At 38.6% G+C, this 62,969-nt stretch overlaps 1 protein-coding gene and 1 pseudogene across 5 annotated transcripts; both read right to left on the reverse strand.

Moving 5' to 3' along the window:
• Positions 1 to 24,338: 24,338 nt before the first annotated feature.
• Positions 24,339 to 33,470, reverse strand: LOC148844192 (APO protein 1, chloroplastic-like). 4 transcript variants are annotated; one of them, XM_088959920.1, is made up of 5 exons: positions 32,832 to 33,470; positions 31,012 to 31,085; positions 25,451 to 25,818; positions 24,501 to 25,342; positions 24,339 to 24,407 (listed from the first exon to the last, which is right to left on the reverse strand). In XM_088959920.1, exons 1-4 carry the CDS (start codon positions 32,875 to 32,877, stop codon positions 24,502 to 24,504), a joined length of 1,329 nt encoding a protein of 442 aa, XP_088816046.1. In that variant the 5' UTR covers positions 32,878 to 33,470; the 3' UTR covers positions 24,339 to 24,407; position 24,501. The 4 variants fall into 4 exon arrangements, with proteins under 4 accessions (XP_088816046.1, XP_088816044.1, XP_088816045.1 ...); XM_088959918.1 differs by having other exon boundaries at positions 25,451 to 25,824; positions 32,832 to 33,325; XM_088959919.1 differs by having other exon boundaries at positions 24,339 to 25,342.
• Positions 33,471 to 43,540: 10,070 nt separating this feature from the next.
• LOC148844193 (receptor-like kinase TMK4 pseudogene) lies at positions 43,541 to 55,532 on the reverse strand (annotated as a pseudogene). The gene is made up of 3 exons (XR_016103703.1): positions 55,227 to 55,532; positions 44,549 to 45,979; positions 43,541 to 44,143 (listed from the first exon to the last, which is right to left on the reverse strand). The product of XR_016103703.1 is annotated as a receptor-like kinase TMK4 pseudogene (transcript).
• Between the last annotated feature and the right edge of the window lie 7,437 nt (positions 55,533 to 62,969).

Raw genomic sequence — 62,969 nt, forward strand, 5'->3', positions numbered from 1 at the left:
TAATATATAGTTTGAAACTTATATTATCTTCATTGATTATATTGAAGGGGGGTAGTTCTAAAAATTTGGAACCAGACCCTACCCTATAATACATAGGGTAGGGCCGGTTCAAGGCCAATTTGAGGTCAGTTTCATTCGGTTCTAGGTAAAACTTACCCATTTGTTCACCCTTAGTAACAACCATAAGTAAGCTAACCAGGCCTAGAAGTGAAATCCCATAGATGCCCCAAAGGCCTATAAATAGGAAAGGGTACCCCCTAAGGCCGCCACATGTCGAGGCAAAGTACCAATTTAGAAGTTGGCATGTCAAACAAGGAGTTGGCGTATGGACAACACAAGAAGACAAAGCAATGTGATCACCACTGTTCATATAGCTTTGATCCTAATTGTCATTCTTCATCACTTTGATAAATCCTTCCAAAGTGTTATCTAAGTTGAATTGTAAGGAGTATGAGCTGCCAGACTAGGACTCACTTGGTAGTGTCCTTTCTTTATTTGAGTTAGAGTTTGAGACTTTGACCTTGGGCTGATAATTCTTTTTGGTGGAGGTTTGGTGCATAGACCTAAGTCACCCAAAGCCAAGGTAGACAAAGTTTATAGTTCAACTCAAGTAGAGAGTGAGGTTGTTCCTATGGAAGCTGAGGTTGTCATACCTAGGGAAGTTGAAGCATCTAAATTGGAGTACATCTTTAAACCTAAGGATGTAGATAGGATTTGTCAACAATGCCATATCTCTAACAAGTATATGATTGGAATTCCTAGGCCTGGGGAGAGGTGTTGGACCGACCATGAGGGAGAGACATACATCTTTGAGCATTAAATCCAAGTTAGGCTCAAACTCCTTTTCCATCCTTCGGTCTTCGAAGTCTTGAACCACAATGGAATCACCATTAATCAACTATCCCTAAATGCCATTAGAGTTCTGGTTGGGATCATCTCCACGACCCATCAACAAGGCATCAACCTTAATCTTAAACTATTCAAGGTATTACTCTACCTTAGAACTCACTCAACAGATTAAAGGCAGTGGTTCTCGATGGCTCATTTTGGGAAGAAGGTCTTAGATGGTTTCCCATCTTCTATCCATGGGCAGAGGAGATGATTCATTCCTCACCGTGTCCTACACCAAGGGCTAGCCCATTAGGATGATGTAGGAGAATTTAGACCTCACATTTGAGAATTTGCCCTCTGATGTTACGTTTTGGTGAGAAGGGCCTCATTGGATTCAATTTGTCAAGGGTACTATCAAGCAATTTCCTAGTGAAAGAGCCGTGATGTTAACCAAATTGAGTCCAACCACATTAGGTAGACGTACACCTTGGTTTCATTTTTATTTTTGATTAAGTGAACATTGTTAACATTGGCTTATCTTATGAATGTAGAGATGGATCATATAGAAAAGAAAAGACTTGTAATTGCTGTCAAGAAGAGGGTTATAGCAAAAGTCAAAGCCACAAACAAGAAGGTGGTCGAGATCGAGGCCACAAAGAAGGTAGCCGAGATTATGGCTATTCAACAAGAGGAGAAGTTATGCTCAACAAGAGGGGCTCTAAGGAAACATTATTGTCAAGGCCTTAGAAGAAACATGCTATGCGACTTAGGAGAAAAGCAGAGGCCACAATTCAAAAACCAAGGTCTGTTTTGTTCCCATCCAACAACACCAGCCCCCCTCCCATTTGATTTACTAATCCATGTGGTTGATTAAGACTAAGAACACCATCAACAATGGAAAGATTTTTACGGAGATGGATTGAGGGTGTGCCCTTCATAAGGATAAGGAGTCTCTAACAATTGAGTCAAACTAGTCATTGATGATTGTGGCTTGGGAGAGAAGTATTAAGGTAAGATTGGACTCCACTTTGGATTTCATTTATCTAAGGTTGAGAAGAACTAACTTTGATTTTGTGCAGGCCCTTTCAGTGATCACCATCCTTGGTGATCGGGTTATGGAGACATAAACGTTGAAGAGCTAAGGGTTAAAAAAGTACAACTTAAGAAAGAAAGGGACCAAGCTTGGAGGATAGTAATACCAAGTGCTAGGCAAAGGTCTCTTTCCTTCAGCAGCTACTGAAGAAGGTGCAAGAGGAGGTTTGGTATTTCATGGCCATTGTCTAGATTGCCATGGATTGCACTACCCTGGCTGAAACCAAGCTCATCAATTTTGAGGCATAGATAGAGATTATTGGAGCAAACATTTTCAAAGTCAAGGAGGAATTGGTCAAAGCCAAGGTTGTGGGAGTGGTTGAATACTAGGGGTGTCAACAGTATTCAAAAGTCTAATTTCAAATTCGAGATTCAACATAACCGAATCAAATTTGGATAATTCAAATATCTAATTGGTCAAATTTGGATATTCTATTCATACTGAATAGCTAATTGGATTCGAATTCGAATATGACCTGATTCGATTCGATAAATATTTGAATTCAGATGATTATTTAATTCTTATATATAATATATAAAATTTTTAAATGTTTTATATAATATATATATATATATAATAATTAAATTATATAAATAACTTATATAGTCAAATTCAAATTGAATCGAATATTTGAATATTTAATTGGATTTGAATTTGAATATTAATTTTCGATATCTATCGGATATTGAGTCAAATTCGAATATCAATTTTTTAATTGGATTCGAATTTGGATATTGTCTGATCTAATTCAAATTCGATCCGTTGACACCCCTACCGAATGCTAAGCCTTAGAGTCATACAATCAAGACCTATTTGATTAAGGTGGCAAGTTGTGTTTTAAGGAGTTCAACACTAGTCGGGATCAAGTATTGGATTTCAAGCTAACCTTTGACACAAGTAAACTCAACCGGTTTGCCAATGTTGAGGATGAGGTTGGGTGAGCAACATTGATGCTAAGGTGTTTAGTGTGGAAAGAGAGGCCAAGGGCAAGAGCACGGAAATGAACAAGATCAAGAAGAGTAAGAGAGGAGATAGAAAACTCCAAAATTGGCATTCCTCTTCTATTCTTTCATTGGGGTCTACATGCCTTTGTAATTTTCTTCATTGACTATCTTTGGGTTAAGGACCCTTTTATACTTGTGTTTTTTTTTTTCTTTTTTTTTTTGTATCAGGGGATAAGGTGCCCCAATTTTAATGTAAGAACATTTTAAGTAATGAAAATCACCTACAATTTTTGTTAGTAGTCATTTTCATCAGCCCATTTCTTAGATAGTAGGGTGCCTAGAGTATGAGGCATTTAGACTTAAGATTTGTAAGTGTTTTAGGGCTCAATTCACTAACATATTTTCAAAATTATCACCTTGGACCTCCTAGTTTTGGGCATCCAGCCCAAGGCAATTAATGGTCCTTTGGGCATACGAGCCTTTAAGTAGGAGGGAGCAATCAATGATGTGTCAATGCTCCTCGTCTAACTGAGATTGACTTATTAGGAGTGTAACTAAATGAGGTTACACCTTAGGCCTCAATTGTGCCCAACCATTTCCAAGGATTTAAAGTTTGAGATCTTGATTAGAAAATTTTCTAGCAAGATCCGGTGTTAGAAAAATTTCTACACTCAACACATAATGGGAGAAAGGAGGAAGTTGTAGTATTGAGTTTCAAGTTCAAAGTATAAGCTTTTTGTTGAGAGGTTCAATTGGATAGGTCATGGGTCTTACCTTGTAGGGTACTTCCTAGTTGGGTGCAAACTTTCTTGAATTTGGCTTAGCAATGACGACTTTTCACAAGATGAGGTCATCAACCCAAAATTGTTATCCTCAAACTCAAAAGTTGTAGTACTGAGAAACCCTCTATTGATAGGTTGTAATTCTAATCTTTGCCTGTTCTCGAGCTTCTTCTAGAAGAAGCTTTGAATTTTCTTCGTTGTGATCTACATTAATGGCTAGGCCTCGATCCACTTCATGAAATAGTCAATAGCTATGATAAAAAATTTTCTCTAACTCAATGTTGGAAGGTTCGAAGTATACCCATTCCCTACTAAGCAAATGGCCATAGACTTCTAATGGAAGTAAGGGAAGTTGCGAGCTGATATGGCTTTCTAGCATGTTTCTAGCATTAGTCATATTTTTGAATGAGTTGAATTGCATCTTCCTCCAACATGGTTCAAAAATAGCCCTATCTCAAAACCTTATGGGCTAAGGACTTGCCCATCAAGTGGTTATGTAGAGCATTCATGTATTTCCTTGAGAGCATAGTCTCCCATTTTAGGTTTTAATTAACCTCAAGTAAGGAAAGGTGATGATCCCCCCTATACTGGTCATCAAAAAATGCATAGTAAGTAGATCTACGTGTTTTGAGCCTTAATCTTATTCTCAAGTAGGTGGTCAATGTGTTGGTAGTTTAGGATAGGATCCATCTAGATTAAATCAATTTAGACCATACTTATTGCTTAATCTAATGTTTTGTAGACAGTTGCTCCAATTAGATTGATGTACTTATTGTCATAGATTGTAAATTAGTAAAGTGCAAAATTGATTCATATTATATTAGTGTGTTTCTATGTAATACCCTTAAATTGGACACTTATGAGACATATGTTAGTTTAAAATCTTCACAACCATTGGATAGATCTGGGGAGATTTATCCTAGCAATGCTGACATTGATATACTGCCAAGTTGGTTGGAGTGGCTTGTCTCAATTGTCAATGTGAGACTTGAGGTACATGTAGTGTGAGTTTGCTTGAAACCTTGAACTAGACCAAATTCCAATATTGCCCTAGACCTTAGAGATAGATGGGCAACACTGAAATGTTACACTTGACCCCTAGACTCGATTATGGTACTGCATTAGGTGTCGAATTAGATTGTCTTTGATATTCCAATCAGTGAGATCATTTACCGGGTCAAAATCTAGGTATGTTGGGATAGTCCGAGAATTCACCTGAGTGGATGATCATAGTGACAGGATTAGCCTCTTTATCAAACAAAGTGAATGATCAGGGAATGCACTCTCTCTGATGGAAACTTAAACTTCCGACAGTGGATTTCAAATGTGTTTGAAATTTGTTATGCAAAATATATTTATATAGAGTTATACTTATATGTTATGGTTTCACAAAATGTTTGCAAAAGTTTTAATTACCAGTATCCATGTGAGTAGAGAGTACAACACTATACCTTGTAGCCGAGGGAGAGGTTTTTTTTGTCAAGTAGTGTTTGATCATTAAGGGCTGAGAGGTTAAATGTAAGGCCATTGAGGGGAATACCTGATGGGCTAATCTTGCATCTTCACATAGTCGTTGGGTTTCACAAGATGACTCAATGCAAGGACCATTTAGTGTAAATATTGGGCCCATTAAGAGCCCATGGTGATGGACTTAGGGGTTTACTATGACCTACAGTGAATTTAGCCATGCCTTATAACAAAGGCTGAGTTAAACCCATGTGGTTGATGTATAGATCAATGCTAGGGTCTCACGCTATACAAAGAGAACCAAACTAGCCAACACATAATGTGTTAAGTAAGCAATATAACTTAATGGGCCTAAAGCCCATTTCAAATTAGGCTTAAATGGTTTAATTAAATTGGGCCATTATGGGTTTATAATCTGATTGGGATTAGCAATTGGATAAGATAATTCTTATCAACTTGAGAATCCAGATCTGAATACAAGATTTAAATTAGGAAATCTCATTCCTTATCAGATTAGGAAGTTGATCCTCAAAAGAATTATAAATAGGGGGAGAATTCCACAGAAGAAACACAATTCTCTCTATAGTCTTTTCTCTCCCTTAATTCTTAGCGCCATTCCAATTCGATCTCCACCTATTGGAGAGATCAAGAAGTGTTCTTGATATTGTTTTTTGGTGAAGAAATAATCAGAAGTCATGCTCACACCACCCTGCTTGATTCTTAGTGAAGAATCCCATGTTCTTACTAAAGAACCATTCTTGTTGATCATGCCTCAACATACGTTGTGTCATCTTTAGTGGAGGTAGATTTGGTATCCTCTTTAGGTGTGAACACCTACGTTGGGAGTTTCTTTTAATTCCGTATTAGGTATTTCCCTCTCCCTCCTTTGGTTTAGATCTAGTACAGTTTTGTTTTAAGAACGAACCTTGAAAATGCAGTTTTCTAAATTAGGGAATATGATTCTTGGATAGGAGAGAAAAAAAATTTAATTTCACCCAACCTTCCTATAGGGTTTAGCCATCCATATGATGGATCTCTCATCCCTTCAATGCTATATGCTAGAATGGGTCAATTCATTTTCAAATACTAACCTACCAAGATCTAACTCTACAAATATAGCTAGCTCGGATAGGTCATTGACTCAGGCATTCTCCAATCATGGAATCCATTAGAGAGTGAAACAGTTGAAACTAGGAAGCTAATTGTTGGACCTTGTTGAGGTACTTGGACATGGTTGATTGTCAATTAGGGATCCTATCCGTATATTCAGCTTCATTGTTAGAAGCTAGGAAACCAAACTAAAGTGTGTTTTGAGATTAGAAGTATGAGGCTCACTCCAATTCACTTCAGGTTAGAGGATCAATTTCCATGTAAGGTCCAAATAGGTCAGAGCTCTTCTAGTTGTGCTACACTATCATTGACAAAGGTACACTCAACAATGAAGTTTGCTAAGGTATGACCTTTGATGGATTAGTTGGCGATCTTCTGAGCTATAGGATTATGCACTATCATTCTCCAAGTTCAATAGCCTACTTTGTCAATTGCCCTAAGGCCTTAATCTTCTGTAGAATCTACCTCAATGGTGGATTGGTGAGGATGGCTATAGTATACAATTAGAAATAGGGTCTCAACTTCCTCGTTGATGTCACTAGCACATAAGGGTTAGTTGGTAAGGATGAATATAGTAAACTAGCTTCTACCCCATACATCTTCTCGAACTAGGACCAAACTAACAATTTCACCCCTACTGATAAGTAAAGATCAACTCTTCTTTATAGCCCAAAAGAAGATTAAACATCAAACCATTTACTAAGGCATGTACCTACTTAGTGCTACTATATGGCCTATGAATCTTTATACCTTCTTAACCAACCTTGTTCCACATTGAGGATTGTTTGGATATTTTGGGGGTTTGCCTCTATGCCTTGTTATGTCACCATGAAGTCAAATAACTTACTTGAGGTCACTCTAAAGGCACAGTTGGTAGGGCTTAACCTCAATGAGGTCAGCTATGTATTGGTCATTTTGCAAGCTTTTCATGACCATGTCATCCATGTACATTTTGACATTGCAACTGATCTACTCTTTAAGGACCTTATTGACCGGTCTTTGATATGTAGCTCTGGCATTCTTCAAGTGGAGCGACATCACCTAGTAGTAACAAAAGCCCTCTTCACAAAGAAAGTGGTCTTCTCCTAGCCATTAGGGGCATTTGGATTTGATTGTAGTTAGAGAAAACATTCATATAGCATAAAAGCTCGTACCCTGAGCATCAATGAGATAATCAACCTTGGACTAAGGAAAGCTATCTTTATGGCAAAACTTTATTCAAATCCATGAAATCAATATAGATTCACCATATCTCATTAGTCTTCCTTACCATTGCTATGTAGCTAGCCATTCGGAGTAGTGTCCCTCTTAGATAAAATCTACTTTGAACTACTCATCCACTTCTTTCCCAATCACTTTCTATCACTTGGGTGCAAAGTTCTTCTTTTTCTAATGAATTGAGCTACAATGACTTAGATCCATGCTTATCCTATGAATAATGACTAAACGGCTAATCTATGGCATGTAAGTGGCACTCTAAACAAATATGTCCACATTGGTTTGGAGGAAACTTACCAAGATGGAGTATAGGTCATTTGGAAGTAGGGATCCAATTTGAACAATTCTCTTGGGCTTTGCACCATTCAAGGCCATTCAAGGCCATAAAAATGAGGTTTTCTATAAACTAAATTCAGATGGTTTTCAATTAATCACTAAGGTCAAGACATTTGATCTATAATGCATCTCTGGCCTTTCCCTTGAAAGCTATCATATAACACTATCTAGCAATGTGCTCATCACTTTTGATTGTTCTAGTGTTGTGGTTAGTTAGTGACCTCATAATGATGTGGACTAGCCAATGATAGTGTTATAAGGCAAATTGACATTTACAACTAAGAACTCAGTCATTAGGGAGGTTTACCGAATCTCAACTCTGACTATGACTCGAAGGGTAATCTTCCCCTTCATAATTGATTCAACTTCATTATCTTAAAGGCATCATAGAAGATTGTCAATCAATATCTCTTCACTTCATAATGTAAAATCTTCAAAAAGACCACCAAGACATCATTATGGTGGTGATGATCCCCTATAAATCTTCCTTGAGGAAGGTGCTAACTCGTCCGACCTTTGTTTCATTTAAGACTTGTGCCTAATCTATAGTTGCTAAGTGTATGCCTTCCTTGTATAGAAATTTTCTCTTATCAATGTTGAGCTGTCAAGTATTAAATTTATGACCTTTACTTTGGGTCTATTTGTTGGAGGGTCAACCTATTCCGATTCCAATCTAACTTCTTGATCTTTGTGGACAAAGTCATTTAAATAACCATTCTAGATAATAGTCTCAATCTTGTTCTTGATCTTACATCATTCATCTATATCATAGTCAACATTGCAATGGTAATTAAGTGATTGTCTCGATTAACCTTTTTAGGTTTTATCTTTGCAAGCCATCATATGTAGTCCTATTTCCCAATTTATATCAAGATCTGGATTTAAAAGGGATTCAAAGGCGTGTATGTCCCATATGATGGTGGTGCCTTCTTTGATGCTAGAGAGGAGTCTCCAAATTTGTCATTATTTAACTATAAGCCACTAGGTCTCATGTCAATTGTCTTTCTTTCCCTATCTCCTTTGTCCGTAGGTATTTTACTGGTTTGGGTCTCTTCTACATTTATGTATTTCTCAACTTTAGATAGATGGTCGACCATTGTCCTAGGAGGCCTCTTGGCAAGAGAGAAACTGAATAGAGAGGACCTCAAGCTGTTTGTGATTGTTACTATTGCCAACTTGGTCAAAGTCCTTTACCTCTAACACCTCCATGTTGAAATGTTGGATATAGTCTAGAAGAATAATCTCTTTTTGCTTCTATCTGACAGACATCAACTAGCCGATGTCTTTTACAAGTGACTATTGCTGATAAAGTGCAACAGAAGAGGTCAAAAAATTGCTCCCAAGAGTTGACTAAGTGAGGAGTTAATTTCAAAAACTAGTGCCAAGCCACCTTCTAAGGGTGGCCTAGAAGGCTCAGCGCATGAGGGCATTGGAAAACCCATGCAACATCATTATGGCTTTGAAACTTTCAACATGGTCCTTTGGATTGGTGATTCCATCAAAAGTCTCCAAGTTTGGGGCTTTAAAATTCAAAGGAAGTGGATCTAAGGTGATCTCATTAGTGAAGGCCATATCAGTCGAGGTGTTATGGCTTGAAGAGACATTCATTTTTCTCTCTTTCACTTCTTCAATTTCCACATGGATAGTATCAGAGGGAGCATCGGGTTTCCTACTGAGTCAGGCTAGGCCAGGCTTTTTTGACAAATCACGAGCCTAGCCCAAAACACAGTCGGGCTTACTATGTTGGGCCCGAGGTCAGGCCCGTGAGCCTAATTACATGACCAAGCCCGACCGGGGTGCGTGCCGAGTCGGGCTGGGCCATCGGGCTACCCGGCCCATGAAGAGGTCTACTCCCAACCTATTTATAAGTGAAGTCCCCATGGAGCGTAGCACTGATGAGGTTGTAACGTCTCTCATGCCTGCTAGCATTGAGTGTGCTTTCCTTAAAGATGGTCCCACATGGTTGAGCGTTACCAAGTAACAAATGAGGGAATACTCAACTGATGTCATAACAACTAAAAGCATGCTCGTTGTTAAGTCCCAAAAGTGAAATCCCATAAATTCCCCCTAAGGCCTGTAAAATGACAAGGATACCATTAGAGGTTGCCTCATGTCATAGTTTTATTGGGCCAAAGTATTTGGTCACATGAAACGCCTTGTTAGTTGGGATGATGATTTTGTGGAAATTTTGAATATAATGTGCCATGGGTTTGTTTGGAGTTCTTAAGTTTAGATTAACAAAGGTGAAGGTAAAAGGGGGTTCTAATGCCATTTTGTTTGTCAAATTTAGGGTTTCAAAGAGGGAAGTCCTTTTATGCCAGTGCCTGGTTGGTAATCTTAAGTGTTGGAATCCAAAGTGGAGTGAAGTAGAGAAGTGGGCAATGTTGATTTGGAAGTGTCAAAAGGGTCCTTCAATTAAGAATTTGGATGGAAATAAGTTGGGTTTCATATTCTCTTTGATGGTTGTGGCAATGGGTGATCTCCACTCTAGGTTGTATGGTTTAATAGAGAATAGTACTGTCTTAATAAATGGGAGGTGAGGGGCAGTTGGGGTAGAGATTTGGTTGGGTATGGTGGTGGGTGCAGATCTTTTGCTCCTCATTTCATCCCCGTTGTTTGGCCTAGTTTAAGGAAGTTAGAGATGCTTTGGGGGCTTCATTAAAACCACTCCAGATAATCTCTCTTGGGTGAGGCTTTGATGAAGATCCTAATTTGGAGCAAATTAATCAAAATATACTGAAGTCCATTGAGCTTTTGTTAGAGGGGTTAGGTTCTTGTTTCTAGTGGTAGTCAAAGATGTTGAAGACTCACAAGGGAGACTAACAACGTCTAATAGTTTAGAGCTTGTGTCGATTTTTGCAACAAGGATAGGAGTAGAGGAGAAGAAACAATATTGAATATTTAGAAAAATGCATTTCTTCTAATTGCAATATTGGAGGTGTCATGTTGGGCACCGAAGATGACCCTTGAGACAATTGAATAGTGAGGTGCAACGTAATGATGGTATTGGAGTTATTACCAATGATGTTGGTGATCCTCCCTACAATGAGGCTACTCTTGCTTTGGCATCAGTTGCGGAAGAAGGAATTGGGGTGGGTTCTATGGGAATTCAAATTCAAAATGGTTTTTCAAATGTGTAGAAATCTACTATACCATTGGATGGAAGTCCCAAGATTTTCATTGAGGCTATAGTCTAATAGTGGGTCTTTTGTCAGTTTAGTGTGTGGGCCCATGCCACCCTCCAACAAGCTTCCAATTTGGATATTTTGAGACTATAAAGCCTGGTGAGCCACTAGGTAACCTAGTGGTTAGTTTAGGGCCTTAGTTCAAGGCCTGAGTTTACTATCTCTTGGCAAAATAATGTCCCTCAAAACTTAGTTTGGACTAGATTAAGGGAGGCCTTGGGTCCCACTTAAGATAAGGCACATAGAACTTTGCTTCATAATTTAAAAATTCTTAGTTGCAATGTTGATGCTTACAAAAAAGCATGGTTCAAAATTTCACGTTGGTGTTCATTAGTTAGGGACGTAGTGCTTATTTTTTAGTAGGATGGTTCTTTGGTTTCAAGTTGTTCTTCTCCTAAGCTTGCTAGTTTAAGTACGGTGGTTGAGGCTGGGGTTGACCAGATTTCTGACTCTAGAAGCAGTGATTCTTGAGAGGGAATAGTTGTGGCTTTGGGGTTGTAGTTTGAGTTGGTCTCAAGGTATTGCTAGGAGGTTCAAGGTTGCTTGAGTGCCTAGGAGGAGCTGGTCTAAGAAGAAGGATTTGGTAACATTAGAGTTAAGGAAAGCTCTTGTTTAGAGCAACAAGTGAAAAGGGATCTAAGGGTTAGTAAGCAACTTGGTTTATTCTTTTTAAGAGGGGAAGAGATACTAGAAGGTTCTTTGAGCATCTTAAAAGAGATCATTTATACAAAAAAAAAAAAAAGTACTTCTAGTTTGTGGTATGGACTAGGGGTGAGCATGGGTCGATTTGGTTCAGTTCCATGGTAGAACCTGGAACCTTCGGGGTCGATTCCAGGGTTTACCCGTGGAACCTGTTCTTTGTTTACTCTCTCCCTTTAAAAAAAAAAAAAAAAAAAAAAAAACATGTTCTTTAAAAACTTGATTTTCAATAAATATGATATATATAGCTTAAAACTTATATTATCTTTATTGAGTAAATTAATATGTAGACTATCACTATATGGTTTAAAACTTATAATTTAAATTTAAATTTTGTAAATATTACCTTTCACATTACTTATTATTCACATTCAAATATTAACATGAAAACAAATGATCAAATCATATATGGTTTAAAACTTATAATTTCAATTTAAATTTTGTAAATATTACCTTTCACATTACTTATTATTCACATTCAAATATTAACATGAAAACAAATGATCAAATCACTTAAAGTAACTCAATGATCAAATGAGACAATGACCTTTTGTAACCATGAGTGTTTGGGTTTAAATCTTCACATCCTCAAGAGTATTCTGTGTTTTATTTCAAGGAAAGTTCAATTCCACCAAAGCCAACCAAGGTTGGTTCATCAGGTCAGTTCGAGTAGGGTAAGCCCCTAAACCCTATAATTGGCCTAGGGGGGTCGGTTCCAAGAATTTGGAACCAGACCCTACCCTGTAACAGATCGTGTAGGGTCAGTTCAAGGTCGATTCCATTTGGTTTCGGGTAGAACCTACCTACTTGCTCACCCCTAATATGGACTGGAGAAAAAACATGTGGAAGTTAATGAAGTTTCTTATTCTGATGAGGAGCTTGTGTTGGAAGACAATGTTGATCTATTGGAGAGCTATAATTCTAGTGGTCTCTCGAGTAGTAGGAAATTGAGAAAGTTGAAAGAGTTTTACTTTGATAAATGTGTTTTGACAAATAGAAAAGGCTTAAAAAGACAAAAAGTGTTAGGGGTCGGGATAAAGGAAGCCATGGTAAGATCTCTAAGTTGAGGGTTTACTAGTTGGTTTTGTTTTGTTTTTAAGAGGCTCCTTTGGTTAATGAAGTTCTCTTAGTATAAGTCTAAGTTTTGGGCTACCTAGTATATTTGAGTCTTGATGGGTGGTTAGAGGGTTTGGTCTAATTGGGGTTGTATGTTGAGTTGGGTCTCAATTTGTACATATTTTGGTGAATTCTAGGCCTTGTTATTTTGTTGGGCAAGTTCATTGGATCTTTCCCTTTCTTCTTTTCCTTTTACTAATTTTTTTCTCTTATACTTATAAAAAAAAGTCCATTGATAACGAACTTTGAAGAGATTTTTTATGTACTTTAATATTGATCTTGAAGGGTTTTTTTATTGTATTAAATCTTTTCTATGCACATTAGATGCTAAGAAATGAGCATTTCTTTTAATGTTTTTTTGTACTTCTCGACTCAAGCTATTTAAATCCACCTAATTAAATGATAATAAAGTGAGACTAGTCATGGTGGGTTTAACCTAGTTAAAAGATGACGGGTAAGATGGATATAATGGGTTTAATAGGTTTGCAAAATTGGGTGGAAATGTTACACAGGTTTAGGATCAAGGGTGTATAGGTAGGTTCAAGAATGGAAAGACAAATTTTCAAGAGTACCCCACCCATTGCCAACTGTACCAATCAGCATAAGTACCAACCAAATAAGTTCATTTGACATGAAATGCCATTGCCTCTCTAAATGCTTGAGCTTAAAACAACAATCATCCCAAATACTATGCATGCAAACAGATCAGAGCGGATTCAAATAAGGGTATATCCAAATCCGATTCGACATCGTTCATGGCAGAACCGATCAGATTTGATAGGCAAGAATCTGAATTCGAATCCGATCGGAAAGTCAAATCTTCGGGTCTAACCTGATCCAATTTGTTTTCTTTAAAAATTAATAAATTATTAAAAGAAAAACAAAATATACCAATTTAAATAAAGAAAAACAAAATCTACAAGTATTTTTAATTATTTTCATCATATATATACATGTTTTTATAAAAAATAAATAATATAACAAATTTACAACAATACAATATAAATGATATATTTATAAATAAAAAAATAACATATACATATATGTAAATATATATATAACATATATCGAATTGGATCTTCTCGAACCGGATAGGGGGTGGTCCGAATCTGATATGATTTCTGATCGGATCCTATTATTCGATCCGATCCAAATATCCGAATAGGGGTGATCTGACTTCTACCAAATAGGATCGGATCGGATCGTGATCTGATCCATTTGCATATGAAGTGTAAGCCTCAAGGTGTTGTGAGGCATAAGCCTCAAAAATTAAGAAAAAAAATTAAAATTTATAAATGATAAATATAACATGTAATATACCTAGTTAGAATGATGGAAGGTACAAATACCCATAAAATAGAATTTTGTAAGCAATAAGTTTTAACTTTTAAGCATTAAATAAAATAAGAACTAATCATCTAACAATTATAAACATATTACATTTTATGTTTCAAAATGCAATCTTACAAAATTATTCATATGAAGAATCATCTATATAATGGGCATTATATTTATGGTCATCCAACAGTCGTGAAGAAAAGAAACAATGTAGTTGATTTGATCTATGCAAAAAGAAACAATGAAAAAGATAAATAAATCTATTAGGAAAATAAATGAGAAAAACAACAAACTTGGGATGTTAAATTAGAATATTAAGAAAAAAATCCATTTGATTTATCGAAGAGAAACTAATAATTTGATTGCCCTTTTTTTTTTGCATTGAACTCTCTTAGGCTAAAGTACTAAAGGAAACTAATAAAACTTCATTTGGCCAATTGGTTTTTCAGTTTTACTCTTATTATTTGACCCATAATTATTAAAGTGCTTTTTCTATATATTTTGAACTATAAAAAATACATAAAAATATTGTTTTTTGCATGAAATCACTAAATAATGCTGATATTTAAGGCTTACGCCTCATGTTATGCCTCACACCTTGGGGCTTGAGCCTTGCACCTCATTCTAACAAAGGCTTAAGCCTCAAACCAAAGTTGTGAGACTTAAGCCTTGATGCAAAATTTGAGCACCTTGCCTCAAGGTATACACCTCACACCTCGAGGCTTAAGCCTTTTAAAACATTTCCAAATACAACCAGTTAGGATAAGTGCCACCTAGGCATTTTGAGTTTAAATTAAACATCATTCTTTTTTTTTGTGGAGACTATTTTTGAGTTAAAATAATCATAAAGGTCGTATCTTAGGAACATGAACCAAGAGATGTTAGCAATGCCAATACCAAATACAACACTACTCAAAACACTTCAATACTTGGCATAAGTACCAACTAAACAGGTTTTATGTCAAAATGACACTACCTCTCTAAACCTTTGAGCCTATAAGGGTAGTGGTACCAAACACAGCCTAAACAATCACATAAGATCGTCAGTCATCTGTAAGTGTTTTTATTTACTTAGTATCCATTTGATAATGGCTGAATTTGATGAACTGAATAGCCTATTATTTTTTAGTTAGATAAAAGATTTTCAAATAATATAAAATATTTAAGGGTATTACAATTAACTTAACTTCAGCTTCCGCTATCAAGGTGGTGTTGGTTTGTCAATATGCTTATTGTTAGGGGAAAGTTGTAGATTAGTACCTTATACTTTGGGCCTAGTCTCACATTGATCCCCAAACTTTAAAACATGCCAATTTAGTATCTAAACTTTCAAAATGTGCCAATTTACTACCTACCATTAACCAACTATCAGTTATGTATATTTACAAAATGGCAAAATTTCCCTTTATAATTGATGTAACCGTTTCTGGTCACGTACCAATTTTTTGTAATGTATCAATTTTTTTTTGGCTAAGTACCTCATCATTAGACCCAGTGGTGAAGTGCCTGGTGGCGAACTGCCTGGTGGCGAGCTACTTGGTGACGAACTCCCTAGTGATGAGCTACCTGGTGGCGAGCTCCTTGGTGGAGAACTGCCTGAGTGGATTCATCATTTGACTTCCTCCTAGGCGGCCTGTAACTCAGGGGATGGTGGAGCTTTCTGGTGTAGCGCAACCCGACTGCCCTCTACATGAGGTGATATCCTCTCCTTTGTAGGCGGCGAGAGCTAAGGGACCTGCGAGAACTCCATCTTTTCCTCCTCTTTGTAGGCGGCGGGAGCTGAGGAATCTGCGAGAATTGAATCAGAGGACCCGAGGGTATTTTCCCGGTGGGGACTCTCCGATGCCTAAGTTAGCATTCTGATTGTAAGGAGCTTGGAGAGAAATGAGGGAGCTAGAGAGCAGGGATTACCTCCATTTTTTCATTCTCTCCCCCTTGTCGTTGGGGGTCAGAGTCCTTATAAAGTGGTGTCCTATCAAATTAGGCGTAACCGCCTCTATCTCTCTACCGCAACCGTTACTGCCAGAGCTGAGGTGGCGGGTGCAGGCGGCTGCTGCAGAGTATGACTCTGCCAGTCAAGGGATAGCTCTCAGGACTAGAAAGCACGGTGCCACCCAATGAGAGACGTGGGCGCAGGTCTCTGGATCTATCAGGTACGGTTGTCGGGCAGGAGATCTTCCTACAATATGCCAAGCTGCCCCTAAGTGCCGAGCTACCTATGCCGAGCTGCCCCTAAGTGGCGAGCTCTTCGTAAGACACCAGGCTGCCTGTGGCGAGCTGCCCCTAGCTATACTGAGCTCCCCAAGCTATGTCGAGCTGCTTGTGGCGAGCTCTGCCGAACTGCCTATGGCGAGCCATGACGATCTGTCTGTAAGTGGCAAGCTATGGCAAGCTCTGCTGAGCTACCCAGTTGTCAAGAGGCTACACTTGGTTTGCATGAAGTGCCAAGTGTCACAATTTCACTAGAGGGCCAAATCCGCCCTCACCATTTGCTCCCCACTCCCAAGCTGAGAGTAACTCAACGAAGGGAGTAGATTTCTTCTTTTGGCCCGTAAGTCGACGAGCTAGTAAGTGCTGATCCAATTCCTTAGGCTTTGGGAGATGCCTGTATGTGGCGAGCTGCCTATAACGTGAGGAGGTCTCCGCCAGTTCAGTAGTGTAGCCCTTAGGCTTTGGGGGCAACTTATAGTTCACTTTTCTGATTTTGCTCATGCTGAAAAAGCGATTGGGTATTTAGCAATAGTGTGGCCCGTAGGCTTTGGGAGCAACTCGTAGTCCACTCTTCTTTACTTTGCCCATGCCGAAGAGGCGACTAGGTCTTAAGAAGTAATATGGCCCATAGGCTTTGGGAGCAACTCGTAGTCCACTCTTCTTTGACTTTGCCCGTGCGGAAGAGGCGACTGGGTCTTAAATAGTAATGTGGCCCATAGTGTTTTGGGAGTGATTCGTAGTCCACTCTTTTTCTACTTTGCCCGTGCCGAAGAGGCAACCGGGTCTTAAGTAGTAATGTGGCCTATAGGCTTTGCTTGTGAGGTGCCGAACTGACCAGGTGTCGACCTACCTGTAAGGTGTCGGGCTGACCAGGTGCCGAGCTACCTGTGAGGTGTCGAACTGACCAGGTGATGAGCTGCCTGCGAAGTACCGAGCTACCAATGAGGTGCCGAGCTACCAGTGAGGTGCTGAGCTACCTGGAAGGTGCCGAGCTACCAGTGAGGTGTCGAGCTACCTGTAAGGTGCCGAGCTGATTAGGTGGGTGCCTTAGAACTATGATTGTGCTGCATTAGCTTCGTAATGCCGGTCACCCACTCCTACAAGAAGCTACTAGGAGCTCAACCTTCAAGGGCAACACTACTAACTTTAGGTCGCCAGCTCACACGGGATCCTTGGAAGGCTTGACCAGTAAGGCTGCCTATGTAGTCTATTGGCTGCCAATTCCCGCGGAAGCCACGAAGAGCTCATCTTTGTAGGGGGGACCTTGCGAAGAGGACTGATGAGGCTTTAACTAAATTAAAAGTAAGCGTAGTCTGTTAGCTCCTGGCATAGTCTTTGAGTTCATAAGAAATGTAAACTATAAAGCGAGAGCTTCAATTTCTAAAAAGTGAGGACTTAGCTTTTTAGGAAAAGATGACTTAGCTTTTGGAGGATGAAAACTTAGCTTTTTGTAGCGTTTTCCCATAGACGGCGCCAATTGATGTAACCGTTTTTGGTCACGTACCAATTTTTTGTGATGTATCAATTTTTTTGGCTAAGTACCTCGTCATTTGACCTAGTGGTGAAGTGCCTGGTGACGAACTGCCTGGCAGTGAGCTACTTGGTGGCGAGCTCCCTGGTGGAGAACTGCCTGGTGACGAGCTCCCTAGTGGAGAGCTACTTAGTGACGAACTCCCTGGTGATGAGCTACCTGGTGGCGAGCTCCTTGGTGGAGAACTGCCTGAGTGGATTCGTCATTTGACCTCCTCCTAGGCAACCTATAACTCAGGGGATGGTGGAGCTCCCTAGTGTAGTGCAACCCAACTGCCCTCTACATGAGGTGATCTCCTCTCCTTTGTAAGCAGCGGGAGCTGAGGGACCTGCAAGAACTCCATCTTTTCCTCCTCTTTGTAGGCGGCGGGAGCTGAGGAACCTACGAGAACAAGATCAGAGGACCCGGGGGTATTTTCCTAGTGGGGACTCTCCGATGCCTAAGTTAGCATTCTAATTGTAGGGATCTTGGAGAGAAATGAGGGAGCTAGAGAGCAGTGATTACCTCCATTTTTTTATTCTCTCCCCCTTGTCTTTGGGGGTCGGAGTCCTTATATAGTGGTGTCCTGTCAAATCAGGAGTAACAACCTCTGTCAAGTCAGGCGTAACCACCTCTGTCTCTCTGTCGCAGCCGTTACTGCCAGAGCTGAGGTGGTGGGTGTAGGCAGCTGTTGCAGAGTACGGCTCTGCCAGTCAAGGGATAGCTCTCAGGACTAGCAGGCACGGCGCCGCCTAGCAAGAGACGTGGGCGTAGGTCTCTGGATCTGTCAGGTACGGTTGTCAGGTAGGAGATCTTCCTGCGATACGCCGAGCTGCCCCTAAGTGTCAAGCTACCTATGCCGAGCTACCTGTAAGTGTCGAGCTGCCCCTAAGTGGTGAGCTCTTCGTAAGACACCAAGCTGCCTGTGGCGAGCTGCCTATGCCGTGCTGCCCCTAGCTATACCGAGCTCCCTGAGCTATGCCGAGCTGCTTGTCGCGAGCTCTGCCGAGCTGCCTGTGGCGAGCCATGCCGATATGTCTGTAAGTGGCAAGCTGTGGCAAGCTCTGCCGAGCTGCCCGAGCTTCCTGAGCTGCCCAGTTGTCAAGAGGCTGCACTTGGTTTGCATGAGGTGCCAGGTGTCACAATTTCACTGGAGGGCCAAATCCGCCCTCATAATAATATTTTTGAGTATGCTGTTCTCTAGATAGTTTTCTAGTGATATTTCCTTTTTTGACATCATCTTCTATGTATTAGAACCAGCAAAAAAACTGGTTAATAAAGAAATTAGATGACATCGAAGGGCATTTATGTCCTTTTACATGCCACTTGATGAATGGTTAATGGTAGGTATTGAATTGGCATGTTTTGAAAGTTTAGGTACTGGATTGGCATGTTTTAAAGCTTGGAGACCAAAGTGAGAGTAGGCCCAAAGTATAAGGTACTAATATGCAATTTTCCTTATTGTTAATTATTTATCAAAGAAATTATCTTTAGTTACAAGTGAGCTATTGCTACTTAGCCTAATTTATGTAACTTAGTAAAGTCATTTTATTAATAGAAAACTAAACATAACTCCAATCCTGTAATGGTTCACATCCAATGGATCCGAGATACAAGCTAACAAAAATAAGTTACAACTAGAGAGATATCTAAATCTAAATAAGGTTGGAGCATGCACGAGGCTTTTAGTCCTTTGACAAGTCGTGTATTCTCAATGTATTTGGCGTGGCTAAGAGAAATAGAAATAGTATTTATAACATGTTCACCTAATATTAAGTTTCCCTATTTTTTTAGGAATCAAACAACCAAATAAGTTTGTTGGGTGGATTGAGACAAGTGTTTCAATGACCAAGGATATCAACACTTGGTCATCTGGCCTACACCTAGCCAAATGGCATTTCCATTTATCTAATAAGGGTTAGAAATGCGATCCAGTGAAACTTGGTTATAGAAGATGGTCTAGGTCTTCATTTTCTGTAATTCGTTGATTTTAGGTTTTTCGAACACTTGATGTTTATATGAGCCGGGTTTCCTTTGTATAGTTTGAGGGGTAAGGCTTCACGTCCCCCCCCCCCCCTCCAAGGTTTTTTTGCATATGAATAAATTTACGGTGGCCAACCCTCCACCGGGAGTAAAAAAATAAAAGAAATCGGATACAATGTAATTCAATAATAACATTTTCTCCATGCATGAAAAAAAAAACAATTTCAAAGAAACAAACAACTGAATTTATTTTCTTTTCATAGAAAAATAACTAATAATAATACAAGAAAACATAGAAAAAAACTTGGTTATGTGTGTGTTGCATAGATAAAACCAAAAAATAACCAATCTTTCATCAACATGTGGCTTGTCACATAACCACTGAATATTCCAACATGTTGAGCATTAAATGAGGCCGTATGGCCATTCTTCCATCATCTTCCACTTAGCTAGATAGTTAGACTCAAGCTGAATAAATGCTAGACAATCCCATTTCATTTAATGTGTGTCACATAGTTTATAACCACGATTGCTTTTGCCAATGGGTCAGCAATCATATTTTTTTATGGGTATGTATTCAATTAGGATCTCATTCTGTTGGTAAACATTATATATAAATACTAATATTGAGATGCGTGTATATATTTTCCTTAGAATTGATATCACCATATTTTATTGTCTTAATAGTGGTTTGGTTGTCTTTATATATCTTAATTCCTATTAGTGCATTAGGAACTTTGAGTTCTTTTAAGAATCTTTTAATCCAAATTGCTTGTAATGCCACAAAGTTGTACACAATAAACTCATGTTCCATGGAAAACATGGCTATGCAGCTTTGCTTTTATTCTTGTACATGAGACAAGAGCTCCTCCTAAGAGGAATAAGTACCTGATTGTAGATTATCTATCATTTAATTACTTGCAAAATTAGCATCACAGTAACCCAATAATTCCGAGTCATTTACATGGTAAGTCAATTTAAAAATATTTTGTCAACTATAAAAATCTAAATATTCTTTTAATAGCTTTCTAATGAGTTTTACCTAGATTACTTTGATATTTACTTACACCACCTATAACATATGATATATCCAATCTTGTGCAAAGTATTGCATACACTAAACTACCTACAACTTGAAAATAAGATCCATATTTTATTTTTTGCATTTCTTCATCATTAACAAAATTTATATCTTATGGTTTCTTTACAAATTAGAGTTTCAACTCCATTACAATCTCACATGTTGAATTTCCTTAAGATTTCTCTAGGTAATGTTTTTTATGAAATAGTTAAGGATTTCATCTTCATATCCCTTTCTATTTTAATTTTAAGCATATAACAAGCATTATCTATGTCTTTTATTTCAAAGTTGGTTTTTAACCAATCTTTTGTTTTATTAATCATAGATATATCATTACTCTAGCAATAAGAATGTCATCAATGAAAGAATAATAAAACAACTCTCATTATCCAAAGAATAATCACAATGATTAAAGGGATTACGAATAAATCCAAGTTTTGACATTGCTTCATGAAATGTATAGTATCACATTCTAAATGATTGTTGTAAATCATACAATGATTTCTTTTATTCATATACTTTATTTTCTTATCCTTCTATTACATAACCTTTGGATTTAATTATGTATATTATTTCATTTAACTTTTTATTAAGGAAAGATGTTTTACTGTTAATTGAAATAATTCTAAATCTACAAATGCAACCAAAGGCATTAAGATTCTAATAAGGGTAAACTTGGCAATTGGAGAGTAATTCTCCTCGTAATCAATCCCTTCTACTTGAGTGTATTTGCAATGTATCAACACATATCAGCCGATACATATCATTTCGAAAAAAGGCCCAATATATGTAACGTATAGAAAATAGTCCTTTCATTTCTTTTCATCAATATTGGGTCAATAAGGCCCAATACAACCTGATACTTTAATGCATCGGTTAGTACATTACAAATTACTAATTATTTTTCTTTTATTGCTATTCTTTCTGATTAATTTCTCCCTCTCATTAATTAATTATTTTCCCTCTCTCTCATTAATTATTTTAGTTACTCCCTATTTCATTAATGTTTCTTTTATTACCAATCCTTCTCCTTAATTACTTCCTTTAACCTTTTCTTTAATCCTTATGGTAAGTTTTGAATTTGAATTTCAAATTTTTCATGTCATTCCAACACCTAATACACATAATTTTGGGTGTAAAAACTAAAGTAAGGTATAAGAAAATTTGAAGCCTAGTCACTACTTTGCAGTGACCATAACTCCACCACTATGCCCAAATCTATTTTGATGTTTAAATTTTGCATTTTTTATCCTTGAATAAGCTTTTTCTTTTTAGTGGAAGTTTATAGGGGTTTTATGGGTTAGGTTAGGCCTAAAGTCTTTTATATACATATATAATATTTTATATTAAATGGCATATAATATGCATACAAAATTTTTTGATAATTATATAATATATATTATAAATGTCATATTATAATACTTATATAAAATTCATATATTTGATTCTGAGTTAGGCCAGCTTGAACACAAAACCCAAAACCAAACTTGAAATTTCTAAGTTAGGCCAGGATGATCAGCCCTAGATGTCTGCCAATAAATGCTAAAGTTGATTCTTAAAATTTATATATTAACAAATATTAAGAGAAATTATATTGATTATTTGAAAATCAAGGTATATATGTACACATTTTAGTTTTTTTATCTTTTTTCAATAGTTATGATTGTGTCATGATCTCTCATACTTCATATAAACCATTAAAATAAGGTTTTTTATATTTAAATAACTTATTTATAGTTATATATACCTTGTGCTTTCTGTGATTAATATAGTTGTTAGGATTTATTTGAGTTTCATAGTGTATCCATGTATATCTTGGTTTTTCGTCTGTATCTATATGTATCCAAAGCACATCCTGATACATATATTTGCATTTTTGATACCTTGAACCTTGAGTATATCCCTTTGTTACAAGTCTTGCTTTATATTTTTTTCTACAAACCCATTAGCATTTAGTTTTCTCTTTAATATCCATTTACACCTTATAGGTTTCCTATGTTTAGATAAAGCAACAAATTCTTAAACCTGATTTTTATTTATTGAGTTTAACTATTCTTTTATGGCTCCATGCTATTTTTTTTATCATGTGCTGTCATAGTATCTTCAAAGTCAATTGGATCATCAAGAAATTCCTCATTCAAGTAAGTATAGTCCAAATTGTATCAAACCTTAAAATGCCACAACGATCCTAGAAGCATAGTCCAAATTGTATCAAACCTTAAAATGTTGCGTCCTAATATGGCTGGGCTGGAACATATTTCATCAAAATAGAGAGTTGAAGTGCTAAAATAGGGTGAATTATTTCATCGCATCTAATGTTTCATAACAATAGACATTCCTGGTAGGGTGACCATTCATAGTTTGACCCAGAGCTTAGCCCAACTTGTTCCACAAACTTAAGGTTTAGGCCTAGGTTTTGTGTTCAGGCTTGGTCCAGAATACATGCATGTTTGCTATTGCCTTCATATATATGTATAAACATCTAAAGTTGCTAATAACTTCAGTGTTTAGATGGTCACTAGGCACTCTTCCAAATAGAATGTTTGAGATCAAACATGCAGAACTAGACTCTTCATGGCATCGTCTAGGGTAGGTCTGTTCATGGGCCAGGCTTCAAACCTGACTTTAAACTATGTTGGTCTCGGGCTTCAGGCCAGGCCCATTTAAATTTTAGCAAAAGTCAAACCCAAGCCCAGCCCATGAACAAGTCTATTCTAGGGTTGAGCAAGGATAGACAAGTTCTACTCGGAACCGAATGGAACCGAGCTTAAACAAGTCCTATCTAATCTATTACCTGAATAGGTTATAGTTGTGATTTGATCATTTTTCTTCAATTTAATATTTGTGTATAATAAATAATGTAAAAGATAATATTTACAAAATTCAAATTATAATGGTAAGTTTTGAATTATATAAATCAAGTTTTTAAAGAACGAATTTCGCTAGTAGACCCTGGTACTATCAGGCTAGAACCAACCTTAAAACCAATCTTGATAGGGCAATTTCTGCCCAGAAAACCTAGATGGTTCCAAAAACCTAGAACTAACCCCTACAAGGGAGGTTCTAGGTTTTGCCTTGCAACTGAATCCAACTGATCCCTATTGATCACCCATTTTTGGAGTAAATTTATTTTTAATTATGAGGGTTGAAAATATAATTTAAACTATAACTTTTCACCTCGTTTAATTCCCTCTTATTAAGGTAAGTTAAACTTATATTAATTTGTCAAAAACAAAAAATAAGGAAGACCCCTATTCGGTCAGGTGCTGTACAGGTAGGTACAGGCATTCAAAGAGCATCAAAAGTATGGCAAGAACAAAACCTATACAGAAAAGTAACCCAATAACTGACTTTAGCGGAGATGTTCGAAAATTTCAGCTAGCTAAAAAGAGAAGATTTGTGGTTGAAGATCCTGCTATTTCTCTCAATCCAAATGCACCAAAATTGCCTGCTTTAGTTTTATTCGAAAAATTAGCTAATGACCACATTAGTCTTTCTGAATCCTGTACAGAGATAAACCTTTTATCAGCTTGGTAGATAACATACTAAAAGATTTGTAAGTTAATGTAATGTAACTACACATTCTCAAATATGACCTTATGCAACCAAGCGAGCTTCCTCGGTGTCTGGAATTACAATGTCGAGCCTCATCATGGGCTTGTACTTATCTGGTATTTCTGCACCTGCATGTATGCACATTTCAACAACAGCCGGTGCCTTACCATAGAATCTTTTCAGTGCACTTCGCATAAGAGGGTCGGCTGGGTCTCGTACATGCCATACATAATTTGGTGGGACCACTTCGTCCACTGTTGCATCCTGCCATCCATGCTTCCCATCCCTCCACTGGTGCTTGAATGCCCCGCAAAGCTTTGCATTATGCCCCCATGGCCCCACATGAACCTCTGAGCAATACCCACATACCTTCACAGTGTATTTCTGCATCAATTTTCTCACACCCCATCTCACAGTCTCATAAGCTTTAAGGGTCTCTTGTGCAACCTTGGGCACATCAGCTGCTGCAGGTGGTGGGAATTTTCCAATGTGAGCTCCATATGTATCAAGCTCCATAAGTAGGGAAGATGAATCTACAGAGCGGTCCAATTTGGGTTCCTCAACAAAACCACCTCGGTCAATTACTTTCTTCCCAATCATTCGGATGGGTTTTGTCCTTCTACGAGAAGGATATTCTGGTATATCAACACCTGCTTGGATGCAAAGCTCCACGACTGCTGGAATCCTGTCATAGTCAAACCGAGTTTCATGCTTAATGCGACGACCAAAGGGATCATAGAGGTGGTATGATTCGATTGGGATAAGTACATCATTGATGGAACCCTTGACCCACGAGTGGAAGCTTCTGCGGTGCACATTGTCAGAACCATGACAGTCCTGGATCTCATGACCAGCCAGCCCCACATGAACTTCTGGGCAGTTGCTGAAAAAAAATAAATAAACATAAAATTTAGGCCCAGATTACCCAAAAAAAATACTTCAAAAGTGAAAAAAGATTGCAATATTCTATTGAATAGAAATATTGAAGTACCTGCAACCATAGACAGGAACAACATGCAAGAGCTGTGCAAGACCTTTTATTAGAACTTTCCAAGCATCTAGTACTTCATAAGCAACAGGAATTAAATCAGGTACCAATAATCCATTCTTTGGAGGCTCAAGGGGTTTCTCAATCCCCATTTCAGCAAGTTTCTTTTCAGCCCTTCCAGCCTGCTGGATCTTTTTGAATGGGATTGGATAGGGTTTTTTCTTATTTTTTGGTTGTATGGGTGGGAGGTCCACATTTTGGGGATATATTTGTTGTTTCTTGACTGCTTGGTCTTGTCTGGGCTTCCTACCATGAACACACAAAAAATTCCCTGATGTTGTAGGTCCATAAGAATGAAGTTGATGCCCCAACTGCAACTAAAATAAAACCCATGAGTGAGATTTCAAATCACCATAAAGAAGCAGTTAGGACAACACCATCAACTGCAATAAAAGAAAAATAAATTGTCTAATGAAACCATGCTTGGCAAAACAATAGGATACTTAACAGTGTCATCGACAGGGATCAGAACCATAATCCATAATAGCAATTAGAAATTTAGAACTAAACCCACAATATTTTCTTTTTTTTTTTTTTTTGATAAGCAACATGACTTAAATTAAAAAACAGAAATCCTGCTAATAGAATAGTAGGCAAGGATATAGTACAAGGGCTTCCACAAAACAAACCCAGAACCAAACAGCAAGAATACAAGAAAAACAAAACTACAACATTATAAGATACCACCTAGTCCTGGACAGCCCCATTCCAATTGAAGTTTCTAAACACCATACCTAGCTAGAGAATTGGCCAAAGCATTAGCATTCCTAGGTACCCAATTGAATGAGACATTCAATATGGAACGCAAGAGTTCTGCCCGTCTTACCAAAGGCCTAAACTTCCACAGGATCAAGTCCTGTTTCTTCAACCAGCAAAAAATTATCCGACAGTCACCTTCTTCCACCTCCACATTTTTTCAAGTCTTATTAGCTTCAGCAACTCCAAACCCTGAAATAGAGCTTTCAACTAAGCCCGTAAGGAGTTACCATTGCCCACTGATCCAGAGAAACCGAGTAGAATGTTTCCATTACGGTCCTTGATGACACCTCCAATACCTGAACTTCCTGGGTTTCCAAGGCAACACCATCAAAATTTAACTTAAGCTTCTCAACTTCTGGTGCACACCAACTGACCACCCTCCTAGAAGCCCTCTCCTGAAAATCAGCTACAGCTTTCCAGCCCCTTAATAGATCATTTAGGGAAACACCTTTAAATTCTTTGGTCACCAAAACCCAATGGGCAGCTCTGACCTTTGTGAGCTCAATCAAATCCTCCACCTCTCTTGCCTTTAATTCTGGAGTTCCTTTCATTCCACATACTCCAAAGCACAGCCCCCCTAACACATTGCCACAAAAATTGTCTTTTTGTGTGACATCTCAATGAAGTTCTGTTAAATAACTTACTGATATCTGTAGGAGGCACTCAGAAGCAAAGGTACAATGCAGTAAAGATGATTAATGGATTCCCTTTCTCTCATACAGAGGATACATACATGAAGGGAGAGACCAATTTTTCCGTTTCTTTTGAAGCTTCTCACTTTAGGAGGAATAGAGCTGCCCCACACTTCTTTCACAGGTAAAGGGTTCAAAACTATAGGTAGAATCAAAGTTTAGAAAGAAAGAGGCACAAGAGAACAACCCAACAGTATTAGGTTCCCACACTCTCCCATCCACCCCTAAAGGGTTAAGGATTAATTGTTGGAGAATTTCAAGCAAAGAAGTCAACTCATCCATTTCTTGCTCTCCCACAGCTCTTCTCAAATCCAAATCCCAGACCAACCCTCCTCCATCATGTGTCATAAGGTCAGCAATGCATTTGTTTTTGAAAGAAGGTTGTAGATTCTTGGAAAGGCTTGACAAAAGCTCGAGTTTCCCCACCAGAAGTCTTCCCAAAACTTCACCTTAGTGCCAGAGATAGCACCATACCTCATATGTTGCAAGAAGGTCAGAAGTAAGGTCATGATTGTTTTCCAAGGACTTCTTAGGGTGAAATTTCATGCAATACCTATATCCCATCCATTAAAGTGAAGTCCATGGATACTTTTAATAACCAAATGCCACAAAGCCTTAGGTTCATTAGGGAACCTCCATAACCACTTGCCAGGAAGAGCCAAATTTTTTATTTTCACCCTCCCTAAGTCTAGGCCTCCCTCCTCCTTTAACCTACAAACCTTCTCCCAAATCAAGAGGTGGTCCCTCCTCTCACTTCCTAGGTCCCAAAGAAAATCCCTAATGATTTTTTCAATTTTCAGCACTACTTTCAGGGAACTTTAAAACTGACAAAAAATATATAGGCATGTAATATTAAGTTGATTTAATCAAAGAATTTATTAGATAAGGAATTTTTTTTGATAAATGATTTATTTGAATTTATTAGATAAGGAATTTATCCACTGGATCCCTACCAGAGTTTACCTAGGGCCATACCTTTGCTCATACAATATGCTAAAATGAGAATTCAGGGCCTCTTTAATTTCATCCTTATCTTGGGTTTCTACACCATTTATTACTAATTTTGCGATCATGTTTTTCTTTCTCTTCCCGTTTGCTACTGAATGGAAGAAATTGCTTTTTTTTTTATGAATAAAGAAATTGCTATTTCCATCCCCCTCTTTAAGCCAGACATCTTCACTTTTGTCTCCAACTCCACTCTTTTTTCTCTCCTCCTCGCTTAAACCCCTGCCTCCTTCCACCTCAGTCAGATCTAACATTTCAAATCTTACCATTTGCATTTTGGGATGGAAAGATAATATCTTTCCCAGCGCTGGCAACCAGTGTTTGAGGAACTAAACCCACGATATAACAACATGAGCATGGTTTCATGGAGCATATTAGGGGCCGTTGCTTGATTTAATGAGAATCTCACGCTGAAAAGCATGGCAACATGGAAGCAGCTACTTTGACATAAAAAAACAAAACAAAACAAAGTTTTGGTCCATAACCAGTCGACCTTTTCCAAGACCCCAGATAGCTGGCACAAAGCTTTGGTCCCTGCAAGCTTACCTCTGAATGGAAGGAAACTTAAAATAATTCCTAGACCTCGCATTGGCAGGAGCCTTGTTCACTAGGCTGCCCTTTTTTTACTACCAGGCTACCAGCCAATCATGTATAATCAGAATTGCTTAAAGAAACTAACATGAACATACCAAATAAAAGCATATACTTTAACTATTTTATATAACTACAAGTAAAGATAACCATTATCTATCAAAAAAACCACAAGATCAACAAAGCTAGTATACGATAGCAGCTTGGAGATAATAGAGATGTATTAAAGCAAATTAAATGGTTACTGTTGTAAGGCTTATTTAATTGTTACTTTATAGTTGCTGTTAGTAGGCTGACTTCTTAAGATACTGTCAGTTAGTTACTTGTCTTTTTTTCTTATTAGTTTGGTTCTAGGGTGTGCCACCAAGGGCATACTTGTAATTTCTATTCTTTTTTATTAAGTTAATATAAATAGAAACTGGCGGCTGCCAGAAGTATCTTTTTCCTCTCAATCGTATTTCCCTTTTTTCTTCTCTCTCTCTCTCTCTCTCTCTCTCTCTCTCTCTCTCTCCCACTCTCCATGAATCATTACAGTTACAAAGGAATATGGTGATAAGCTATTTGTAGGTACCCAGGTCAGCAAATGGTTTGTCAGACAACTTTGGCCAAGCAACGGTTAAACAGGGGGCAACGGCCGTTATGGGCTCAATTGTAATTATTTCCTTTCTTTTTTCTGGGTGAGGTAAGCTTATCTTAACTAGAAAAGTGGGTTGCTGTTTTCTTTTCTAGGCTCATTTATTTTTATTTCTTTCTTTTCTGGGTGAGATAAGCTCATCTCCCCATGGGCTAATATTTCTTTGCAATATCTCCTGTTTATACTAATAAAATATGTTACTGTTATCTATCAAAATAATAAGTTTACACAAAGAGATAAGCTCAGAAGAAGCCATACAAAAAACCAAAAAGTTAAGGGGAGAGAGAGAGAGGAAAAAAGAAACCATCTCCCCAAGGTCACCCTCCCTAACAGAAAAGCAACTAAGTTGAGACAACCCAGAGGCGTATGGCCCTCAATTGACTTGCTGATGACTAGTTGATGCTTTGGTAGCACCAGATAGTCACTCTAACAGAGATGGTATAAATAATAGTGTATTTTCTATCAAAAAAGAAATCTTATATATATTTAAAGGAAAGGGGAGGGTCTGTCAGCCCCTTTCCTTTGTTTTCCTACTCTAAAACTAACTAAGAAGCAATAGTTACTAAAGGAAATCCTAGTGAACTTAAAACTATGAGTTTGACTTTGACAACTATAGGGCAAAGACATCTCATTCTTCCCTTAGACGCCATTACATTTTGGCAGACTTTTCTAGTTTTGCAGATCCTTTGGCAGATGATGTACATATGAATCATTAGTAATAAAACCTTTCACGGGTGAAAAGTAAAATATCGGTTAATTTGACCAGAAAACAATTAACAAAAAAACAAAACTGATTAATTGAACTGAAGGGGAAAGAAAAGTTTTAGTCCCTAGACAAGTTACAAGACCATAAGAAATGCCCATGTAAGATTATATTCACTGTTAGTAAGATAGTAACAGAAAAATGCTAGTTGGCAAATCTGGGAGTAAGACCACTCTTATGAAGAAACATCATGGTAATCAAACTACAACCAATACATTATGCAAGTTAGTTTTCCAAAGGAAACACATTTAGGAATGAAAAGCATTATATACAACAAAGAGTTTCTCTGGTCTTAAGAACATGTCAGATTATTAGCTTCTGTTTCACCATAAAAATCATCTTAAGTGAGTGTTACATGAGAAACACTATTATATCAGGACTGAATCCCTGACTAACATCAATGTAATAACATCATAGAAACTAATTTATTTATCTAATCCTTAAATTAAGTCAATACTTATATATATATATATATATATATATATATATATATATATAAAGTCAAGGATGACTGTAAGCTGCAACTCTGACAAGAAACTAATTGAAATACCTATTATATCAGGACTGAATCCCTGACTAACATCAATGTAATAACATCATAGAAACTAATTTATTTATCTAATCCTTAAATTAAGTCAATACTTATATATATATATATATATATATATATATATATATAAAAGTCAAGGATGACTGTAAGCTGCAACTCTGACAAGAAATGTCGTTGAATGGATTGCAAGTCATTTCATACCAACTGGTCTTGAAAACAAATAGCTAATACCCAAACCAAATATATCAAATATCTCCAGCTATTAAAGAAACAACTAACAAGGGAAAACTTCATTGTCCAGTTAATAATGGCTATTAGTACCAACACTTAACTCATGAGTTTGATCAGAGCTTATCAACCAAGAGCTAACTGCTAACCATTGTCTACTTTCCAAAGAAAACTTTACCACACCCCCCCCCCCAAAAAAATAAAATAAAATAAAAAAGGCAAAAATAGCACAAAACGAAAAGAAGAACCAAAGTTATAGAAGTACAGGGCAGAGGAAGCAACCTTCGATACAAGACGTTTAGACCTTAAATCAGCTATACATGGCCTCTTAAGCTCCACAAAACCAAAGCAAACACCTGAAACACAAAATTGGTATTTCAATTTTCAATCCTGATGGGCAATTTCTGACTAAAACAACGACTCAGGGTCATTGTCAAACGGGCCTCCCAAATTTGGCCAAAAGGGTCAATATAAACTAGACAGTGTTGCGATCACTGCCAAGTAGCTCACTTGGAAGCTGATATGGAGTCACCTCTCATCAAGTGAACTGGAGGTGATGAGCCCTCCAAGTATTATATTTGAAATGTAGTTGGTCCAATAGTGACTCCATACACAAGGGTATCGGTTTAACCCATCAAGATAAGACTTGGATGGAAGAGCGAAGGGGTTAGGCACCCCTCTCCCATTTCCAGCAGGTGGGACCAAGACACATGGGGGACCCAAAGCAAATACAAGCCTGAGCAAGATGATAAGAATTAACTAATGTATGCATCAAGTATAGCAAATAACATACAACAAAGAAATTAACAACATAAGAGGTTAGTCGAATTAATCATTTATTTGCAATGAAGATTCTTATAAAATGAGACTCCATAACACTGAGGTTGTTTTTGGTACCATTGCTGTTTCTACCTGAAATATTTTGGGTTGATCAATACAAATTGGTGAGAGATATGTGTTATCACATTACATTTGAGAATTACTTCAGATAGATTGGTTAGACTTCACCTCCTGGAGCAAGAAACACCAATTTCATGTTTTGAGAAACAGCCTCACACATGCATTTTTAAGGTATGCATATTTCAACCATAAGTAGCCTAAAAATAACATTTGTAGGCAAATTTATATTGATTAACCAAAGTTTCAGGTAGAAACAGTAATTGTACCAAACACAACCTAAATAAGAACTAATCAATGACATGTGAAGATAACCACTAAAATAAAAAAAAAAAGGAAAATTATTAAATAGCTTGGAAAAGAGGAACCAATCATACACCCTAAGATGAAAAGTTATTCAATAATGTATGAATTAACTTCTAAATCTAAAATGAGACTACTCATGAGCATAGGTGAGAATAATGAAAGGAAAGAAAACTTAATGGCCTAAATGATAGTTGCTAATTCATGAAAGTGAAAATTATCAAAAAAAAATGTAAAAGGGGAATTATCTAAATTTACAAAAAAATGGGGATTAACTGAAATTATGGGAATTACTCAATACCATAAAAGAGAATCCTGAGATAGCAATATTTAATAAGGAAGAAAATGAAAACCGAAAATGCTAGTATTAACTACTTCCTATTAAATTTCTAGGCATTAACAAAAAAGGGGAGCCATTCAATGATCTGAAACAAGAACTAATTAATAAAATGAAAATTGTCAATCTCGTAAGATGAAGATTTTTCAATGAGATCAAAATTATTTACAACCTAAACAAAGGAGAATTATTCTGTAACCTAAAAGGCTTACTCGAGTTAACTAAGGAAGCCAAAAACTACATAAGCTAAACTAGTCACAAGAACCGAACCTAATCAGTTTGATTGATGCCAAAGAAGAATCAAAAGCAAATGGATGAATAATTCTATCTATTCTAATGAAAATAAGAGTAAATATCAAAAGTAAACCGCACACTACCCTGCAGTGACTAATGTTTCATGCGATAGAGCTAAATGATAAATAGGGGAAAGCTAAATTGAAAAAAAAAAAGGTAAAGAATGATACCTGGAAAGCTACCCGAAACGTAAAGCAGAAACGAAATGGAAATCCAGAAATGTACTCAGACAAAGACCAATCAACTGTGGAGAGTTAGTATAGGTCATTACCGGGATTAAATGAGTGGGGTACGTTCAACCCGTATGTTGCCTTCATTCAACAGTGAGCTAGAATATGATATGGGATTGCGATAGATCGGGTTTTCGTCTGAGAAATGAACGTCTCCGATGGAGCTTCTACAGGTACCGGGAGTTGACTGTTGGCAGGAGACTGTAATGGAGGTGCCGGCAGTTGACTGTCCGCGGAGGATGGAGGTTCTTCAACAGGTTGGGACTGGATAGAGCCACTTTTTTGCCGCTGAGGACGGAACCGAATCAGCTAACGATGCAAGCAGATCGCTGGCGTTTTGATTAGTGGATATACCAAAAGGAACCTCACGTACGGTGGTAGGCAAATAGTGCTCGAACTGGTGCTCAAACCATGGACGGAGAGGCAGTAGCTGATGACAATTGAAAGGGCCGGCTTGCAGTTGCAGAGTGAAGTAGATGACTGGTGTACCGAGACGAACCGGTGGGGAAAAAATCTTTAGATTGTGTAAATAGGTAATTTTTGGATCTTTTTCGGTATATTAATAATTTTACAAGAAAAGGTTACCACCGGAATCCCCATTTCGGTGGCAGGGATTTCTTGATGATTTCTACATGATGGTGATGGGTCTGAATGACTAGAACGGTCTAAGAATCTTGGCCAACGAGATTGTTGGAAAGAGAATCTTTTTTATATAGAGTACAGGGATGGGTTTCTCCAAACGTTTCGGATGCTTCGTTTCGAATTTCATGTACAACGGTGGGAACTGAGCTTGTATTGTATCAATTATCAACTATCAACCCTTGGAGTAGCATATCAACTATCCACCCTTCGGTATATTTAAGGTTTTGTATTTCCAATCCCATAATTTTTATGTTTTGTTTTCTATTTCCCTTCTTTTTTCTTTTCTATTGAGTATACTAGCCCAGTCCAACCAAGAAGAAATTAGTAGGCTAGTTGAGTTGGAAGCCCAGTACAACAAGTGGCTCCTTGTCGAGGAGCAACTATAGAGATTGAAATCCTGAGAACTATAACTTTCAAAAGGGGACAGAAATACAAATTTTTTCCATCATAAGACAAAATTCAGAAGGAGATGGGGCTATAGAAAGTCTGAAAGAAAATCAAGATAGATGGATCACCGGTTCAAATGCCATATCAAATCTCCTCAAAAATCATTTCCCAAGTAGCTCAAAGCAAGGAGAAAATTTTGACCCCACCCTCTTAGAAACACTCCAATTCAAACAAATCCCAGCTTAAGAGAGTCAAAAACTCCTAACACCCCCTCAAAAAGAAATTAAGTTAGCCTTGTTCCAAATGAACCCCCATAAAGCTCCAAGCTCGGATGGTTATACAGATTTCTTCTTCCACCACTACTGAAATTTGGTTGGTGATGAAATCACAAGTATGATCCGAATTTCTTTCACTCCAAAAAACTACTAAAACAGTTGAATCATACCAATCTTGCTTTCATACCAAAGAAGAGGGGTGCAGAGAAAGTGGAACAATTTAGGCCAATTAGCGTAAGTAATGTTCTTTACAAAATCCTGGCAAAGGTCCTAGCCAATAGAATAAAGCCTTTACTCCCAGACCTAGTTCAGAAAAAGCAAGCAGCCTTTGTCAAATGAATGAGCATTATATATAATATCATCTTAGCAAAAGAGATCACCCACAAGCTTAAAACTCATAAAGGGAAAGGGGAGTGGGCAGCTTTGAAAATTGACATGGCTAAAGCTTTTGATAGAATGGGGTGGAGATTTCTCATAGAATCTATGAAAAAAATTGACTTTCCAACAGCTTGGTGTGAGTTAATCTGGCAATGTATTTCCACTCCATCCTTCTCGGTCAAGCTAAATGAGTCTTCTTTTGACTTATTCACCAGGCTTAAGGCAAGGAGCCCCCCTCCCTCCATGCCTTTTCATTATTGGAATGCAAACTCTCTCAGCCCTCCTGTATAGAGAAGAGAGTCTCTCACAACTCCAGGGAATAAAAATTGCAAGAAACTTAGAGCCCATCGCCCACCTCTTGTTTCCAGATGATTGTTTTTTGTTCTACAAGGCTGACCCTGAGTCCTTCCACTAGATCAAAACCACTCTCAGGCTATTTGATAAATCTCAGGGCAGCACATAAACTTTGCAAAATCTGGAATCATGTTCAGTAGAAATATCCATAGAACCCACCAAAAGCTGTTGAGCAAAATAATAAATTACAGCACCAAATATCTTGGAACCTGGCTAGCAAAAGGAGAAAATGGACCCAGTAACACCAAAAAACATCTAGCTGATTGCATTTCTCAGAAGATAGAACATTGGCAAGCAAAAACCCTCTCCCAAGCTAGTCGTACTACTCTCATCAAAACAGTCACCCAAAGCATCCCTGTGTACATCCTGCAAACAAGCCTCCTTCCATAGTTTTTTGTAAAAAACCGGATAGACTACAAAAAAAATTTTGGTGGGCAGGAAGATCTAACACAACTACAAATTGTAAAATGAAATGGTCTACAATCTGCTCTCCCAAAACCTTGGGAGGGTTGGGGATAAGGAGATTCTCCCCAATGAATAAAGCTCTAATGCTAAAATCAATCTAGAGGCTCTTAAATTTCAGAGACAACCTTTGGGCCCAGCAACTAGAAGCAAAATACATTAAAGGAAACTGGTTCCTTGACTTGAAAGAAAAAACCACAGACTCGGGTTGGTGGAAATGTATCATCAAATTAAAAAATGAACTAAAATCTCATTTTTTCTGGAAGCTTGGAGATGGCAGAACTATCTCAGCATTCTTGGACCCCTGCGAGCCCCAACTAGAGAGCAATGTCCCGGCCAAAAGAACTAAGAGCCTAGAACCTCCACACTTAAAAGTGTGTGAGTTAATCACAGATCATCAAACCTGGAATGTTGATCTCCTCAACAACTATTTTGAAGATAGAAGTGTGGAAGCAATTCTAAGCATTTTCTTAAGGACTTCGCAGCAACCTGATAGGCTCCTCTAGAAAGATTCAAAGAATGGGGACTTCACTGTGAATTCAGCCTATCACTCACTTCTAGTAACCACACTACAAACTCAGTCAAGTATAGTGAATTGGTCCAGAATCTGGAAGAGTCCATGCTCCCATAGATGTCAGATCTCCATGTGGAAGTTCATCCATAAAGTTGTTCAAACAAAAAAAGAAATACGGGTCTACAGAAGAAGAGAAGACACTTGGTGTACCTTTTGTAAGGAATCTCCAGAAACCCAAAAGCACCTCTTCTTGGAATGCCCTCTCTCAAGGGATGTTTGGATGCAGGCCCAAGTTAGACTTGTGCCAAAAGCTTTTCTAAGCTTTGACAAGAGGATCTGATCCAATGGTGGTGGCAACATAATACTCACTTGCAGAACAAAGACTTAAAGTACAATTATGTTGCAAAGATCTGTGCTATCTTCAGAAGTTTATGGGATGCAAAAAATGACCAAAATTTTAATAAAGTGAAACCAGACCCACTTAAACTGTTTGGGACTTGCATCAAGATCTTCTCACAAATCTCCCGACCATCTTAGTGGATGGTTCATGGAGCACCTCCACACAAACTGCATCCACTAGAATATTTATGTTCTCTCACAGGTCTCCTCTTCTCATTGCAAAAGGACAACCAAGCATGGCAATATCAATAGCAACAGCTGAGCTCTGGGCAATAATTAGAGGCCTACGCAAGTTTTTTTGTATGGGTGTTAAAGCAGGCTCTTTGCTATCGATTGCCAAGGAGTTTCTTATGGAGCTTAAAGGAACTGGGAAAAACATCATATGGGATCTACAGGCTCTATATGAACATATATCTGAATTACTCTTATTTTTTGATAATATCAAAATTCTGTATGTAAACAAGGAGATAGTAAAGCCAACTCATGATCTGAAAAAGCGAGATAGACTCCCAAACTCACATCCCTGTGAACTTAATTCAACGTTTTTTGAAAAATTGTAGAAAGGGGACCCAAATGTTCCCATGATGTTTTTAATGGACTCTTTTGTTACTGAGAAAAAAAAAGGAGATCCGCTTTAGTACTCACAGCATCGTACAACCTTTTACAGCAGTGCATCAGAAATATCTCATCCCAATGCAAGGGTGAAAGATATTGTACGAATGGTGTAAATACGGTCTTACGAAGATCAACCAATTTCGTTTTGAAGGGAATGAACAGAAAAATCGGTTCTATGGAAACATTGGCATTTCTAATCAGGATCTCCGAGCAGAAAATTACAGCAATTAGGCCATATTTGGTTCACTCTCATTCTTTCTCATTATTGTCTAAGATGAAATTCTAAAATAGATAAGAATGGGTAGAATTAGGCATAAAAATACTTTGACAAAAGTGCTTTCATAAAAGTGCTTTCATAGTAGTTTGCTAATAAACATTTGTGGTAGTAGTTTTGTAGAAAAAGTTCTCAAAGAAAGAAAATGAGCAAGATGGGGTACCTCAATTTTTGTGTTATGGGTTGACTTTTCATTCTAAAAATAATGTGGCCCATGGCAAAAATTTTGTAACCAAACACTCTAATGTAATTCGTTTTTGCCCTGAATGATGCCTAGAGTAATGAACCAAACATGGCCTAAGTGAAGATATTTGAATTGACCGCTGATGAGATAAGGTTTTCTCTATAGATCTCAAGTTTGTCCACAGATCTCAAGAATTAAAAGAATTATCTCAGCCTCAAGTTTGTGTCTAGCTAAGAGAGATGCTTGTAGAGAGCACACAATTGAAAAGAGCATATAGAAGCAATAGAGAGACATATGGAATCATCATATCTTTCTCTCCTTTTTGCCTATTTCTCCTCTTCTTGTTGTAGTCCATGTCCCATGGTTGTAGGGGTTTTGAGAGGTTGAGTTCAAGGTTTTAAATTTTGCAATGTATCGGCTCGTACTGGCCGATATGTATCGTATCTTTTAATATGTGACGCTCCTTTTCGTCATTTCGATCCCATATTAGGGATGTATCATATTGGAATTGGGTAGTTTCAGCCTATTTTGTGTGTGTGTGTGTGTGCGTGTGTGTATCAGTCAATACATGATGAATTACTATGTTGCGAAAACAAATTTAAACCCCAATCAAAAGAAGGCTTCTAAACCCACTTTAAAACCTTCTTTCTTCTCCAAACTCACCAAAAATGTTTGTTTCATTCCTAGAGACTAATATCTACTAAAAATATGCCAAAAAACACCACAAATTGGTGAGATCTGACAAGTTTTTTTTACAAGGAGTGAAAAATAGGTATATTTTGTCAATTTCCTTGTCAATATACTGCAATATTTTGGTTTTTTTTCTTTGAATGCTTAGAAACATTTCTATGTATGTTAATCTACTTCATATGTGTTAAAAATCCCACCTCTTTTGCTGCTAGAAGTATATCTTTATGAATTTATGAAGAAAAATAAAAAATCTGAAATTAAAAAAAAAAATGTGTTTCTGATGTGATCTATCTATAAAGAATGATTATGTTGTAGATCTATGGATGATCTACCATATCCATAGATCCACTGAAATTTCTTCTAAAATATTTATTTTTTTATTTTTTTTAATTTTGAAATAATAAATATTTATTTATTTTTATGTGATCTAACCATATAAGTTGAGTATGTTGTAGATCTATGACTATTCTAACATAGTCCATAATTTTATCCATGAGTATATTAAAATATCATGTGAAAAGTTAATTTTGTATTTTTGAATTTTTATTTCAGACTAAAAATATTTATTTATTACTCTATTTTTTTCTATTATCCAATCATAGATATTTACTATTTTGTAAATATATGGATGATCTATTATGTCCATAAAGCCATTCAATTTTATTTATTTTCTTAATTTTAGTGTAAGTTTTAGAATAAAATGTCTAAAATAATTGTTTTAATAAGAATAAATGATTGATTAAAAATTACATAAAAAAGTAGAATTAAATAATTGTTACATGACAATATTAAAAATGTTACATAATTATTAGATTTAATAATTGTTAGTTGCTTAATTGGATTTGATAACACTTGACAAAATGTTTAAATTTAAAACCATTAAAAAGAATTTTTAGAAACACTTACAATGTTTAAGAAAATTACAAAATAAAAGACACTGATACTTTGTCAAGTGTTAGCTATCGAATTTTGATTTGACCAATTTAAAGTTGTAAACATGATGGATACTTGTTAAATTAGAATATTTTGAATTTCTAATTAAATGTGTAAACATGACGGATAATTGGGTATTTGATAATTGTTATTTTTTATTAGATATTATTTTAAAACTTTAAAATTCTAATTAATTTTTATGCATATTCATTTTGGTAGTGTGACACTATGATACTTGAAATCTAAAATTTGATCATTTTAGTCTTTAACATGGCACCTAAAAGACAAAAAAGAAAAAAAAAAAACAAGATAGTAGTTGAAAATATGACACAAGAGTTTATGGCAATCAATTCCATACAAAATGTAAATATTATGGGCAAATTATGAAAGGCAATGTGGTGACATCTAAAGTATCATTTAGTAAGAGAATATCCAAATGTTGTTGATTGCCCTAAGTGCCCATTAAAAATTTATAAGGCGATGTAAAAACATCTCAAAGAACAACAAATGTTAAGGAAACAATAAGAAAAAGACAAAAAAAAATTATTAGAAGAACACTAGGGCCTATGTATAATGATGATAAGGAGGAAAAGGAGGAAAACATAGAAGGCCTCAACATTTTAACAAAGATGATGATGATGCAGAATAAAGACTATATAATATGAAAAGACATGCATCACAAGCCACACAATGGAAAGATGGGCAAAAAGTAACTTCAAAGAAATAGGTCTCTATTTGCATATTTAGAGTATTAAGGGGGTGGTAGCTCATCACAAGCATCCATGTCAAAGGGTAAAATCAAATTATTCTATATACTAAGCGTTAAAGGAGTATTTGCAAAACTAAATCTCTAAAAAAAATCTTGAAGTAGAGACACTCCTAACATTGAAAATATTGATATATATATATATATATATATATATATATGTGTGTGTATAAAGAAAATGATACTTTATAAAAAAATCTTAAAGAATGTTATGATAAAAGATTTGAACATAATATGAAAAGACCAATTGCAAAGTTTTTATTATGCAATTATTTTCCTACAAATGTAACAACATTCCCATATTAACAACTTATGATTGATGAAATAACTAATGTAGAAAAAGGTTTGAAAGGGCCTACAATTTATAAGGTAATGGGAATTTTTTTGGATAAAGTGGTTAAATTAAAGGATCATTTCAAAATGTTTTACTAAAAGACTGACACCTATGGGCTTACCATCATGTATTATGGTTGCTCAAGGCCAACCAGATTGCCCATTATAAATTTTATGATAAATTGCAATGGACAAATAGTATTTCAAAAATCTATAGATGCATCACATGAGTGGCATAATGCACAGTATTCTTATAAATTGATGAATATAGTGCTTGAAACAATGAAAAACAAAACTGCCATTGAAAACCAACTCTATCGTCCCAAAACAGAGCTACCCATTACAAAATGTTGTAAATTTATCTTCAGTTTATCTTAAGGGATCAAATGTTTTCCCAAGCAAGAACAAATTTTCCTTCATAGCTGCCATTGAAAAAGATGATCTGCCCTCCTAGAACAAGCATCAGAAGTGAAGCATCACAAAGAGTTATCCCCTTTGAGGACAAAAGGCACAACTCTGAAATAGGTCCAAATGATTTCCACTAGGAGATTACTCTTGGGATACAAATCATACAATGACACAAGTATATAAACAAAGATGGGAGAAAACATGAATATGTAAACCATTGAATTGAAAGATAACAAGAGGTATAATAAAGAATCACCTTTTTCTACAAAAACACCATTGAGTTGAAATCTCTGCTAGAACAAAGTTCTTGCAAAACTACAGCAAAAAACAAAGGCCACGATAACCATATGATATATGTTGTTCTGAGAAAAATTAGCAGAAAGAACTAGTAATCCATGTAAAACTTTTGAAATAGAAATGGTTCAATATCAAGGCCCATAACAAGATGTTAATTTGAAAATATAAAATGCTATTCACTAGTCAAAATCACCATACGGACCCACACAAAAACTTCAATCACAATAAGAAAAAATTATTTAAGGTTGACTTTCTTATTAGGGACCATTACTTGGCCACAAAGCTGACTTTTCTTATTAGGGATCGTAATGTAAATCATAAAGAAAGTTGTACTTAAAAAATAGAATTCACCCTATCTTTACTACTAAAAAATGAAAAATAGATAATACTAGCTGAAAAAAAAAAAGATAATACTAAAAACATTAAATCTATAAAGTGATTTTATTCTATCTTTAATTCATCTCTACCATATATGTACTTAAAAAACTTCTAATATGACCTATTACCAATAGTAAAATGAGAAGAAGTGGGATAATCTCCATCCATCTTGATCTTTTGGATCCTGTAAGCAAACTTGACTAATAAAAGTCCATTTCTTGTCAAAAGCCCAAAGACCACCTATTAGCCTGGCCAGAACTAGCTAGGAAGGTATATATAATTTCTTGATTTCAGCAGAAATCATGGGGGAGGGGGGAAGGCTATCGATCAAGTCCACATTGAAAGTTGTATGTTGTCCAACACACATCTCTCCCAGGTCACAAGGAAGTTAAAAACAAAAAAAAAAAAAAGAGAAAAGAAGGGAGCCAAGGGTCTTGCCATATGTCTACACTATCACCCCTGCCAACCCCATGAGCATCCACTAGTTAGGGTCTTAGTGTAACATATGTAACCAGAATCCAGATTGTTTTAGACCTCATTGTCAGATCATATTAGTCCGCACTCTCTTGGCAGCTTGAGCATAGTACATTGATAGGCCTAGATGGAGGAGGAGGAACCCTACTACACTATATCAAGGTTGGACAAGCTTGAGCCTAGTTCATTGATAGGCCTAGATGCATCATAAGCTGTCTATTTTCTTTATATTTGTTTCTCTATAAGTTTGTTTAGGGTAAATTACTTATACACCCCCTAGACTATAGCATTGGTTTTATAGACAACATTTAAATGGACATGCAAGGGTATTTTTACCAAAGTGCCATTAACAATAAAAGTACTAGTTTTCCTTCCAAACTATATGTTTTTAAATTGACACAAGTATACATATTTGTAAACATTAAATACAGTTTTAACATCTCAAATTTTTATTTAATTTTATTCTACATTTTCCTAAACTTGTTTTCAACTTCTCATTCCTATTCTAATTCGACTATGATACTGGAAAGACATGATAACTGGAAAAAAAAAAAAAAAAAAAAGCTTATGGTCAATGAACCAGTATCATAAAAGAGGGTGACCAATGAACCAGTATCTCGCAAGATCCTTGACTTCAACGATGTTTATGGTTGATCATTGACTTTACTTAATTAATGGGGGTAGTAGAGTCCAATTGTGCTACAGATGATACTCCTAAAAGAATTGCTACAAATAAGGTCAGTAAAGTTGTTGTTGCATTGCTAAATGTCGGATTGCTGATATTTTACGTATATCCTTTTAAATTTAATTCATGTTTTATGTATATCTCTCGAATATTGAATTGAATTTAACCTCTAGGATATGATCAGATTGGATACTATCCGCTTGTAGCTTGTCTAACTCTTTGGTTCCCTTTTCTGCTAATGGAACTACAAGATTTGTTATACTTGCTAAAAATTAGGAACGACAATGGGTGGGATTACATTTCCCATCCCCATCCCCTATCCCCGTTGAGGAAAGGAATCCCCCTTCATCCCCAACCCCAATGGGGATGAATTCCTCAGCAGAGACCCGAATCCCTAAGGACTTAGCCATTAAAAAAACAAAAATGCTGAAAACATAAATAGTAAAGGAAATAGAAATACAAGGATTTAGCCAATAACAAAGTAGTAAAATCATGTATAAGGAATATGGAAATAATAAGAGAAACCTAATACATGTTTGGCGACGATGACAGCGATTGGCGATGATAGACGAAGGTCGAAGGAAGATTGAAGAACTGAGTTTCAATTCTTTCTTCTTTGAGTATCTTTGTCCTCTATCGAGACTCGAGTGGTAGACTAGTAGTCGGCAACGATAAACATTCGATGTCCGACGGGCAAGTGGCGACAACGACGGTGGTCGGTGAATCAGTGACGAAGACAAAGGAAGAAGAAGACTAAGGCTCTGGGTTCAGAGTTCTCTGTCTACCGAAGTCTCAAAGACTCGACATTATCGAGTTTTTTTTTAAGTTTTAGCACACAAAACCTAAGCCCAAGCATGAAAATTTGTGGGTTGCATTGGGCAGGTTGCAAATAATCATCCTACGTGAGATTTAGGAGTCAAAAAGTTTACTATACATTTTAAAGCCTATCTTATAGTTTGTGTTTTTATTAAAATACCCTATAATTTGCAATCAATCTACTTAACTAATCAACCTTCCATTATATGACAGTGAAAATGACAGTTTTGACCCTAATGGTTCATTTGAATAAATTTAATAAAAGAATAAAAATAAAAATATGATTTTTGCCACTAATGACAAATAACTATAACCACTATTTGGCTCTATTTAGTCAGTTTTATTTCCTATAGGAAGAAATGTCAAGGTAATTTTGAAATAAACAACCACGGATCCATGCATTAAACATTTTACACTCGGTTTAGGTGAACATGTTACTATATATATTTACATGGGAAAACAAATACTTCTTAGTGAAAAGGTGGATTAAGTAAATAGATTGCAAATATTTCCAATTAATGCTAAAGGTCGATTAACTATAGGAGGTTTCTAGTAATGACCCATTAAACAATAAATGTTAACCTTTGTCATAGTATTTTTTTATTTGTTCATAAAACAAATAATCTGATATGCTTAATTACACCCATGCTCCACCCTAAACTCAAGACTCTGCTTTGCTATTCCAATCTCTCTTGCCATTGCTACAAAGCTTGAGCTAAGACTCCTTTGTAGGTTAATTGCCAAATTTTCTTCATCTTTATGGAAAGTGGGTTCCCAGTGCTCCACAAGAGGACTCAAGGAGTTAACAAGGTGGACCATATCCGGTCTTTGAGAAGGCTCAAGAGTGCAGTGATCTGCAAGTTCTGCGACCTTGCAGATGTTCCCAAGGGTCTCATCATCTGGATCAAGGGTGGGGGGCCAATGGCTTCTCTGATGTTGTCCTTGTTGGTCAAGAATCCACGAAACCATGTTACCAGATGAAATTCCTCCCCAGAAACAGTCGTATCTACTACTTTTCTACCCGTGATTAGCTCCATTAACACCACTCCAAATGCATAAACATCCACTTTTGTGTCACCCTTCCAGTCTCTGCATGCAAAGGGAACAAAAAAGTCAAGAACACGCATAGAATTCTTAAGGTGTTTTGGAAATGAAAAGGAAGAAAACAAAAAAAAATTAAAAAAAATGAAAATTATAGTCTATCCCACCTCACAAATTTTTATTTATTTTGAAGAACCCAACCCCACTTATCACCCACCTGCCCCTTGAATCTATTAGATTCTCCCACTTGTCACTGTTTGTTTGTGACAAATTTGGGAGGTGGGAGAATCAATGGAATTTTACCCTACAAACAAAAGATCGTAACAATTCCATCGAAGTTGTCTGGGAGAAGTTGCATGGTGAAGATAGTTGTGAAGCTAATTTAAGCAGAATTGTGGCCAAACCATAAAAAAATAAAATCTAATTGGATCAAGTAGGGAATTGTGGCCTAACCACCGTATTCGGGTGCAAGATATCCAAATGTTCCTGCTACACGCGTGTAAACCAGCAACCTTGGCTCTCATTCCATCCCCAAGAAGAATATTTGAAGGCTTCAAATCTCTGTGGATGAAGCTTTGCTGTTGAAAGCTATGCAGATACTCCAACCCTCTGGCTACGTCCAATGCTATTATAACCCTCTCCTTCCACTTGAACAAATGCTGGCCTAGTGTCCCCTGAGACATAAACTCATGGATCAAAAACCTTTCATTGCCATTGATGCAGAAGCCCAAGACAGCCATCAAATGCCTGTGCTTAACCCTTCTAAGCATTGAAACTTCTGCATGAAACTCTCTCAGCCCCTTTTTCCCCATTGAAGGAGACTCCATCCTCTTAACGGAAATCTTGTCCTATCATGGAGTTTTCCCTTATAAACAACTCCAAATCCTCCTCTGCCCAATATGTTTTCATCGCTGAAGTTGTCTGTAACCCGTTGAAGCACTTCTATGGGAAAAACAGCGTTCTCACCTTCAAAGAGTTGGATTTCCTTCCCGTTTTCATGAACCTGCCCAAACTTCTGGGGTCGTTTCTTCGAATAACATTTGTAAGAGATTATAGACGCAATACCCAAGAAAACACAACAGCAGTAACTGCACCAGCAATTACACCAGGCAAGACTGAAGTCGAACCTCCAGATGAACTTGAACTTCCAGTAGGTGAAGTTCCGTTTGAAGGGTTATCCGGATTTCCAGAGGTTGCAAAATCGTTTCCAAGCAAGGGATTGCCCGATGTTTTTAGATTGAGGCTTGCCGGAAAATCTGGTATTATTCCGGTAAGATTGTTGTTAGAAACATCAAGAGTCTGGAATTGAGTCAAACCTGTCAATTCAATCGGTATTGGGCCGGTGAGATTATTGTCATTGAGGCACAGGTTCTTCAATGAAGTAAGGTTCGCAATGGCGGACGAGATCGTCCCTGATAACTGCTGCATCCCCAGGTTAATTCCAGTGGCATTCGTGCCCTGGCAAGTAACAAAGCTCCAACCTTGACATGCATCATTACCGTCCCAAGCATCCGACAAGCTGATGGGATACCCAAATCCGCCTGCTAAAGAAAGCAATGTTGTTACCTGAGGATCACAAGGGCCGGGTTCTTGATTACAGAAATGATTGTTCGTACCAATAACAACATTGACATTGGATTTGAACTGCGGGTATGGACCCTGCAACTTGTTATTCTGTAATGACACATTTTGCAAGCTGGGAAGTGACATCAATGTCTCAGGTACGATTCCGGTAAACTGATTGTCTCAGAGCTGAAGATCAATGAGAGAAGTGCTCTAGGAAAGATCTGGTATTGGACCAGAAAACTTGTTAGCGTGTAGCCAAACCTGGGACAGCTGAGCCATCGTTCCAAGAACATCAATAGTTCCAGATAACCCATATGTCTATGGTTGATCATTGACTTTACTTAATTAATGGGGGTAGATGAGTCCCACCGTGCTATAGATGATACTCCTAAAAAAATATTGTATATCTCTCGAACACTGAATTGAATTTGAACCTCTAGGATATGATCAGATTGGATACTATCCGCTTGTTATACTTGCTAAAAATCAGGAACGGCAATGGGGCGGGGATTACATTTCCCATCCCCGTCCCCGATCCCCATTGGGGAAAGGAATCCCCCTTCAACTCCGACCTCAACCGGAATAATTCTTAGGCGGAGACCCGAACCTCGAGGATTTAGCCATTAAAAAAGCAAAAATGTTGAAAACATAAATAGAAAAGGAAACAGAAATACAAGATTTAGCTATAAACAAACAAAGTAGTACAATCATGTATAAGGAATATGGAAATAATAAGAGAAACCTAACACCGGTTTGGCGACGACGACAACGGTTGGCGACGATAGACAAAAGTTGAAGGAAGATTGAAGATTTGAGTTTCAATTCTTTTTTCTTTGAGTATCTCTGTCCTCTGTAGGGATATCTGGCTAACCCGCAGATTTTGACATGTTGCACCAGTCAAATGCATCTCGAACATCCCACAAACCCTGACAAGTGGCACCGGCCGGACACATCCTGACTACCCATCACAAACTACTACCAACCGCCATCACCTGCTCCCAACTACTCCTCTCAGGCAACTCCGACTATAAAAAGGGGCTCCCACATTGAGGTAGACAGATTGGAACTTAAGCTCTAAGTCTCCTTTCTTGCTTGCTTCAACCCCTCACAGCTCTCAGCTAACTTGACCATCGGAGTCTCCACCCATAGGATAACTCTTGAGGCCTCTGGCATCTTCTTTCTCACAACAGGTTGGACCCGTCGGCCTCGAGCGTTGAAAATTATATTATTGTCCTCGAGTCCACATTTGGTAGCAAAAATCGGCGTCGTCTATGGGAACATCTTCAAAACTTCCCCTTAAAAAAGCCTAATTTAATCGACTAGTGTCCGTGAAATGGCTAACAAACAAGATCCTATCCTTGACGTTCAAAATTTAGTCACAATCGTCTAGTTCGAGCTAGTCCTAAACAGGTTGGACAACTTGGCCCAGTAATTAGACAACATAGGGCGTTCGACAGGAAGCCAACCACAGGGCAGTCGCCTCGTCAAAAGTCATGGACAACGCGATAGGCAACCCACCCATGCCCCACTAAGCCAATGCTTGGGGGCTCGATATGAGCCAACCCCTCAAATTCCAATAGTAGCAGCCGATAGGCTAGTAAGCCCCATTCCAAGACCCCTCGGCTCCCCATCCGAGGAGGCGACCCCATAAGGTCCCATGCCAATCGCAAGAATCATGATCATCAACACCATCGTGTTGTGACCAACCGCGACGACAACGGGGGCGCTAGCCACCACAGTTCCCCTTCGAGAGTAAGAGGTCGGCACCACGCCTCTTCCCCACTAGTTCTTGACCTCCTCAAGGATTGCCGCACCCACAAGGCTCAGGACGTGTCAGTGTCCAAACACTCTAAGAATAGGGCCGACCCATCCCGCGTGAGAGAGAACCAGGATCATTCAGAAACAATGATGCCCTACATCAACCAGCACTTCGGAGATATTCAAGCACAAATTAGAGCCCTGCAGGACCATCTTTGACATATAAGGAGCGTCGAGGTGACGCCCTCGCCAATTGCCCTGCCTCGTCCAACAGAATGGAGGCATTCATAGATTCCATCCTCTCTGAGTCCCTCCCATCGAATTTCAAGGCCCCGGCATTGGAGACCTACAACGAGAGTATAGACCCCGAGAACTACCTAAAAATCTTTCGGGCCCACATGTACTAGGCCTTCCAAACCAAATTCAATGGAGCAATGCACCAATGGTTCTCCACACTACCCCTGCACTCCATCATCTCTTGGAAATAGTTCGTAGATTCCTATGCCACTTTGTGAGCAGCCGATAATGCCAAAAATTGTCATCCCCCGATGTCCGCCAATTAGAAGGGTGGGGAGAGCCTTCAGGCATATATGAAGAGGTTCAACCAGGAAGAGGTCAAGGTTAAGGATCTCGACCCCTCGGTCTCCATGCACGCAACCATCAGTGGCCTCTAGCCTGGACCCCTCAACTGGTCAATTTCCAAGACTCTGCCTAAGACTAAAGCCAAGTTCTTGAAAAAGGTCCAAAAGTACATCATCGCCGAAGAGCACAAAGCTAAAAAATGCCTCCAAGAACCGAAAGCCAAGGTTAGCCAAGGGCCCAATGACAAGAAGAGGAAGGAAAGATATGGCTAGGGCGACAATCCCACCAGCAAAGGTAGAGAGAAGAAATCACTGGCCCCTTCCTTCGATAAGTACACGCCACTAAACTTCTACCGAAAGCACATCTTAATGCAAGTTGGGAAGGAGGAATTCATGAAGTGGCCGACTAAGTAGAAGAGGAACCCAAGAAGGGGAAACCCCAAGAAGTACTGCAAGTACCACAGTGGCACCAGCAATGACACTGAGGACTGCTATGAGCTCAAGAATGAGATCGAGTCCCTTATCTGCCACAGGCATTTGAAGGACTTTGTTGAAGGCGATTCCCCAACGTCGTCCTCGCAGCAGCTACAAGACAAGCCCTGTAATCATCACCACTGCCTGGAGTCATTGAAGTCAGAGCCGGAGGCTTGGCCTCGAGGGGAGCATCCGCATCATCTCGGAAGGCATACACTCGGCAGTACAATGTCTAGAGCCAAGCGACAAAGAAGTCGAGGTCAAAAGACCATCGCCAACTACATGGTGAAAATGATCCTCATAGAGAATGGCTCCTTAGCCGACATCCTTTTTGTATGAGACGTTCAAGAAGATGCAATTGACACTAGACTGACTACAGCCCATTGGCATGCCACTCATTAGCCTCTCTGGGGCAGCTGTCAGACCGGGAGGAAAAATAACCCTACTGGTCACTGTAGGGTCTAAACTTTGACACGTCACTTGGATGACTGAGCTCTTGGTCGTGAAGATAGGCTCGCCTTACAATGCCATCGTAGGGAGGCCGACCTTTCACGCACTCAAGGCAATCGTCTTGTCTTACCACCTCGCCATAAAGTTCCCCATAGAGCATGATGTAGAGGTTAGGGGAAACCAACAAGCTACCAAATATGGATACAGATACACTTTGGAAATGCATGGATATGGATGAAAAACATGAAAACACTTGGATAAGCTAGGAAAATGAAAATTAATTCATAAATATAATACTAACAATAGGTTTAATTTCAAAATAGCTACAAGTAATGTATAAATAGATAAGAATTATATATTTTGACGGTATATATAAAGAAATATATTACAATTAATATAGCGAAATGCATAGATATCATACAATTTTATTGATATGCATCAATTAAGATTCTAAGAAACATATTACATAGATTTTTACAAATTAAAACAAGCACAAAGCCACTATTATCTTATTCTATATTAAAGTCCAAGCATAAAACATATGCAACTATTATTTTTCAATTATTATATCATTTTTCTATTTTACTAATAATTTTTAACATTAACAAAAATGCTAACTAAAAATTAATTCTCAAAATTTTGGTAAACAATATTTTCATTTTTGTACACAATAAATATGTTATTATAAAATGCAAATCAAAATTAATTTATAATATATAAAAATATATAATCCTAACTTAAAATATATCAAATCTATTTAAATTTCAAAGGTACATATTATATGAAAATTTATAAATTTTCATTAAAAAAGTAATTATTTCATTATTAATATTTTATTTTTATAATTTTCTAAAATAAAAATTAAATTTTTAATATAAATATAGATTAGTGGGTTTGATATATTCAATTTATATTACATTTTTAAACATTTTATAAATAATGTTTTAATAATAGTATTAAAATAGTTATTCTATTATTAATATTTTAAATTTCTTTAAATTAAAATTCAACATTTCGATATAAATATGGATTTGATAGATTATTTATTCTATTGGTTTATAAAATATTAATTTTAAATATTAATTTTCTTAATTTGTAATTGGAGTTGTTGAAGATAAGTGTATGTTGGTTGTTGGGATTTTATGTAAATATTAAGTAGTAAAAGTTAAGGTATTCCATTTATTGACATGAAATAAAAGTTGGCTCAAGCACTAGGTGAGTTACGATCTTGGGTTCAAGTCACACTAGTAGCACTTTTATATTGAATTCACGCTTGTTGTCAAACTGAGGTTCAATACGCTTCAATATCAATGCGTATCGGACGGTATCGGCCAATACTTTGTTGCAGTAGTAAAAGGCAAGAACAAGGAAGCCCTACCACTAGATGGGCTTGACCTCAGGGACGAACCATCAGGCCAAGGCCAGCCAGCTGATGACCTCATCTCAGTTCCCTTAAATGAAGTTGAGGCCGAGAAAATGGTATGAGTCAGGTCTTGCATCCCTTAGGACACATTTTTCAAGCTGGTAAGCTTCCTCAAAGCCAATACAAACATGTTTGCTTAGTCTACCGCTGATATGCCAGGAATTGACCCCTCGGTCATTAATCATAGGTTGAGCATGGACTCAAGTTGTAAGCCAGTTTGGCAAAAGAAAAGAAAATTTGCATTGGAGAGCTGAAAAGCCATTGGAGAGGAGGTCAACAAGCTACTCAGTGCCAACTTCGTAAGAGAGGTACACTATCCTAAATGGTTATCTAACGTGGTCATGGTTAAGAAGGTTCATGGGAAATGGCACATCTGTATTGACATTACAGATCTCAACAAGGCCTGCCCCAAAGACAGATTCCTCTGCCGATGATTGATCTCCTCGTCGATGCCACTACAGGGTATGAGCTACCGAGCTTCATGGACACCTTTTATGGCTACAACCAAATAAAAATGCACCCGACCAACGAGGAGAAGACCTCATTCATCATCGAACACATCACCTACTGCAACAAGGTGATGCCTTTTGGATTGAAGAATGCCAGGGCCACTTACCAAAGGCCGATGAATAAGATCTTCAAAGAGCAAATGGGGAGAAACGTCGAATCCAATGTTGATAACATGGTAGTGAAAAGTCTTAGGTCTACCTAGCACACCTCGGACCTTGGTGAGACATTTGGGGTACTAAAGAAGTACAACATAAAGTTGAACCACACCAAGTGTGCCTTTGGGATCACCTTGGCAAAAGTATTGGGTTTTGTAATCACCCAATGAGGCATAAATGCCAGTCCTGAGAAGATACAAGCCATACTAGACATAGAGCCCCCTCGGTCAATCAAATAAACCAGAAACTTACTGGCCGAGTCACGACACTTAGCCGATTCACATCCAAATTGGTTTACTAGTGCATACCCTTCTTCCAAGCATCAAGAAGTTGAAGGATTTTCAATGGACAAATATTGCTAGAAAGCCTTTTAGGAGTTAAAGTCCTACATCGCCTCACCACCATTGCTCACGAGGCCCCTGCAAGGAGAAACTTTATTCTTATACCTCTCTGTCAGGGCGAGGCTGTCAACTTGGTATTAGTTCAAGAAGACAAGGGAGTTCAGAGGCCAGTATATTATGTCAGTAAGGTGTTCCACGAGGCTGAGACCATATATCCAGTAGTAGAAAATGTATCATTTGCGCTACTGATCTCGGCTAGGAAGTTGAGACCTTACTTTTAAGCACAAAGCATCTCGATGTTAACCAACCAGCCCCTCAAGTCGTTGCCCTCGAAGCTTGAGACCTCGGGTTGGCTAACCAAAAGGCTATCAAGCTATCGAAGTTTGACTTACACTATCAATCAAGACCCACAATAAAGATGCAACCATTGGCAGACTTTTTCATTCAATGCACTTTTAGCCACGGTCGCTACCAAGCCCCCGAGCATGAAGAAGAGTAATTCCCGACCTAGACCTTGTTCGTAGATAGATCATCCAATGCCAAGGGAAGTGAAATTGGCTTCATACTTCTCACTCCAGATATTAACAAGATGGAAGATGCACTGCGGTTTGGTTTCCCTGCTTCCAACAATGAATCCAAGTATAAGGCCCTATTAACCAACCTTTAGCTTGCAAAAGACCTTAGAGGCAAGCACATTGATGTCTTCAGCGATTCACAATTAGTTGTGGATCAAGAAAATGGAGAGTATGAGGCCAAAGAGCCAAATATGGCCAGATACTTGAACAAAGCCCAAAAGCTGACTAGTCACTTTCGAACTTCACTCTTTACAAAGTCCCATGGGCCGAGAACACGAGTTGATGCCCTGTCAAAACTTGCCATCTACTTAGGGTTGGCCCTCAGCCGCATTGTGCACATCGAGATTTTGACACATCCTAGCATCGAAGAGAGGCAAGTGTGCCCTGTCCATGCTAAGCCTAGCTGGATGGATCCCATCCTCCCCTACTTGCAACATGAGCAATTGCCATCTGACAAGAATGAGGCAAGGAGAGTCCAACGGTATTCAGCATGGTACACCATACTCGAGGGCAAGTTTCATAGAAGATCCTTCACCCTACCCTATCTCAGATGCCTCCGCCGAGATGAGGGCGAGTATGTACTAAGAGAAATTCATGAAGGCATATGTGACAATCATCTAGGGGTAAGGCCCTAGCACATCAATCACTTAGACAATGTTACTTTTGGCCAATCATCCAAAAGGATGCTATTGAGTTGGTACAGAAGTGTGATCGATGTCAAAGGCATTCCAACATCCTCCATAGGCTTGCAACAACCCTCTCAACACTCAGCAACCCATGGCCCTTTACAAAATGGGGTATGGACCTCTTTGGACCTTTTCCCCCAACCACGGGGAACAGAAGGAACCTTGTCATGGCATTAGATTACTTCACCAAGTGGATCGAAGCCAAGACCTTGGAAGCCATTACGGCTAAGATGATTCAAAGCTTCTTCTATAAGAATATCATCTGCTAGTTTGACATCTCATACATGCTCATCATTGACAACAACTAGCAGTTCAATGGCACCAAGTTCAGAGAATAGTGTGGAAGCCCAGGGATAAGGCAGTAGTACACCTCGATCGGGTACCCTCAAACTAACGGGGTAGCTGAGGTCACCAATAGGACAATCCTAGATGAACTAAAAGCAAGATTAGATAGAGCCAAAGGGCTTTGGGTGAATGAACTGTACAACATTCTCTAGGCATACTAAATGAGACCTCAAACTGTCATGGGTGAAACCTGCTTCAACCTAACATATGTGACAAAAGTTGTCATCCCAACAGAGATCGACCAGTCAACTCTTCAAACCAAGGCCTACCAGGAAGCCGAGAATAGTGAAAAGTTAAGGAACAACCTTGACCTATTGGAAAGTGTCCGAGAACAAGTCCAAATCAGGGTTCCCGCATACCAAAAAAGAGTTGCAAGATACTACAACTCCCGATTAAGAAAGTGTCACTTCAAGGAAGGCAACCCCGTCCTCAGAAAAGTCATGGTCCTTGAGCCCGACATCAGAAAGTTTGGCCCGAACCGGGAAGGGCCCTACAGAATCAAGCAAGTAGTAGGACCCGACACCTTTCGACTGGAATACATGTGTAGAAGACAGGTGCCTCACACCTAGAACTCTAAGAATCTCTGAATGTACTGTCAATAGAGTTTTAAATACCTTAGTGAAAATTTCTAAATGAAAAGTGCAAGTTCCTCTCACCTCAGATATTTCTTTGTGTAAACGTTCACGTCCCCTCCAACTGCCAGGACCCCTCAACTAATTGATCGAAGCATATAACATTTCTTAAGGTTATACGCCCAGACCAGACGACGGCCCCCCTTGTCCGACCGACCACAGCATACGACCTTCCTTAATGTTATACACTCGGACCAGACGTCGGCCCCAAGGCATACAACACTTTATGAGTCATACGCCTAGCTGGCTTTTGACCTTCCGAGACCTCGGCTACAATTGATAAGTTAAGCCATGGCGCCGACCTCGGCCTCAAAGACCATTAAAGAAGTGAGTCTTTTGAAGGTCAAACAGTTGATGTTGGTTAATTACATAATAAAAATATGATGAACGACTGACCAAGTAAATGACACTTCTCCACTAAGGCAACCACTTGTGACCTTGGCCACAAAGCCCCTACACAATGATGCACTAAGCATGATGTTGGCATTGGCTGCAATTGACTTCCTTGTTTTTCACTAAGGCAAAGGGTTCCAACACTAAGTAAAGAACAACTTGTGATGTCGACATCAACCTAAAGGACTCTAATACAAAGCCTCCTCACAAAAGACTAAGTAAAAAATATACTTTCAAGGTAAATGACTGCTTTAATAAAGGATGGCAAGTTTCATTTACTCAAATGTTTTTACAAAAAAAAAGGCCTCTTATGGGGGAGGAGTTTGCCCCTTACAAAAAAGAATAAGAAAAAATATACAAGGGGCATGCAGGCACAAATAAAAGAGAACGAGAATATACGATTATTGGTCCCCTCCTGTTTGAGCGGTGGTTTAGGCAGTGGCGTCGGTAGCAGTGTCGATGAGTGGGCTTTCGTTCATCCCTAGTATATCTACTATCTACTGAGATTTAGTGGCGAACAAATCCAGTTGGTCAGCATCGAAGCTCGGAAGGATTTTTGTCAACTGGGCCTTACAATCGTCGAAGCCCTCCAAGTAAGCCTGAGAGGCAAAGGAGGTCAAGTCCATCTCATAGGTCCCCACTAGTAATGTTTTATTCACTTATAATGTGTTTTGGGGGTAAATTTCTTAAACTACCCTTATAGTTTAGCTAATTAACTAAGTTTACCCCTACTATTTGAAAAATGACTGATGCTACCCCTACTGTTTCTAACAATTGACTAGTTCTACCCTTACCGTTTGCATCCATTAATATTCCATTAAATTTATATATAGGTGATGTATATTGTTTTTTAAAAACTCAATTTTATTCTTATCGTTTTCTTCCTTTCGACAACAAATATGGGACCCAGATCTAAGGTCCTTAAGGCACAGTTCTAGCTTAGGATTGGCCAACCCTCACCGATCCCAATTTGCTTAGGATTGCTTAGACTTCAGAGTAGAAGAGAATGGCTCTGCGCCTCATGCTTTGGTTCTTTTCTTCTTCATTTGCGATAGTATTATTGCTTAAAGAAGCACCGATCGTAGAAGCAACATCCTTGGGTGAAGCCAGGGTGGCAGGCGAAACTTGGTTTAAAGAATGTCATTCGCAACGAAAGAGGGAGACAAAGAAGGAAGGATCTCTACAACAAAACTTGCATTAAACCCTGCAACCCATGGCGTGGTGGCATTGATGGACTACTACTAGAGGTAAGTTGGGATTTCGGAAACTCCTCAATCTGTACTGGAGGCCAATGCAAGATTGGAGCTGCAAAGATGGATTGTTACCAGACAAAAGCTGGGATTTCGGGAAATGAGCGATATTTTGAGCAGTTTGTCGAGAGCTAAGTGTGGATTTGGCTGGAATTCCTATAGAGTTGAAGGCTATGGCAGTAGATCTAGTAGCATCATCCATGAAAGTTCTAACGAATGTCCCGATGACAACAACAACTGTTACTGGGTTTATCACTCGGATTCGATTACACCAATCAAAAATCCGTGTATTGTTCATCTTCTTCCTGCTCTTGGCATTGAAAAATAGCAACAATTTTCTCCCCCTTCCAACCTCGTCAAAGCTTACATGGGCTCATTTTACCCTCTTCTAGGAAAAGTAGCGACACCTCTCTTAAAACTAGCGACTATGCCCACCTTGAACGTTGAGATCTTCCCCACAGCCCTTAGTACTCTTGATTTCACACCCCTGCAAGGGTAATTCTTCTCCTCTCGTCCCCTGTGTTCTGACCAAGTGACCCCCATCTTTGAGGCCCGCCCCAATTCCGTCCTCTTCATCCTCCACCACCATCCGTTGAAGCCTGCTAGTTGATCTAGCAAATATTGAATTTGACCCTTTTGACTTTTGCAATTAGGGCCTTGGCGATTTCGTGTGCTGCCTCAAGGTCCTCCCATTTCAGGTTTTCTTCTACAACTTTGGTGAAACCCCCTACAACATTTCCTATCTCTTTGAAAGTTACTAGGTGCTAGGCATGTAGTGGGAGTCTGAACACTCTCATCTTCCACTGCTGGGATCCTCTATTCTTACACACTTTCCTTAAGTTCGGAGACCATCGGAAGTCGGAACAAGGACAAGGTTCTTCCTCCGATCTAGACTGAATTTCTAGCATAATAGTGGTCGACCCCCTTGAGTCAACCTAATCTTTGACATCGATTTGCAGTTCCAAATCCGAGACACTATGTAATTCGGGTAGGATTTGATGATTTGGGCAGGGATTCTTGGGCAGTATCCATTCAGACTTGGAAGTGAGTAACAATAGTTGTGCAGACTCAAAGGAACCCAGATCTAAGATCTAAGAGATATTCAAATATGAAATCCGGTCATCATCCACTATTTCGGTAGTTCTAGTTGTTCCGATGGTTCCATAAAAGAAAATGTTAGGTAGATATTCGAGTAATTTATAGTGGAGGGTAAAATAGTCTTTTTCACATCTCTATTAATGGACGCTAATGACTAAGAAGGATTAGTCAAATGTTAAAAATAGTAGGGGTAGCATCAGTCAATTTTCAAACAGTAGGAATACATTTAGTCAATTACCTAAACCATAAGGGTAGTTTAAAAATTTGACCCTTGTTTTTGTTAAAAATGGATGGAACACCGAACTTTAAAATTCAAATCATAAAAATTATTTTTGATTTTCCGTCACACTTCAGCGTTATCAAACGCCACCCAGAAAAGAGGAGAAAAGGTCGTGCTTGGTTGTACCCAAAGTTACTACCTCCTTCCCCGGTGAGGTGAAGGTTTTTTCCTCTGCCCTGAGGGCATGAAGTTCCCTACTCCTTGTCCATAAGGACTTCGTGTTTCTTCACCTTCAAGGTATGTTTTTTCTACCCCCTCCCCCCTTTACACTCATTACCTTTTACCCATGGAGTTTTTGGAAGGAATCATGGAATAAATACCAGAGGACCGCTCAAGTATAGTGAATGCATATGGTAGGTTCTCGCTGGTTTGCAAAGTGATGTCACATAAGAAGATAAATCATGGTGGTTTAAGAAGCATGCTCATGTAAGCCTGGGGTCGAATGAATGTTTTGAGGTCAGTAACCCAGTGGGCGACCGTTTTCTGGTGTTCTTTGCAAAAGAAAAAGAACGCAAAGAATTTATAGAAAAAGGCCCCTGGAACTTCATGAATAACTTGATCCTATGTAACCCCTATGAGCCAGGATTTGGAATCGAGGAAGGGATCTAAGCTACACTTGCTTCTAGGTGCAAATCCATTGCCTCCCTCTGGACTAAATGACTGAAAATATGGCTTGTAGGTTCGAAAGTAAGGCTGGTGAAGTCATCAAGATTCAAAACCTAAAGCCAGGACAACAGTGGAGGAACTTCCTTCGAGCAAGAGTCTGTCTAAACATAAATCACCTAGTCAAATCTGGTTACCCTCTCCTCAGGAATAATAGAGAACCACTCTGGGTGGAGTTTAGGTATGAGAGACTACCAACTTTCTACTACAATTGTGGCATTTTGGGACATGAACAAAAGTTGTGCTCTGAATCAAAGAACAAGGCTCTGGAGGAGTTAGGGGAAGACAGTGACAGTGAGGATGAAATAGGCAGCCAGAAGAAAAAGTTCTCCCTTGGTGCTTATGGTCCGTGGCAACGAGTGGAGTTTCACCTAAAGCCGACAAACCGCACCAGAATACAACGTGACATGGAGGAGTGGATATGCTGACAAAACTCAAGAACCAAGGAAAAAAATATGATTGGAGACAAACGAACTAGTCACCGAAAGAGATAAAGAAGACATGTTTCAAACAGAGACCAGTATAATCCAGACTTCGGACTACAGAGACCTAGGCCCAAGCACGTTTAGGACACGTGTCGGCACTTCACTCACTACCACTGATTCTGGAAATATTTTCAAGACCGCTGGAAGTGAAGGTACCCCCCAAATAGGAACCTCGGGATTTGCAAAGATTTTTGTAAAGGACCCAAGAGACAAAGATAATTCGGTCCAGTACATGACTACTGATCAGAATCAAATGCTCAAGGAGGAACTAGTGGCAAATGTCAAAAACCTATCCTCAATGCTGCACTTAGCCCTCAGAAGTTTTGGTGTGGCTTTGAATCAACCACTGCCGCCCAAACATTAATGTTTGTGTGAGGACCTCTCCTAGCAAGATTTCGGAGTTACCAGTTGGATCAACAGATTTACCTATAAAGGAAAGAAGAGGAGTTACTACAAAAAGACTCCTGGAGAGTGAGGAAACGATACTTTACAAGAAGGCTAGAACAGGGATTGAACTCCTTGGAATGACTACTCCTGAGCTTTCAACCCATCAGCTAGCACCCACAAAACAAGACAAGTCTGGAAAAGATGATCTCAAAGGAAAAGAGAAGCTCATTGAGTCAACTCGACACCGGGTGAAGTCCAAGGGTAGACTTATGTTTAATGCCCAGAAATCGGTGGCATCCACATTGGCGGCCCTAGAGGACAACCAGGGCTGCCGGGAGAAATGAATCTCCTGGCCTGGAATTGCTAGGGCTTGGAGCAAGACCTGGCAATTCGAGCTTTGGGGGACCATTTAAGGACCCATTGCCCTGTTATCGTTTTTCTGATGGAAACAAAAGTTAATTCCTGCTAGGTTAAACTTGTCTTAGCTCGGTGGGGCTATACAAACTTCTTCACAGTGGAGCCAATTGGCATTTCTAGATGTCTACTAGCCACGTAGAAGCCAGAAGTTAGTCTAGAGGTTCTCTCGTCTTCTCCCATAATCATTAACACTCATGCAATGTTCCCGCAGATCAGAGCAACCTAGCACATTTCTTTTGTTTATGGTGACCCAAGATCTTTCATAAATTAAGTCTAGAACGATTTAAAGCAAATAGGGGCCTCTACAGACATGCCTTGGGTGGTGTTAGGAGATTTCAATGAAGTCACCCATATAAATGAGAAACAAGGGGGTAATGTAAAGCAAGGAAGTGCCTTGAAGAAATTCAAAGTGATGATTGAAGATTGCAACCTGATTGATCTAAGAAGTTATGGGAACCAGTATACTTGGTCAAACCACAGATCAGGAGCTAAGCTGATAAGGCAAAGGCTTGACAGAGTTCTAGTTAATTCATAATGGAACGTGGTGTATACTGATGCAATAGTTTTTAATGAAGTTGCTATGGGCTCTGATCATAGTCCGATAATCCTCCAGTATTTCCTTGGATCGTGGAAAGGATTTCGTCCATTCCACTTTGAACTAGCTTGGCTGACCCATGATGGGTGTGAAGACATAGTGAAGTAGGTATGGAGCCAAGCTAATACAGTGAATTTGGGAACTTTGTTGGGCATATGCTGGAGAGAACTGAGAAGATGGAATAAACAGGTATTTGGCAAAATACAAGTTAAGATTCGGAATATTAAATTCCAACTCCAAAGAGTTCAGTCTGCAATAGATAGGGACACTGCCCAAGAGAAAGAGCTTCTCCAACTCCTCGACCATGATCTAGTGAGGGAAGAGATCATGTGGAAACAGAAATCGCGGATCACCTAGATGAAGGAGGGTGATCGTAATACAAGATTTTTTCAGCAGTCAGCTCTCTTTCGAAGACAAAACAACAGGATCCTGTGCCTAAAAGACAATCATCAAAATTCGGTAAGATCCGAATAAGGCATTGAGCAGATCATCACAAATAAGGTTCAATAGATATTCTCCCTTAATACCTCTAATACCATGAACGGAATGGTTGATAACATCAAGATGGTGCTCACTGATGAAGACAACAACGCATTGTGTACCCTGCCGATTGCTTTCAGAGGTTTTGGTCCATAATAGGAGATAGTGTCACAAAAGCCATCAAAAAGCGGTTTGACAGTGTAGTAGTTCCAGAAATGGTAAACTTCACAAGCATTGTACTCATTCCCAAGTGTAATCACCCAGAAACTATCTCACATTATAGACCAATCAGTTTAACAAATGTGACATACCGAATCCTGGCTAAGTGCCTAGTGAACAAATTGCAATTTCTTTTCCCTAAGATGGTGGACAAGAGCCAAGGAGCATTTGTTAAGAATAGAATGACCTCTGACAATGTGGCCATTGTGCATGAAACTTACAATTTTTTGAAGTCCAAAAGGAAATGTAGGACATTCTACATGGCAATCAAAATTGACCTTAATAAAGCCTATGATAGGCTAGATTAGCATTTTGTAATTAAAGTTCTCAGGAAAATGGGTATGAACCAACATTGGCTAAATCTTATCTATAGCTACATGTCTTCGGTAAACTTCACATTCAATATCAATGGAGTTCAAAGAGGAAGGGTGAAGCCATATAGGGGAATCTGGCAAGGTGACCCTCTCTTGCCCTACCTTTTCATTTTGGTAGTACAAGCACTCTTAGAGGCTATCCAAAGAGTGGTATTAGAACGACATATTGAGCCACTCTGCATCAAAAGAGGTACCTCACGACTCTCTCATTTATTCTATGATGATGACTGCATTTTGTTTGCTAGAGCAGATCTCCAAAATGTGGATATGATCCGTTTGATCCTTCAACAATTTTGCAATGCTTCGAGACAACTAATAAATTACAATAAGTAAGAAATTTTCTCCAGCCAAAACACTCCAAGGAAGTTTCGCAGGATGATTTGCAAGATGCTAAGAGTGAAAGAATAGAATCTGAATTCCAAATATTTGGGGCTGCCTACTCTCATTGGTCATAACAAAAAGAAAGTTTTCAGAGAGATGGATTGAAAATCTTCTCGGCGGATAAGTGGGTGGAAACAAAAGCTTCTTACCCAAGCCGAAGGGAAATTCTTATCAAAACTATTGCCACGGCTTCGCCTATCTATTACACGAGCCACTTTAGAATACCAACGACTGTCTATGATGACACCAACCGGAAATTCTCAAGTTTCTTCTGGGGTAAAAAAACAAATGAGAAGAGATTACACTGGCTAAATTGGAATAAGCTCTTCCAAGTCAAATCTAAAGAAGGTATGGGCTTTCAAAACCTAAAGCTTTTCAATTGGGCCCTCCTTAGGAAAATGGCGTGGAGGCTACAAAATAGTCAGGATTCCTTGTGGGGAAAACTTCTTATATCTTTGTATTCAGCTAGGTTGCCACTACTAACTTGAAATTGCCAACCTCGTTCCTCTTGACCTTGGCAAAGTATCACTTATGGTATAAAACTTAAAAACAGTCTCTATTGGTGAATCAATTATGGGGCCAACATACTTATTTGGGAAGACCCTTGGCTACCTTCCTCTAAGTATTTTAAAATCCATTCCCCCAAACTCCAAAGATGTGAAGTCTTGAAAGTAAAGGATTTGATTTTATGCAACCCACACCGTTGGAATCAGACAATGTTGACTAGTTTGTTCTCAGCATCAAAGGTTGCATGTATTTTGGCTATACTACTGAGTATGGAAGATAATGAAGGAAGATTTAGCCCGACCTCTTTATTATGAGACACGTGGCAGAAACGACAGCTCGGCAAAAGGGGTCAAGCCTAGGCGGGAACAAGGGGACACACTTCGCCGAACTAACCCACCTTGTAACAGCTCGGGATAGACTTCACCGAACTGCACCTTGTAACAGCTCGGGATAGACTTCGCCGAACTGACCACCTTGTAACAGCTCGGGATAGACTTCGCCGAACTGCACCTTGTAACAGCTCGGGATAGACTTCGCCGAACTGACCACCTTGTAACAGCTCGGGATAGACTTCGCCGAACTAACCCACCTTGTAACAGCTCGGGATAGACTTTGCCGAACTGACCTTGTAACAGCTCGGGATAGACTTCGCCGAACTGACCACCTTGTAACAGCTCGGGATAGACTTCGCCGAACTGACCACCTAGATATGAAACGTCGGGGCAACTTTCCAAAGACTTGTAAATAAGCTATTTCGGCCCCTGATTGGTACGAAGATAGAGTGCTATATAGACGACATGGTCGTCAAAAATCAGTTTTCACAAGAGTTAATACAAGACTTAGATTCTGTTTTCCAAATCCTGTGACACTTTAGCATGAAGTTGAATCCCAACAAGTGTGTCTTCGGCGTCACCTCGGGCAAGTTCCTAGGCTACATTGTCAATCGGCGCGGTATTGAGGCCAACCCGGACAAAATAAAAGCCATTCTAGATATGAAACCACCTCGAAAAGTAAAAGAGGTCCAGAGGCTAAACGGCCGCATAGCCGCTCTAAGCCGCTTCTTATCTAAGTCAGCAGACCGCTGCCTACCCTTCTTCAAGGCAGTCAAAGGCAAACGGTTCGAATGGACCCAGGACTGCCAGTTCGCGTTTGACAAACTAAAAGGTTACCTCGCTAGTATACCAACCTTAGCCCGGCCCGAGGTGGATGAGGTGTTACAACTGTACCTCTCGGCGAGCGACGAGGCGGTCAGTTCGGTACTAATAAAGGAAACAGACCGGGTCCAACGACCCATATATTATGTTAGTAAAATTTTGCAGGGAGCAGAGGCAAGGTACCCGGAGATAGAAAAACTAGCATACGCCCTAGTAATAGCAGCTCGGAAACTCCGCCCGTACTTCCAGGCTCATACAGTCATCGTCCTAACTGACAAACCTCTCAGACAAGTTTTACTCAAACCCGAAGTCTCCGGTCGACTGACGAAATGGGCCATCGAAGTCAGCGAGTATGATCTCCAGTACAAACCGAGAACCGCTATCAAGGCCCAAGCTTTGGCAGATTTTATCGCCGAGTGAACTTTAAGACACGAAGCCCCATAGGTCGAGCCCGAGGTCCCCATTTGCGGCAAACCCGGAGCTCCTGAGCCCATAGAGTTCGAACCCCGTGCAGTAGCATCCAGTGTGGCATCTCCTCTGATCAGGCGAAGAGCGAATTGGGATGAGGAGCCCTGGATCCTTCACGTGGATGGTTCCTCGAACCGGCAAGGCAGCGGAGCTGGAATAGTCTTGTGCGGCCCGAGCGGCACAAAAGTAGAGTACGCGCTACGCTTTGAGTTCGCGGCATCCAACAA

Source organism: Nelumbo lutea, chromosome 8 (assembly GCF_056320005.1).
Source record: "Nelumbo lutea isolate HS-2025 chromosome 8, American lotus-T2T, whole genome shotgun sequence".
NCBI classification, from domain to species: domain Eukaryota; kingdom Viridiplantae; phylum Streptophyta; class Magnoliopsida; order Proteales; family Nelumbonaceae; genus Nelumbo; species Nelumbo lutea.

Bases quoted from the DNA above. Each gene is read 5' to 3' on its own strand.
- LOC148844192 (XM_088959917.1), bottom strand. From the start codon at position 32,877: ATGAAGGCAACATACGGGTTGAACGTACCCCACTCATTTAATCCCG. The intron at 25,825-31,011 runs GTTGCTTCCTCT...GTTTTATTTTAG, and splicing joins CTAAACGTCTTGTATCGAAG to TTGCAGTTGGGGCATCAACT. The intron at 25,343-25,450 runs GTACTTCAATAT...ATTTTTTTTCAG, and splicing joins GTTCCTGTCTATGGTTGCAG to CAACTGCCCAGAAGTTCATG.